Below are 72,089 nucleotides of genomic sequence, written 5' to 3'. Positions count from 1 at the left end.
TTCCTGAGTGTGTGCGCAGCCCAGGAATCTCCTTTTGCATCCAAATTTCCTCTTTGTATAAGTACACCAGTCATATTTGATTAAGGTTCCACATTAATAGCTTCATACTAATTCAATCATCCATTTAAAAACATTATCATGCAATATAGTTACATTCTGAGGTTTGGGGGTTAAGGCTTCAGCATCTGAATTTGAGAAGGAAGGTCAAAACTCAACCAAGAATAATCCCCATCAAATTGGTCTTCATAAGGAGGTAGTAAATGTTTATCTTCCAAAGTTTAGTTGTTGGGTGACTAAATTTTTAAAAGTGCTATATAAATGATCATTGCCCCATATGTTAGAATAAGTTGTAATATCACTTTTATTTGCAATATCAAAATTAGGCTCACTTCCTTAACCTTGAATTTGAACAGCTTTAAATCAATTAAAAATATGTTCACGGTATAAGAATTGTCATTTCTAAGTTGACTATAATATTAATGGCACTAAGGTGACAGTTTATTTTTTTATCATTTCTTATTTTATTTGCTTAAGGATGTTTAAAGGAATACCATCCAAACAAACACATCACTGTGATTTTATTGTACCAACGCATATGTTTTTGAGCTAAGTTTCAGAAGTTGGTTCCTTCAGAGACTTACATTAATGCTCTTCCTGAGCTATCTCAGGGCTTATAGACAATCCCTTACCTGTCATAATATTTCATAGCAGATTTTGCATAAATATTTTCTATTTAAAAGATTTTATAGTTATTTTTATATTTAATGTCTCCTAGGCATGCATTTAAAAGAATCCCAGAGCACCATGAAGTAAAAAATGTACAAATTATATGAATCAATCATCTATACATGCATTTTGAGTAAATTTTTTTACTGCCACATAACATTCATACAGAAGAGTACACAAAGTGTACATTTACAGTTCTTTACATTTTAATTAAGTCAAGTCTTTAATGTAGCCCACACCCAAATAAGAAACAGAACCAACTACTCCCTAATGCCTCCTTTCATTAATAATCTCATCCTAAGGTAAAAATAATGCTGACTTATATCTTCATAGTTGTATCTCGATAGATTTCAAACATTATGCATTATGGCTCTTATAAGTATAGGTTCAACTGCAAGCATTTACTTAGGACTATGCTTGTGAATGCAGCAATGTTACCATACATAGCAATAATTTTAATGGTGTTTTACTGAGTAAATAAGTTCTTGTTTGCCCACTTGATGTTGATGAATAAGGGTGATGTTTTCACGTTTTTCCCCCTTATTTCATTTAAATGATACTGTTATAACTCTTGTACATTTTCTCTGGCATAAATAAGTTCAACTTCTATTAGTAGAATTTCTATGCCATAATATTTGCATATGTTCACTGTACATTAAACTCTGTCAAATATTTTGCAAAGTGGTGATACAGTTTACATTTGGCATGCTCTCTTAGAATACTCATCTTTGAAGCCCACTAATCATATTTTGAGATTTCACCTGACAGCATGTAGTTAGGAAAATATGAGTGAGAAAACCCTCAGAGGAATTCAACTCCCAATCAGAATGATGCCCCAATTCATGCCAAATGGAGAAATGTGGTCCCTGCTAAGACTTGCTCCAATTATAGATTTGTAATAAAAGTACCATGTTTTAATCCATTAGATATTGGATTGGCTTGAGTTATGTCAACTGATAATCAGAAAGTAGGAAAACTCACTGAATTTATACATAGACATGAAGATAATAAGGAAATAGTCAAAAGACATCATAGTTTATCATTAAAATATGTCTAGATAATCAAATATTTGATAAATAGGTAATTATAACATCTCAACAGATATCTATTTAAAGTCATATTCCAGTATGATACTTAAGGGGATGCAATTAATTATTCAAAGTAGATTACCTTAATGAAATTATCATGTATTATCAGCAAATTGATGGGGACTATAAAATCATTTTTACCTTATACCTTAAAGAAGAAAAAAAATAGAACATGAGGCCATCCATGGTGGCACATGTCTGTAATCCCAGTGGCTTGGGAGGCTGACACAGGAGGCTCTTGAGTTCAAAGCTAGCCTCAGCAAAAGCAAGATGCTAAGCAACTCACTGAGAACCTGTCTCTAAATGAAATACAAAATAGAGCTGGGGATGTGGCTTTGTGGTTGAGTGGCCCTGAGTTCAACCCCTGGCACCCCCTCAAAATAGTGAACAATTACATATTTTATATTTTATATGTTTTGAAAGGTGAAATTAATTCCACCAAAGAGTTGTATATTTAAATAACAATTGTGATAACCAAATATTTTACTTATAAAAGTGTCTTTCCTTTTTTGAAGCAAATGCACCTTTATGTTTATAAAAAATATATACTTTAATAGCAACCTTGAAAATTATGTGACTTTCTCAATAATCTTTAGTCTTATTAAAAAATTCATTTTTTTTTCAAAATACATTACAGAAATATGCCTTTTATGAGCTGGCATCATATCAAGGAGTTGTAAAATTTTATCCCAAGACCAAGTTGTTTTCATCTCAAATTATTAATCACAAAAAAGACACTAAACTAAAAAGTTTCTAATTTAAAAAATAAACATGACTGGCATTTTTAACTAAATATCAATGACGTATAATCAAAAAGTACAATGTACACATTTACGGGTGCATGTTGATGATTTTTAGCCAATGTATTTCTATATAATGGGCACTACAATCAATATAAGTAATGCTTCCATAACAACAAAAAGTTCCCTTGTTTCCTTTCTTCACATTTTCCCCATATATATATATACCCAGTCTCAGGCAGTCATCAATACTTTGTCACCGTAGATAAAATATTACCTAGACTTACATATAAATGGAGTCACAGTATGCTGTATAATGAACTCCTGTATGTTTGGTCTCTTTTGATCTTTATATACTTCTTGAGCTTTAAGATTAAGATATTTCACAGGGTAGGGGTTGAATCACATGTGTGTCAACCTTTAGAAGTCAACATACTACTTTCCCACAGTGGTTCTATTTTTTTGATTCATATCAGGAACATTTATCAGGCTTGTGTCTTTGCCAACTCATACTACTCTCAGTCTTTTTATTGTTAGCCATTACAGCATAATGTAGTATGTAATGTGGCATAATTAGAAAATTTTACTTCATGCCAAAGATTATAAATATTTTGTTACTAAGAGCTTCAATATTTAAATATTATGTTTTTCATTAAATAAGGAAATTTTCAGCCTTTGGCAGGTAAATTATTTGCAGATCAATGTGATTTGTTTTTAAACTTTGCTAACACAGGACTAAAATACTATGACTCTAGGGATATTTTAGCTTTACACTGAGTGAGCTCCTTTAAGATTGTGTATTGAATTTCCCAGTTGCAGCCATCTTATCTGGTCAAGCTTGAAAGTCTATGCAACCAGTGTGAGCTCTGGCAACAGTTGGGCTGACAGTTTCCCATATTCCCCCCTTTTTGTTGGAGAGATACTTCTTAACACAGCAATGTTTGTCTGCATATCTTTGATGCTCTTTTTCTATGTAACTCCTTGTGAGAACTCCTCACTGTAACTTCCAGCTGCTTCAGACTCCTTGAATGCCAACTGCATGTTTTAATTTACTGAGAATTCCAAGCTCTTTTTGAGGACTTGCTCCATGTCATTGAATTTCTGAAATTGCCTCCAAGCATACAATCTGAGTGACTGGACTTTACTTCCTCTGTTGACTCTCATTGGCCATTTACCTGGTGATTACATTTTTGTAATGTACACTAAAAATAATTTCATATACTTTTTTAATTGCTTATGGTGAGAGTATAGTTGTGACTATCTTATTCCAGCTTGAATAATAGTTCAAGGAAATACAAAATACAGTTCATAGGAAAAAAAATATACCAATAAGCTAAAACAAAATGCACTAAAATTCTAGATTAACTGAATCATAACAAATTAATAAAGAGGAAGTAATATTTCATTTTAAAGCAGTATCATTTCAAACAAACGATATGTCTTAGAATGAACAAATAATTGTTCATTCTGTGTAAATATACTAGTAAGTATACTAGTGTTTGTGTATGTGTGTCTTGTGTATATGTGTATTTTTGTACTTGGAAGAAATTTTAATATTTTCTAATGTTATAAAAATACTACATATCAAAAAATGTCTAACAGCCTGATGACAACATTGAATATATTTTAAAATAGTATCGTGTTCATAAAAAATATCTAACAAAGGAGTAATAATCATTTATATTGTGCTTTCATAAAAGATTAAAACTCACATAATATCCTAGTGATGATAAATATAAACCATGAAAAAAGCAGTCGTACATTTTATAGAGAACAACCTGTCTGCCTAGTGACATATACACAAAAACTTAATTTTCTGATTTTTCCTATTAGTTTTTGGTAAATGTGCTAACCAATTTATGATTATTGAAGGCTTAACTATCTTATTTCAAACCAAGAACTGCATTAGTTGATCTCTCCAACATATATATCTAATATAACTATAGAGTAGAAAAATGAGGAGCATGTAAGCTATTTTCTAATTATATATTATAGTATAAAATATTTGCTTATCTAGATAGATAAATGTGAATTGAGAAGTCCAATATAAAGAGAGCTATCTTTGTCTATTCAAAGTGAAATTGGAAAATTCTTGGCTTATTGTGGATTCAATAATCAGCTGCAGAAATTTTCTCTAAACTTAGCTTTTTTCTACAGACTTTACATTTTTGTATCTAGTAGAATCATCTACTTTCAATAATCTCTTTTGTTACAGTTGCTGAAAATATTATTTGCTATACTCATAACAGCAGTTGAGTCAGCATATTGGAACAAAATACTGTACATTTCAGTAGTTAGATATGGTGAAAAAGTATAATATTCAAGATTTGGTCTGTCTGAATTGCAGGGGGATTAAGTGATGAAGTTTGTAAACAATTGTGGAGTAACTTTAAACACTGATAGAAAATCCACTAATAGGTTAACAACTGGAAGTTTATTCATGGTATATCATGACACACATAGCACATGCCAATTCATTTATAATTTTTTTCATCTAACCAAGACAGTAATTTAAATATTTGGGGAAAGCTAGATATCATTAATGAAAGGGTATATTTTTACTTGTGCATCTTTGTACACATACACACATAATATTGATATGAGACACAAATGAGATAAAAGTAACATAAGTGAAAAATTATAGCTTTACTGATTCTGGGAATTTTTTATGAAAATATTTTGAAAATTTTCCAAAATGTTTGCTAGATTATGCTTCAAAAAACTATCCCACACTGTTCATTTATTTTTGCACAGAAAGATAATATATATAGTTTAATTATGCTTACATAACTTACAGACTGAATTGTGTACAATCAAAAAGCATGTGTTGAAATATTGACCTGGAAATGAAACAACAGGGAGGAGAAGGTGAATTTAGAGAACTTATTAAGGTCAAGTGAGATTATAATTGGTGCCCTAATCTGTTCGGATGTTACTCTTATAAGAAAAAGAAGAGAGATGGAACATTCTCCCTTTGTTCACAGCTACAAAGAATAAAGGCCAAATGAAGAAGACAGCCCTGTACAAGTCAGGCAGAGACCTCCCCAGAAACCAGTCATTCTAGCAACTTGATTTTGGACTTCTAATCTCCAGAATTATAAGAAAGTGAATTTGTGTTCTTTTAACTATCCAGTCTATGACATTATGTTGTAATACTCCAAGCACACTAATACAGATTTTGGTACAACAGGAGTCTGCTTCTAAGTAGAAATGCAGAAGTGACCTTGGGACTGAATAATGGGTACAAACTGGATGAATTCTGAAGTGCACAAGGAAAACAGATCTCTTGAAGGGATTGTTGGTAGAAAGGTTAAAATTGGTTCTGACGGGCTCCCAAATAGATGTGAGGTACATGCTATCGGAAAACGAAAAAAAAAAAAAAAAATGATTACATTTGTAACATGGCAGAGAACTTGTTTTAACTGCATTCTCACATTTTCTGGAACATTTAACTTGAAAGCAATATTTAGCTGAAGAGATTTCTGAGCAAAGTTAAAGATATGGCCTTGTTTAGCCTTGCTGCGTACAATAACATCAGATGAGAGAAACTGAAATTAAAGGAATCATTAAAGAATCAAATCTTGAAGAAGTTTAGGGAAATTCTTGGTCTCTATTCATAGTATAAAAAAATATGAGAAATTGCCTTCTGAAAGAACTTCAAGGATATGGCGGGCCAATCACTTCTTTAGATTATTCATAAAATTGATTAGCCTTCTCACTAGAATCCAGGAATGGAGGTGAGATTATATAATTATATGGGACACTCTCAGATTGAACTAAAAAGAACATAAATGCAATAAAATAAAGCATTCCCACTTCTGAGATTCTACAGTATGCACCAATGGTTGTGAGCATTCTTTATCTTTTTAGGAAAGGGAAGACTGACTCTGAAAATGATTCCAAAGTTATCATGGCTGCCACTGCCACAAGGGAGCAAGCCTTTTCCCTGCTCAGTTTCAGTAGTTCAGGCTGCCCTTGCCTGGTACCTTCAAGATAGGGCCACCACATGTGGCCTGAAGGCACAGCATCAAGTCCAAAAATAAATATGTTGATACTCCAAAGTCTGGTGGAAGTTGTCTACATTAGGTTTGCATTTGTTTGGGACACATCACCTCCCTTTTCTGATTTCTCTCTTTTGAAATGGAAATATGTATCTTATCCTTGTTCCACTTTAGAAGCACACAACTTATCTGGTATTACAAGTTCACAGCTGGCAAAGAATTTTGCCTCAGGATGAATCATGCAGCAATTCTCCCCCATAACAAATTCAAAAGATATTTAGACAAAACTTTTGACTACAATGGGATGGAGTGCATGTATTTTTCATGGAAGAAAAATATGAATCAGGGGATAAAAAGAAGAACATTATGTAATTCATTTCTGCCCCCCAATTTAATTATAGAAGTCATATGAGGATTTAAGATTGAGGCCCTAATCCAACATGGCTCCCTCGTGTCCTGAGTAGAAAAGACTCCGGAGATTTACATACACAGAAGGCAGGTGAGGACACAGAGAAGATCCCTGAAAGCAAGGAGAGAGGTCTGATGACAAACCAAACCTCCTAACACTTTGACTTTTAGCTTTTAGCCGCCATAATTGTAAGAAAATGTATTTCTCTTGTTTAAGTCAACCGATCCTATGGTATCTTGCAATGGCAACATGTGTTGAGCCTAAAATATGAGCCAATGTTTACATTCAAACCATTGGTAAATAAATCATCAAGTCTTCCACTCTTTGTCAAAGGACTCCAATCATTGTACAAATTTTATGACAGTTTCAAACATAAACTATAATGTATTTCATGCTCCTTTTATTTTTAACAAATAAGCAATCTCTTGCCCATCTATGTCCTCTGTGTTCTGAACATTATTATCTTTTCATGGAAATGACATGTGGAACTGTACATTGATTGTTTTTGAGGCAAGAGTTTGTCACATCATCTGGCATATGATCATAGAAATTCTGTAATAGCTCAATCAACTTTTCAGGTAGAAACAAGAACTACCAGGTTTTATGAGATACAAGGCTGTCAATTATGGTTCTTGTAGGCCCCTATATTCTTTTAAAATATTTCATTTTAAATATAAATGAGTTAAATTATTATGCATTGAAGAAAGTTGATAGCTATATTATGTGCTAGCTGTATTTTAAAAATCAGGAATATTAAAGCAAATGAATGTGTGTATTTTAAAACATATTAAGTAAGAAATTTGATTTTTGAAGTTTGTAAATGTTGGTAATAATGTAATATTTTGAAATAGCTTATCTTAAAATTATCATATTATGTTGAACTATATCATTTTCTAAATCATTAAATTCACATTTTAAGCAGTTTTCATAAAACATTTATACCAAAGAAATTGTTTAAAGCCATTTTATGATTAATCCTGAGTAAAATGTGCCAGGTATTTTGACCACTCATAGGAAGTCACAATCCCTGGACACCCTTTGAAATAGCTGAAGTATTAACCCTGAACTTCTGGCCTTATTCCAAATCTATTAATTACATCCTCCCTACCTTGTATTCCCCACATATTTCCAATTAGGAAAATTATTTTTCATTTCTCTTTGATATTGCTACTGGGAAATGGTTCTGGCATAAATCTCCCATCTATGTTTTCCCTAAGAATTTTACCTCAACACAGCTAACGTTTGGAATGAGTGATGTCTTTATATTTAAGGAGCTCCAGCCTCTAATAAACTGGGCAACTTGTACCACTGGACATTACATAGAACATGTTCTTGAGATAGAACATGGCATCTTGCTTTTATTTTTTAATTTTTTTAATCACAATGCATCATAAGAGAAGAAAATTCAATGGCAACTTTTAGGGCATTTTAATTTTAGGGCCTTTTAATGTCAAGGAGGAATTTCCTGACAAGAACATAGAAGTTTATGCTAATCAAAACTGAGTTAGGAATTGCCAAGGTTTTTCTTTTTTTCACTTCTAAACTTCTACAGCTGGCTCTGTAGGGGGAGGAACAGATGGGATGAATTATATATTTGAACAGCCTTTGACATCATGTCAAACACCTTTTGTTCTGTAAATGGAACTTCACTATTTTCCATTTATTGCAGTCATAACACTTTTGGGATTTATTAAAATGTTATAGTAGATGAGAAAAATAACATGTTGTATATTAAAGATATAAATTTTATATTAATAATGACAAAATAATATCAAAGAGAATGCTAAAAATTATATTTTAAATTAATAAAAAACAAATAATTCATTTTTTATTCTCAAAAATATGTGTGAACTTGTTACACTAGCTAAAAATTATCTCCTTTCAAATCCTTACATTAAAAACATTTCAAAGTCAATGTTTATTCCAGGAATTAAAATCCTATTAGAGCAGTAAGCAGAGTATACAGGCTGATGCTTGCAAGAATTGTCTTGTATTTCTGACAGACCCTATTTATTTGAAAGTGGAGTTGAATCATGTATTAAAAAGACAGAACTTCAAATGGATTAATTCATTGGTTCATAAATTCAACAGATATTATTTGAATATCAACCACAAGGAAAAAATAGGTCTAGAAGTAAAATAATCCTTGACTGAAACTCACTTGAATTTTCCTGTTTAAGAAAGATAATAAACAATTTGAAGTTAGGATAAAGTCATGGAATGAATTTATTTTCAGAGCCTCTGTCAATACCTTGATTATAGGTTTTAAAACTATGAGATGATTAATTTATGTTGTATGAAGTTCTCAAGTAATAGTAATTTGGACTGGTAGTTCTAAGAAACAGATACAGAGAGAGATGAAAAATTAGGTGTTAATGGAAAATTAAGAGTGTGGTTTGTGCATAAAAATTTGAGAGCAGTCAAGTTGGCTAAGTTGGACATAGGAGTCTGTTGTTCAGAAATGAATTCAGGCCAAATTGGATTATTTGGGAACCCAGTAGGGAATGATTAATATTTAAAGTTGTAAATGAATGAAACAACCTTGGGAATGAGTGTAAATTTGCACAAAATTGATCAAAGTACTGATTGGATAATCTAACTTTAAAATATAAAACCTAAGGAGCTACTAAAGGAGACTGACTGGGAATGGAAGGCAAGCAAAGAAATTTTCAAGCATACGATCTTTTGTCAAAATATTTACAGGTTAGGATGAATGATAGAAATTGAATATTGATTTTATTTGTGTGGAGATCACTGTTGACTTCTTCAGCAGCTAATTTGATGGAATACAATGGGCAAGATCTTTATTGATTTGTACTCCAAAGAAAATGAAGAAAAGGTAATTCAAAGTTTTGATGTATGTCAAATGTTGTAGTTCGCTGAAAACTAGAGCAAAAAAATTCAAAGATGCTTTTGGTGAATATAGGTTCAAATACATAAGGATTGAATTTATTTATTTAAAAATTTTTTTCAGTTATACATGGACACAATATCTTTATTTTGTTTATTTATTTATATGTAGTGCTGAGGATTGAACCCATTGCCTCACATGTGCTAGACAAGAGCTCTGCCACTGAGCCACAACCCCAGACCAAGGATTGAATTTATTAACTCATAGAAATAAAAAATGAATACCTGCTTTATTAAAACATTGAAGTCATTCTAGAATTCTGGGAACCATAGGATTCTTTTCAAATTTACATGTTGACAGAAATGCAACAGGTTTGGGTGTGAACAAGTAATAGTATAAACATCTGTTTAGTGGTTTGTCCACTAGCATTAATATACAAGAATAAAACATAAAAATTGAAAATGTGAGAGGATTATATTAAAATGTCTTCTTTCATGGCTATAAACAATGGAAACCTCAAATATCTGACATTAGAGCTAACGGTTAATTTTTACAAATTGAAAGAACCTCAAACACTATTTGGAGCAAAACAATACAGAACAAATGCAAATTTAAATAGCTGTTATTTTGTAAGTTTTGCATTCTGTGAAATATGCAAAAAAACCTTTCCTTCAGTTATCTACATCATGATTAAAAACAAAGATATATACTTTATTTTTATGCTAAAATCACATTATAAACTTAAAGAGAAAATTGAATCTGTTTAGTATATTTAGGATGTGATTATATACTATGTATTTACAGTTTGGCACTCAAACTGCCTGGAAAGACATGATAAATAAAAAGTGTACAGGATAAATCATCTGTACTTTTGACATTTCATTAAATCTTTAATCTTTGTATATGAAAGCAAATACTTGGGGATTTTATTATTAATTTTCCACTGAATTAAATAATTTTTGATAGATTTTATAGTACATATTATTTTAATTTATTAAAATTATCATGAATTAGTGACATCATTTTTACTGGGATTAGATAGTCCAAGTAAAATTTTACTTATTCATTATTTGATCATAGAAAATATTATTGACTATTTGTTTTCTAATGGCTAATTGTGTTTGTTGCTCTCATTTTTACCAGGTCAAAATTCTCATTGAACTGAAATCTAAATTTGTCCAGAATTTCTTTTGTGTCAATTTTACACAATGTTGTTTTTTGTCAGGTTCACACATTTTATTTTATGTATTTTGCATTAATGGTTTATAGAAAGTGTAATTTCCTTCATTTCAATTTAGTCTACTCTTCATTATCCTTTCTTTCCCATCTTTCTTCAAAGTTCATCATCTCCCTCATTTCTGGTTCTATGTCTATAGATTGATTTTTCTCCTGAGTAGAATTGGTATTTTCATAATATTTGCAAAGATGCTTGCCAATGTACTTGTTACACTTTACATCTCTTGAGTTCTGTTGACTTTTAAAGAATATTAAAACTTTTGTATTTGGTTTTGTTTTGGTAGTCAGTTGAGGATATATTTGATTATTTAAGGTTTTATACTATCAACATAATTGTTGGTGTTATGTTAAGATATTACTTAGTTAAGGTAATATTTCTCAGTATTCTGCACTATAAAACTATTTTTATAATGTACTTATTGAAAGAAGTCACTATAAGCTGCATCAGTCAGTGGAGAGTTACACCACATTTCCTTGAAAGCAGAGTATGTACAAAATCATTTGCCACCCATGTCATTAGGACGCATGTCCCTCTGCCCCCATTTTGTAATTTATATAAACATTTACTTGTATCATCATGGATTTAAGGATATTTGTTTTATGCTGTAGTTATTATCCAATATTACTTTATTTTGTTGCTAAGATTTGTCCAGCTTAAGCACTGGTAGAACTTACAGTTGGCCCCTTTATCCCTTTGACCTATCCCTATTTGTGTGTGTGTATGTGTGTGTTGATTGCTTATTTTTTAATTTTTTTAACACAATCTTGCTCTCTGGCATCACAATATCCTACAGGATGATATTGAGTATTTCCTGCCCAGGTAAAGCATTTAGACATTTTTCTATCTTATTTTTCATGTCGATGAGGAGCCACCACTATCATGTTAATTTTTGTTCTACCTTCATTAACTCATGCATAGCAGTTATCTTAAATCTCTGTGTGCCCATTTTAACATTTGTATCATTTGTGTGTCTTTTCATAATTGCATGTTTCTAATTTTCCTGCTTTATTTTTTCCTCCTATTTCTCCTAAGAAGAAAAAATAAATTTTGATTTGTATTGACTGAATTCTGTTCTATACTTATGCATGAGTTAATGAATGTAGGAACAAACTCATCAAACAATCACTTTATTTCTGTATTTTCACATACAGAAATTATTAGGAATGTTCTATTTTCCTATCAAACTTAATCAGGGATGTAGATTATCATCTGTTAATACATACATACTCTTATATTGTGCTTCTTAGGAATTTAAATGAAAAACCCATTTATTATGTCAAGTGTCTACAATAGTGGAGTTTTAAAACTCTGCATCTTCAGCAGTGTGTAGCTGCTAAAATTTCTTCATATTCCTTAGCCTTACATTTACTTCTATCTTCAATTCTCACCCTATGAATGAACATTAAACGATCAGCATAAAGCTTGAGAGGAATTAGAATGCAACTGTAAGGTTCTATTGGCTTTTCATGTTGTCTTTAAGAGACTTATGCCCTGTATTTTAAGCCCTATGGCATTTTGAAACCCTAACTTATGACTCAGAGTGCAGTAAAACTGAAAAAAAGAGATGATGAAGGAGGAGATACCTTATGTTGCAAGATGAGAAATGAACACAAAGTTGGATAAATGCTCAGATATTTTTCACTCTTTCATCTTTATATCTAACATTAAAAACAACTATATATAAATATTTCTAAAGATGTATTGATAAAATTATTACCAAATAAATAAATAAAATTCGAGATTTGAATATGTTGCCAAAACAAACATTCAATATTTTGTCTTGCTAATCATAAATAAAATCCATATGAAATGCTACTTTAAAAGATGAGTTGAATTTTAATAAAATTTTGAGAAAAATTAAGTATATATATATATTTATATATATACATATATGCACATATATATACTTATGTAAGATTTTTAAATATATAATTATCTATAAGAGTAATGAATAATATCTTAACAAAATGAATGTTATGCCTCTAATATTATGAGATATGCCAACAATACAGAATAGTTTAACACATACAATATATATAAATAATGGTTTAATATAATGAATAGGGTCTCATTAAGTTGCTGAGTCTGGCCTCGAACTTGTGAATAAAGTAAAAGAACTTTTAATATTTTCTCCAGTTTTGTTAATAGGAAACTTCAACTCTACCTTATTCATTTACCCATTTATCAATATCATAATCAATAAACTATTGCTTCAATTCCTTTAATTTTCTTCTGATTCATTTTTATATTTTATTTTTTGCAGATGTTTTAACATCTTATGTTTTGTTTCATATATATTGATATACCATTTTCAAAGAAGTTCTTTTATGCTTGTATAACTCTTCATATACATGATTTTTATTTATATTTATTTTAAACTTTCTTTTCTTATTTTAATCAATCCTGCAACAAATTTATTAACTTTTTTTTAGAGAAGCAACGTTTAGCTCTGTTTATCTTCTCTACACTATTTAATTGATTGCAGTTCTTAACAATGTTAGTTATTCACCTGTTGTCACTTGGCTCCAATCCAGTCTCTATTGTCTTGCTTGTTATGCTGGAATCTCCCTTTCTGTCTCAAACTCTATGAGCAAAAGGCAAAGGAGGTACAATTCAGAATGAATTATAGATTCTAATATGCTTTTTCACTTCTGGTTCTTGCAGATGATTGGTTTTCATGTGGGAGACACTCAGTGAATGCCCTCAGTGGATGCCCACAGCATGTTTAGCAGTGCAAGCAGGGGCAGTTTTACTGCAAAATGCAGTAGATGCTCAGGCCAGCTTCACCGTAAGAGTTCAGGAGCCCTTCCCCTACTCTATACCATTTCACACTTCACCTGGCCCCTCATAAAGATGGCTTCCAACAAGGTCAAAACCCTTTCCTAAGCAACATTCTTATGAGCTTTACTGACACCACAGTGGTCAGCAAAGCCCATTGGCTGCCTGACCACCAGCATAAGCCTACATACTGTCTCTGTCATTCAGAGATGGCTTCAAGCATAGTCTCTCTGATGAAGGTTGACTGTACTGAGATGGTTCACTCCTATAGCTAACTCATTAATAACTCATTAATAACTCATTAATAACTAATTTATAAATCGTAAATAATCAAATATTATATTTATAGTTGTGGTTTCTGTCTCCTGAAACATTATCTTGTTATCTACTTTTTGCTTTCTTTGGTTTTTATGATCATTATTTCAACCTCAAATTTGAACAATTAGCTCAATGTTTAATTCATTTGCCTTTCATAAGCATTTAAGGTTACAGCAGTCCCATGAAACCCTATTTCCCACTATGATCCAAATATTTTGAAACCCTATTGTTCAATAACTTATTGTTTCCCCACTAATAGTTTTCCTTTGACATTCAAGTTATTATTACATACTTTTAAAAAGTCCCATGGTCTATTTCAACATTAATTGGACCAACCTCATTAAAATTTTAAAAATGTGCTAATATTTGAAGAAAAAATTAATTATGAATGATTTCAAAATACACATCTCCCCATATATAGTATGTTTGTGTGGTGTGTGTGTGTGTGTGTGTGTGTGTGTATCTGTTGTAAACAAACTAGGTGATGTAAGTGATAAGAAGTGCTCTGGTGAAATTAACATTATAATATGCAGAGATGGTTATGGGAAGAGGTATTTACCTTAGATTAACTAGGCAGATATGGACTCTCTTAGGAGCAGATGGAACATATGGACTCCCGTGAAACTGGAAGAAGGGCTGCACTTGTGGCTGAGTGTGATGAACTGGTTGATCAGTTCAAATGAAGATCTTGGAACTTATCTTTCCACCTCTTGCAAAATTATTCTTCCTGTTTGTCATCCCTGACTTGCCTACTTCCCAGTTCTTACTGCTCCCTCCTTAGAACCCCTGGTTATCTTTTGTAGGATTCACATTCCCTGCTTGTAGGAGGGAAAGATCTGTGTTCTGTATCACCCAACAGGAAGAGCTGTAAGTAAGAATGGATCTGATACCTCAGTACACTCTCCAGGGGCTCTCTTCAGCAATGACTGTCTCTCAAGTACCACTGCAACTATGGAATCACAGCATTCTTTCATCTTCAGTCCATGTTTGTGCATACTTCAATCCCTGACTTCTTTATTAATACATTTTTTTCACTGCCATCTTACATGGAATCACCATAACTTTTCATTCACACAGAAATTAATTTTTTAAAATATCTGTTATGCATTTTAAAGGCATTTTAATAAAATGTATGCAGTGTGCCCTTCTTATTTTGTTTTCTTTATGAAAATCTACATTTTAATCTTTAAGTATATATTATTTTAACATATTTTGTAATCAAAGTAAGACCTCTATACAGAACAGACTTACTAATAAACAAGCCTCATTTTACTCTGTGTTCTATAATCAGCTTTGTTCCGATTTTTTTCCCCAAGTGGTGGGGATTGAACCCAAGCCCTTGTACATGCAAGGCAAGCATTGTACCATTGAGCAATATCCTCATTCATATTCAGAGACTTTTGTGTCCCAAATAACCACAACACATCCATTTTTGAACCCATGAGGTGTTTATTTTCTTTTACAACATCACAGAACCAACAATTGTCCATCATGAATTTATTAGATTATCTATTATCCACAGAGATTTTATATTAACTTTCACCCCGGTAGTCATAACTTCTTTCTTCTCTTTATAAAGGACACTTGTAATTCTAATTGTTTCATCCAAGGTGAAACAGCCTAATGTGGCATGATCTACAAACAGAATTTTTATACTTTCCATTCCATCATTATGGACATTGATGAAATCATAAAACACTGAGTTTAAGATTAATCCTTTAGGACACCAGTTGTTATATCCCCTGCTTCTACTCTGACCCCTGTTTATTACTTTCAGATTACCATTTAGTTAGTTGCCTGCTGACATAATAGCTATGTAATCTAAAATATATTTTCCAAGTACATTGATAAGGATATTAAGCTTAGATATACTGTGCACTAAGGACTCAAAAACCTTGCTAATGCTACATTAATGTTAGTGCATCACAGTGGTATTTATGAATACCCCAAATCCCTTGGAATTATACTTGGCAGTAACTCAAGGTATAATCGTAAGAAAGTCACCAACCATCTGTCAGTGCAGCTGGGTGAGGTAGCAAGTTCACAACAATGGGAAAACAAACTTAAATCAATGGTGACTAATGATGACATTTGAAGAAAGGATTTGGTTATAATATGCCATTTCAAAAAAAACTAAATTATTGCCCATGATACAAATTTCTTTTTAGATGTTGCCAGTTAATAATTGCAATGAATAATCCTGTAATATCATGACTATGGTGGAGTGATTTTCTATGCTCACTTTTCCAAAGTAGAAGAAAAGTCTAACTTTTAATAGGCATTCTGGTGATCTCACAAGTATTGATAAGTATAAATGTTCACCATGAGCATACATAAAGAAATATTTGAAAATAATTTGTGGGATAACTTACCTAGTTATCCATTTCCTGATTAAAATAGTTGAACTGACTAAAATGTTGACAAAAAGAAAATTAAGACATAAAAAGCAAATTTTCCTAAATACTGAAATAGTAGATGTTCTATATGTTTGTACCTTCAAACAACTTAAATACTCTGAAAGTCTTTAATCTTCATGTAAGAGTTATTGTGATTCCCAGGTGCTTTAGAATGCATTGCAAGAAAAAAAATCTAGTTGAAAAAGATACAACAAAGTTATTTTTTAAAGATAATCTTATAAATTAAAGGAATTGCAGTTACCAAGTAGTATTAATTTCAAGATTCCACAATCATAACTGCAAAATAAAGATCAGAAATATATTTATGCTTTCATTTTCATATAGCTTATACTTCAAACTGGAAACTTGATTACTTCCTATATTAGTAGTGCTCACATATGCACTTTTTGGTATTTAGCTACAGGAGAAATATTTACAAAAAATGAGCTTATTATTTACAAAATAATTAGCATTCTGATTTGTCATTAGTACTTCGTAAAATATTTAGTTTTAGGTTCAACTCAATAAATAGTACTCAAATATAATATTTACTTTTTAAGAATTATAATGTGCTAAGCATACTTTAAAGTAGTTGTGATTTGAAGAAATCATACATTTTAAATGCATGTTAAGGAAAGAAAGTAGAATGTATTAAATTCATTTTGGTATTTTATTTATTTGTTTGATATATTAGTTTTCCTCATTGCTGTAGCTTTATCCCAGGGCCTCACACATGATACTGAAGTCATCTGCTATTAAGCTACACCCACAGCTCCATGCTACATAATATTTATAATTTCTATAGATTGTGCTCAACTAAGACTTGTGCCTGAGTCTGTGGGAGGTCATATTGAAGGGAGCACTTTTTTAACCGCAGAAATCCTAAAAGAAAGAAAAGTATTAACTTATTGAAAAAAGTTAGAACTGAAGACAATGTTACGACTTGAAGTTGAAGTATGGATTCAGCATATCTCATTTTCCATCCTCTTGACAATGTCTGTGAATCAAAGAAGAACAGCTTAGACAAGGAGCAAGTCACTACAGTGACTGTTCATGAGTATCCTTGGGACAAAGGATGAAAGAGAATGTCTATAGTAACTTGGTTCTGCATTGCTTATTGTTTATGGATCATACTTTCTTGATCTTTTGAATACACTGTAATTTTTATATTTTCTAATATTCAGAGTGATGCATTTGAGGGATTCTGAGTATACATTTTATAATGATGATAATTTTAAATTATTAGGGATTGTTTTGATTTTTTAGGCTTGATTTAATGCTTTCTTTGTATATTTTATTCCTTTTGTCTCTTTTGTGTTAGGGAACAATTCTTCCTCCAGAGCCTAAGTATTATTCTTAATGTCTCTCCCTTCTGCTCTCTCAACTGGAAGCCTCACAGTCCTCAGGAAGATTTATTTGATCTGGTTTGGGAGAAAACTCCAATCTAATCTAATTTAACAAAGTTCCTGTACTTTTGATCATCTTCAATGGGTGTATGAAAAATTCTACATGAATCTTGTGGTCTTTGGCATGCATAGCTGAATCTTGCCAAAGACCCAAGGAGAACCCCAAGCAATCTTTCAGACACATCTCCCAATGATTTTCCCTATTCTCTCATGTATACCCACTCCCCACATATTCTAACTACTTCTACAGGATTATCAGTTTTCTTTGCCTCTTCAGCTCCAAGAAAATGAAGGCTACATGAGTTCCATCTTCCTAATCCATGGTTCGTGAAAATGTGAACTGGTCCTCCCAGGTAGGTGGCTAGGAGGAGAGTAGTGCTCACTTCATTTGTTTCCTTATGTCAATGACCGCAGATTTGTTCCGATATCCAATAACTAAGAACTTTTTTTCCCTTTTTTATCTTTCAGTTTTAAAACCATTTACAATGGAAAAAATAAAGCTTCAGATCAGTTTTTCTTTAAAATTCATGGAAATCCTTAATATTTATATGAATTTGCAACTTAATTTAGTAAATGTAATCATATGGACAAAAGTTCTGTGAAAAGTATAATTTCTAGAGAATATTGTCTTGAGTGTAATTTTAAAAATTACAAAAGACCTGAATTTATTTGGAACCTTGTATTTTTATTCCTTTACCTTTTTGACATTGATTAAATCCATGACACACACTATATAACCATTTGCCACTGTAGTCATATGTAGTTTTTGTCATTATTGTGTAACATATTATTAAAAAACTCAATGAATGATTCTATTGTGATTGTTAGTATAAAATAACTTTTTATCTGACAAACATGAAATTAAAGATACTATGAACATCTTTCTATATTTTCAGGATATAAAGATTGTAAGTATATCAATCATTCACAAAGGAAGTTACATGTTTAAAAATCTTATCAGAAAGAGTTAGAAATTCTTGTCTGTCATTTTAACTATTCATACAGAAAACCTAGCAAAATACCTACAACACATCCAGCCCAGGAAGACATTCCTCAAACTGCTGAAGATGTATCATTTATGCTTGGAGCAAATCCAATTCTATAGAATCTGTATTTTATCATTGCATCACAGTTGTTTTGTGTAGCTCTCTGTAGCTCAGATGCCCAAACTCTGAAGGTACTTACTGCTTTGTCATACATCCAGTGCCAGTGCTGCTCTATCTGGTGCAAAGTCAGTAACCCAAGTTATACCCTGAATTACTTCTCCCTCAAACATTCCTTCTGGATAAAGCTATACACTTCTAGGACCCTTTCCATTATAATGGCTTCTAGACAATGAAATTGTTCACCATTTTTTTCCCACACAGCATGCACAAAAATGCCAATGTTTTTAGTTTTTCCTTCTTATTTTATGGACACATCATCCAATAATCATATCAAAATGTCATTCCTATGTGCAAGGTAAGTTCATTTACATGATGTTCCTTGGTCCTTGTACAACCAGGCTTCAACAAAAGCAAATCAAGCCAATTTGTTGATTTCCTTTTTATTTATTGAACTCTTCAGAAGAGTGAATTAAAAATTAAGATTCATTTGAGTTCCTGCTACATTAAGAATAAAGATATCGGGGCTGGGGATGTGGCTCAAGCGGTAGCGCGCTCGCCTGGCATGCGTGCGGCCCGGTTCGATCCTCAACACCACATACAAACAAAGATGTTGTGTCCGCCGAAAACTAAAATATAAATATTAAAAATTCTCTCTCTCTCTCTCTCTCTCTCTCTCTCTCTCTCTCCCTCTCTCACTCTCTCTTAAAAAAAAGAATAAAGATATCTTAACATTTACTCAAGGAAATTAATGTTCTTATATTAAGACTAAAAAAAAAGGAAGAACAATATATCATAATGTTTATAAATACAGCCATTAACATGAGATAAGGGGCTGGGATTGTGGCTCAGCCGTAGAGCACTTGCCTAGCATGCGGGACCTGGATTCAATCCTCAGCACTACATGGATGTAAAGGCGTTGTGTTGTGTCCATCTGCACCAAAAGATAAATATTTCAAAAAAAAACATGAGATAAATCAAGATTCAAAATCTGGTTATTCACCTCTACTAAAAACATTCAGCAAATTATTACCTTTTCTAAAGTCTAATCTATTAATCTATAAAATATCTTGTAGACTTGATGTAAGCAATATGTGAAATGATGCCTTAAAGAATTTCATGCATTCCTACCAGAAAGTGGTGACCTGAGTCAGTACTATAATAAGGATTCAAGGTGATGGTAATAATGGAGATAGTAATACAATAAATAATAGCAGAGGTGTTAACAATGGTAATGCAGTAGTAATAGAAGCAATGATAGATTTATTTTGAGTCTGGAAATTTATAGAATTGTCTATAATTTCACACTGAAAATAAAGAGGTCATTGTTATACATGATATTCATATGTTATACATTCTGTGATGCCTAACATTAAGTATACAGAGACTGAGAGGAAATAAAATTAGAGGCAGTTCTCTCAAAACCAAATATAGGTGTGAGACTAAAGCTCTATAAACAACACAGCTAAGAGGTTTTAAATTCCTAATAAACAATTTAAAAATACTATAGTAACTATAAAGACTTCAAAGAAAAAAAATTATCTCATGAATGAGTGTAAGAAATGATTGTTTAAGGTAACAAAGACAGAAGCAAGATTCACCAGAATGTAGTAGCTGCTGGAGGAACATGGTGGTAAGGTGTGCTACACAGCTCTCTAGCTCTTGGTACCATGCTGCCTCCTGTTTTTATTAGAATACTTTGCATTTAGCTGCTACTACTTGGTAACACACCACAGAAATATGGTAGAAAAAGCCATGTATGGACACTAGTGAAAATCAATAACATGGTAACTCTATATACTTACATACCAATCACAAATGAATTAATACATTTGGTAACAGAAGAGACTTATTAAATACTTAAAATTAGGTAAGGTAATAAATATGCTGACTTATAGTGGATGTAGAACAATTAACAAAATATATCTCTGTTCAGAAAACTATGTATTATGAGTTTTTTAAATCTGTCTTTCTGTACTATTAAATGATTTGGTAAAAATAAACTTTAACACTCTTCTTTTTTTATACAGGGACTCTAAGAAAAATTTATAGGTCTATGGTATAAAATTCATCTACTCTTAAAAAATCAATAAAGCATTAACTTTATGTAGAGTTAGTTCTGACTTGAAGATTTCACAAAAATTAATTTCATGGACAAAAATTTAGTAATTAGATAATGTTAAAAAGTTTTCTTGATTCTTAGACAGAAAGCATTTCATGTTCTGAATCTCTTTAAAAATTCTCTCAGAGACCAACATTCTGAAAAAAACAATATGAAAATTAATCTTTCATCTCACATGTTTAATCATTAATGCACAACAGAAAAGTTGAGACATAATAGTGACCATACTCTGTAATTTTAATTATATTATAAATTAGAAGAATCATAAAGTAGAAATGGACATACATCTTTTATTCCCCTTTTCTTTTCTTTTTTCTTTTCTATTGAACCACCCTGCATTTCAACTTCACTTTAAGGAGTCATATGATTACACTGACCTTGCCTTGATAATCCAAGATATCTCAAGGTTCACATTTTAATCACATCTGCAAGGTCCCATTCACCTAAAGTAGTATATTCACAGATTCCAGAAATTAGAAGGTGGACATTTGGGGAATGGTAAGATTCTGCAAACAACAGAGAAATAAATATGTATATAATGTGGAGTTAATTCATAAGACAGGTATTTCTATTAAAAATTCAAAACTATAATAAAAATTTTTCAAAATAATAAAAATAAATGACACTACGTAAAATGTATGAAATTAAATTATTGAGACAAATATTAAAGAAACTAGGAGACTAAGCTTAAAATAAATAAAACCCATAAAAGGCTATAAAATTTTTAACAATGCTATAAAATTAATAGGTAGCAAAAAGCTAATGGAAATATGCATGCTAAATGGGGTAGTGCTCAGAAAATAAGAATATGAAATAATACAAATTTTAAATGAAAGAGCCTTTTTTAAATACAATACCAATACACCGAAAATTTAAGATTTTTTGAAAATAAAATAAAAGATCCCAACTAAAATTCACAAAACAAGATATAAATAAAAATGAAGTTTCATAAAGTAAACATGGAATATTAATTCTGGATGATCAGAAACTATAATCATAAATGCTAGAATTTCTCAATGCAATTATATTATGACAATTTACCCTCTTATAATCACCAAGGCTGATTAAAAAACAACAATAAATGTCTTTTGTTGTTGAAAAAAATGAAACCAGAACTCCAGCACCATAATGAGAGAGAGAAAAAGAAAGAAAATCTGCTTTGAAGCATGCATGAATGTTCACAGTCAGAGAACCAGAGAATCAAGAAACATGTTGCCTCTATTGCTGAAAATTTGCCTGATCTTTGGAAAACTGATAAATTATCTAAGCAATAAAGCCTGCTCTTGCAGATTTATCTTAGGCAAATTAATAAACATTGAAGATTTTAATATCATAATGAGACTATATTATCAATTTGAATGATTCTACTTAATTTCTCCATCAACAAAACATCTAGCTTATCTTTAGATATCTTTGGTTGATGTTCATATTATCAGATCATTTGAATATATTTTTAAAAGGGAGGAAAACCATTTGAAAATTGTGTGTTGTTTCTCTCCCTTTATTTAATTTTATTATTAGTTTTACAATTATATTAATAGAAATTTTGAAAAAGTTTTGAATATGAGAACAGATGAATGGCAACACTTACACTTGATAATTCGTATTTAATATCTGAGTTTTTAATATTTTAATTATAAATGGTTTAAGGATGATAAATAGAATAACCAATTTTTGCTTATAAATTTAAATAAACATATAAACTTTAGTGAATTTTCCTATTTTCTTATACATTTTAAAATCAATAATCCTCAATTTCTTTTGCACATTGACTGACATTCAACATACAAGTTTGAAAGATTGAATTCCATTCAATAAATAATAGCATTTATAAACTTAGTTAATTAATTCCATTAAAATATTTTAAATTGTGATGTATATTAAATTGTACGTTACAATTCTGAAATAGTGAGTGTCTAAGATATTTTGAAGACCTTAAAACTTGTATCAAGTGGCCTATGGTTATGGCTCCAGGATAGAGCACTTGCCTAGCATGCATGAGATACTAGGTTCTCTCCTCAGCACCACACTAAATAAAGAGATAGATAGATAGATAGATTGATAGATAGATAGATAGACAGATGTATTGTGTCCATCTAAAACTAAAAAAATGGATCAAATGTAATCAGAATTAAAACAAAAATAGTATTTGCTTATATAACTGAAAATGTATACCTACTTTGAAAGGAAATTTTATAATAAGCTATGTACTACTTCTTTTGTGCTTATATTATCTTAGTACATTAGTCATGATCTGTTTGTAAAACACAATCTGGGATATTAAAAATAAAATAGTTTAATTAAGACACTCTGCAGACTCCAGATCAGGGTTAAGTGGAGAGAAAATGAGAACTACAGTACTCAGATACTTGTACATTCTGAAGCCCCAGGGATGAAGGGTCAAATTTCAGGAGCACTAATACTGCTAGGACTGGAGTGACTAATCATGAGTAACTAATAATGACTAACCTTATAAAACTGAAAGGTGACTGATGGCTACATTATAGAGCTTTACTTGAGTGTATATTCAAGAACATGATAATTTCCCATGCCCTACACATGCAAAATGTAACTTATTTCAAAGCCCTATTTCCTGTTAGTACAGAATAGCATTAAAGATAGAAATCTAGGCACCAAAAGTATACAGTAGATTGATCCTCATGACTACTGTTGTACACAGAATAACACACTTAATGAGACAGGTGAAAAGATATTTTTAATAAACCAAGCATTCTCATAAACATTTCTTCTTCTAGGTTTTGGTGTGTGTGTGTGTGTGTGTGTAAGGAAATATATATATATATATATATATATATATATATATATATATATATATATATATATGTAGGAAAGCTATGTCCTATTCATTCTGCTATTTTTCCTATTTTCATTCCTCCTCCCTTCCCTTCATTCCTATTGTCTTAATGCAATAAACTACTTCTATTCTTCTCTCCCAACCCCATTGTGTGTTAGCATCCACAAATCAGAGAGAAAATTCAACATTTGGCTTTTGGGAACTGGCTTATTTCACTCAGCAAGATAGTCTCCAGTTCTATCTATTTACGGGCAAATGCCATAATTTATTTTTAACCACAAACATTTTCCAAAGAGCATGTACCATTTTACATTTACATCAGCAATGAGTGATACTGATTTTATCCTCCTTATTCCTATGTGGTATTTTCCCCATTATTTTTTTTTTCTTTACTTAGCCGTTGATAACTGTTCAGTGACATCTCATTTCAATTTAAATTTGAAGTCCCTAATGAGGATGAACATTTTTTTCATGCGTTTATTTTTTCATGTAGATAACCTCTTCAGTGAAAAGTATCTTCATCTCCTTTGATCTTCATCTAACTGGACTTTGTTATTATTTTTGAGTTTTGAGGATTTTTATGTATTATAAACACTAGCCTATTATAACTTACTTGTTTTGAATATATTTTCTCCAAGTTTTAGATTTTCCTTTAATCCCCATAAACATTTCTTTCATAGGGAAAAAAATCAAATTTGATAAAGTCAAAATTTATCAAGTTTTTATTTTATATTTTTCTGTTCTTAGTGTCAAATTTAAAAATTATTTCCATAATCATGTTTCCTCCTTCATTAGTCTTGTAGAAGTTTGTCAAATTATTAATTTTTTTAAGAGAATTACCTTGTGTCATTGATCTTCTCTATCATTTTCCTATTTTTTAATTTCACTGGCATATACTCTTATTTACAATACTTATTTACTTCTGAAGTCTTTGGTTTTATTTTGCCCTTTGTTTTCTACATCCTTGAGATGGGGATTTGGATTAGTTAAAACATTTTTTCTCTTCTAAAGCAATAAATGTCAGAGTTTAGAGCCATGAATTTCTATACTTGCACCATCTACTATATCTCACAAAGTTTGATAAATTTTCAATTTAATTTGATTCAATATCTTTGTTTTAGTATCCTTTGTTAGGGTCTGTAAACAAGTCAGGATGGCGCCTGGCATTTTGCCAGAGGGAGTGGTTTGTGAGGTGGCGCCAGCGAGCCATTAAGTGTGGAGATTCCTTATTGGTTGACTGCTGTATCTAGTTTATGTTAATTAAGATAAGCTGTGTGTAATGTATATATACCCCTCCTGTCCTACAATAAACGGCTCCTCCCACTCCTGCTGTATCAATGTACACAAGTTGTTCATCACTCCCCGGTTATTTTGCTGCAGTCCTTGAAAATTTATCAGTGACAAGTACACTATTTATAAGTATTCTGTTTAAAGTCTTAGGAACTTTTCCCTATAATAATTCTCTCACTGAATTCTAGTTTGGTCCATTACATATGATTTCTATTTTTTCACAATCGTTGAAGTGTGTTTTCTGCCCTAGGATGTGGTCTAACTTAGTATATGTTCTGTACATTGAAAAAGAATATTCTGCTGTTTCTAGTTGGAACATTCTATAAATGCTAATTAACACACAGTGTTTTGTGTTCTTCTATAGACTTATAGAACATATTTCTAGTTGATTTGTGAGTTGAGAGAGGAGCATTGATATTTACCAGTAAATTGTGGATATGTCTATTTCTCTTTTCAGATCCACTATGCTTTACTTTACATATTTTGTAGTTCCAAGGTTTGGAGAGATAGCTTCCTGGAGGATTAACACTTTTATCATTATATCATCATCTCTGTATTTCTTTCTCTCTCTTTCCCTCAATAATATATTCTATTTTAAAATGTACTTTATGTGATAATAACCAAAGGACACACTTTTCTTTGTTCGCATGTCATAGCTTTTACCAAATTTTATTTCAATTTACTCTCACAATTCAAATATTTCAATGAGAATTTTTGACGATAGTACATATTATTTTCATATTCTGTTGCAGTGAGCTTTCTTGCTGCTATGACTTAAAGATCAAACAAGGACAGTTACGGGAGGAAAAGTATATTTTGGGCTCATTATCTCAGTCCATAGATGACCAACCCATTTCATGGTGCCTGATGTAAGGCTGAACATCCTGGTAAGAGTGTGTTAGAAGAAAGAGGATTAGGAGAAGATTAAGAAGCAGAGAAAGAGAGCTTTCCTCATTACAACAAAATAAACCCCAAAGGCATGTCCCCAATAAGCCACCTCCTCCAGCCACACCCTACCTGCCTATAGTTACAATTTAGTCAATTCCTATCAGTATATTAATTCACTGATTGGGTTAAGGGTCTCATAAATCATTTTACCTCTAAACTTCTTGCTTTGACTCATACATGAGCTTTAAAGAGACTCCTCAAATCTAAACCATAATATATTCCATGATGTGAATTCCTGTCTTTTAATTGATAGATTCAGACCATACATATAAGTATATGCATACACACAACACACAAACAAACACTTAATTTAAACATTTTTAGATTACAGTTAAGTTGGCTATTTTATATATTTTTTGTTAATTTGTTTTACATTACAGTTAAGTTGACTATTTTAAATTTTTTTGTTAATTTTAATGATTTTTATTTCCTTTGTGATTAATCTGTAGTGTTTTCAATAATTTTATAGCTTTATTTACTGGTATTGTAGCAATCACGTCACGTATACATTAATTATACTTATCTAGTAGTGTCAGCATTTTAGCACTTTAGCTAAATTTTAGTAGTATCTCTTCCTTTTGTTTACAGGTGTCATTTCCAATTATATTATAATTAGCTTAATTACTTTTTCCACATACATTCTAAACCACCATGAACAGACATTGTTATATTGTCTAATTTAGGTAGATTTCAGCTAATATTTCTTGTAGTATGTTTTCAGCCTTCTCTACTTCTTTCATCTTCTCGCATTCCAATGTCACAAATGTGAAAACTTTCATTTTAATCCCACAGATCCTTGAGGTTCTGATATTTTTTCAGCCTATTTTTTACACATTGAGTAATTTCTTTTATCTATCTTCCAGTTCACAGACTCTTTCTTTTGTGTCCTACATGGAACCCCTATGTTGGGTTCTTAATTTACCACTTATAGTTTTCAGTCCTAAATTTCTATTTAATTATTATTCATGTATTCTATTTCATTGATGAGACATTTTATTTTTTTCCATTTTGGAACATGTTTGTAATTGCTTATTAAAAATGTCCAAGATGGATGTTTTCAAATCTTTGCCAAGTAATCTAGTGTGTGTGTGGTGTGTTATTCAATTTGAGAATTTTCCAGTTCTGATTTTGATGTAGTAACTTAATTGAAACCTGGACATGTTGACAGGATCATTGGACTATGTTAAGAGACCTGGGAGTTACCTAAACCTGTTGTTTTTGCTGGATGTCTCTAGCTTTGCTAAAACAGAGAAAGGAAGGTCATCACCTTTTCATTTGTAGGTAAGAACAAAAGCAACATATCCAGTTTGGCCTCTATTTTCTTCCAAGGTTTGAAGGTAAGCTTCTTGCTATTACTATCTTGGGGTGAAATTTTAAGCTCCCCAATAATATTTTAGATACTGCCTTGGTTGTGAGAGGTAAGTGTGACTCATTTTCATCCTCATATAATTTCCACTGATGGACACTGGGAATGACCTCAGGGTATCTAAGTGGTAGCCAACATCATAACTCAGCAGGAGGCCTTTGAGAAGATTAAATAGAGGCACTTTTCTCCATTCCTCACAGTAAATACAATTAAAAACCTCACACATTATATATAAAACAAACATAAGAAGACTGTGAAATGCAGAGGATTGCTTAGAGAACTCAGGGCAAAAGGAATGACAAGATGTTGTATTCTTTTAATTTATTGATTCTCAATCCTAGCCATGCCAGAAAACATCATCTGTCATAGTTCAGTTATGAAGTGAACCCAAAAACTTATGATTAGATTATAAGAGTCGTAACCTCATCAGTGCATTAATCCACTTAGTGAATGAATAATTTGAAAAGATTTCTGCCCTGGGTGATAACTGTCACCTTCATTGAAAGCACATACACTGATGGAATTTACTAATGGATTGAGATTAATTTTTGAGAAATATATTCTGAAGGAAAAAATGTTGCATAGTTATATTAGAAAATAAACCACTGCAGTTTTTCAGGAGTTTCTCTTACTTTAAATAAAATAGTGTGCCAGGTATGGTAAAGCACACCTGTAATCTCTGCAGCTCAAAAGGCTGAGGCAGGAGGATCATAAGCTGAAGGCTAGCCTTAGCACATAGCAAGGCCCTAAGCAACTTAAAGAGATTCTGTCTCAAAAAATAAATAAATAAATAAATAAAGGTTAGAAATGAACATGTTTACGTACTCCTGGTTCAATACCCAGTATCCTCCCCCTAAGAAAATAAAATGAACAAAATAGAGTAGTTCATTACAGGTGTTTTTATATATTCTAATAGTATCATTACTTTACAAAACAAAAACAGTAGTACATTATTTAAACATGGATGAATCCAATACATTTAGAAAAAGCATCATCTTGATAAAAAATACCTGGCCTTTCCCAATTTTTTTCCTGACTTACTTTCTAAAAATGAAGAGAAAAGGGTTGGAAAAGCCATGTTTTAAAATGGTTTGCACATTTTCTATGATTTTCCATTTATTATATGCAGATATATTAGCTATCCTTTATTCTCCAAAGATATGCACACATTTAAATTATGGCAAGTTTAATTTTTACTGCAAATTCAAAAAATATCCTTTTGAATGCTACTCATATCTGTAGGACACAATTGTAGCAATAAAAAGTTTTTTTTTTTAATTTCATGACATATTCATGGATCACCACAATGATTTCTTCAAAATATAATAAAGTCTTTTTGGAATGTCTGTGAAAATAGACTGAAATTACATGAACTATAGACATAACACATATTCATATATTTCTCCCTATAGTAAAACTTAATCATCCATGCAAATGTGAAAATTTTATTTATAGTATGAACATTATACATTTTAACATCAAAATTTTTTCACATATAATAATTGAAAAGAGTTTTGTTTTCTTATTTTTAATACCATTGATTATTTTTGAATTAGTTAACACATATGAAATGGAAATTTTATAGAAATAAGATTTCACTTCTTTAATGTGTATAATATTTTTCCATTCTATGTACTTTATCAGTTTTGAAACACCATGTTCTTTCATCTAATCATTGTGTAACATCTAATGGGCAAATGGAAGAAAAATTATCATATATTGTATTTTGGAGATTGTAAAATTTTCCATTTTTAAGAAGTTAGAACATGCTAAGCATAATTTAAACTATCTATCTGAAAGATAAGGTGTTCTTTTAAAGAAATCCTGATTAATTTAAATAGGGAGTGATTTTTTAAAAAAGATTGGAACTAGTTTAAAAATGTCAAATAAAGGCTTTTTTTTCCTATATATTTTGTAGATACACAAAATTTCATGGTGGACTTTCCACACAATGTATGAAAGCTGTGTTTTTAATAAATGTTCTGAAGGAAGTATGCAGAGTAATGAATTCATAAATAAATAAAATATTTTTTCAGAGTAAAAACATCATTTTAATGTCAATCCACCACAGTGGAAGTATGAGAGCTTCTATGTGTGAGCAAACAATGAACAATCAACCTCCAGAACACAAGAATCATTTTGAAAAATAAATATTTGCAATGCTGGATATCAATGATCTACCTGGCAACAAGAATCAGAGGCCGGGCGGGCATTGATTTACAGATATTGTCTAAGGTACCTGTGTGTTGAGCCAATACGCTGTTGGCTGTCACAAATGCATAAAAGGATAATAGCAACAAAATGTTCACATCAGACTTTGTAGAAAGGTCAAATGACTCTGAAACCCATCAGTGATTGAGATGAGACAAAAGGCTAAAGAAGGATATTAATTCACAAAGATGATGTGTATTTTCACAACAAATAGCACTCACACTGTCCTACTAAACAACCTACTAAGGTAAATTAATAATTCACCAAAATAAAATATAAACGGCACACACATACACAACAAGCAGGCTTTTAACTGAGGTCCTCCCCCTCAAAAAACATTGCCATTCATCATTTGAAATTTCTAAAAACAAAAACAAAAACCACTAGGATAAGGTTGATTCACATCTAAGTAATACACCTCTTTAAACACTTGTCCAGGGCTGCTAGTGCTTGACAGCAGATGTGTGCATGCTTGTGTGTGTGCACCTGCACATGCTTGAGTACTTGAATATATCTGAAGTGATTCCTACATTAACAAATGTGCTGAAAACGTTGAAGTCTCTTAGACACATTATGCAAGGTGATACACAATTTTTTATTGTTTACTTTACTTTTGTTTTATTTAATAGAAACTCTTAATACTATACTGTGTTCAGTACTGTTCAAATGTTCTCTGAATGTTCTCTTCATCTTTACTACAGCCCTGTGAAGGATCATGATTATCTTCATTATAAAGTTGAAGAAATTAAGATACAATAACATTATCCAATGTCACAGTTACTACATGATGTAATTTAGAACTGCTGCTCCCAGAACCTATGCTTCATAGTAACAACCTTATATTTCCTTAATATGTCAAATATATTAACAGTTTGATGTTCAACATGAATAATATCTCTAGATAAATTTATTTTGATAGCATAAATAAATACCAATTAGCAAGTCCAAGCTGAGGAACTGTCCTAAAGAAAAGTTTTGTGTGTTAATTTTAGTTGGAGCAAAAAATGTCTCAGTGGAATAAATATACATTTGTTTTTTCCATATGGGAAGGTTAAGGGAGAAGGAAATAAATGGAGGTTAGGAGAAAAGTTCAAGACAACAGGAGAACATAAATACAATGGAAATGACAAGTTCTGCTTGTGCATCTCTATCAAACTTTGTTACTAGCTACAGGAATGCTTCATCATCTGTAATAAAATCTCACTCTGATGTATCAGCAACTCATCTAAGTGTCTGTATATTTTCATATGACACTTTCTTCATTCCAAGTCACATTCAAGTCATTCATTAACCATATATTCCCCTGAACACTTTTCCTTGTACACAACTCCCTTAGTGAGATAACCTGCCTCTCTCAATAATTCAGCTGGAGGGACAAGCATTATCTAAAATAACGAAAGGCTACTCGCAGGTTTTAGATTTTCCTTCTGTATGTGTAAACTTTGTTGCAGAAATAGTAAGTTATCCCATTACAAAACCCACTTTATAATTTGTTAACGCATCTAATCAGTTTTTGGATAAGCAACCAATCACCTGTACTCGCTGACTTGAATCATTTCTAATCACCTTCATTTCTATAACTTATGTTAAGTTGCATCTTCTCTGACCTGAAATAATAAATTAGCCTCCCAATTAGTCCATTTGCTTCCAATATCCCTCAATTATACAGTCAAATCTTTTCTCCTCAAATACACCCAAAGTTATATCCTTAAAATGCAAGTAAGAAACAACCTAGGTGTCCTTCAACAGATGAATGGAAATACAAAAGTAGTATAAATGCACAACAGAATATTACTCAGCCTTAAAGAAGAATAAAATGATGGCATTTGTCAATAAATGGATGTAGCTGGAGAATACAATGCTAAGCAAAATAATCCCCCAAAATGAAAGGGTGAATGTTTTCTCTGATATGCAGATTATAATTCACAATAAGGTGGAGGGCTTGGGAAGAATAGATTAGGCAGAGGGGAGTGAGTGGAGGGGAGAGAGTATAAGGGGTAGGAATGATTGAATGGACCAGGCATTATTACTCTATGTGCTTATATGACTGTAGGACCAGTGTGATTCTACAACATGTACAACTAAAAGAATGAGAATTTAGTTATACTCCATTTATGTATGATGAGTCAAAGTGCATTCTACTTTCATATATAACTAATTAGAACAAATTTACGAAAAAAGAATACATATAAAAAATGCATTCCCATGAAATGAGATTAGTCTACCAATTTGTAACTTCTGATTAACAACTGGTTGGCAGAAGACCATTTGTCCTTCTTTGAACGCCTTGCATCTCATTAGTTCTCTTTCTCATTAACCAAACTCTATCCTCCCATATATGTTAGGTACTTAAGTGGTCCTTAAGGCAGGGTATGTTACATTTACAAAAATAAGTTCTCTTTTGGGTGGCACCTGAAAACATGGTTAAATGGTGGGATAAGAGGGAGAGCACAGGTCATAATTCGTGGCTGACAATAAGCTTTACCAAAGGAAGAGTGAACTTTTGGGGGGCATCTTGGTAGGAAGTGGTTTTACTACCTGAGGCAAGAGGAAGACAGACATTAGGATCCTAGGTTCCCATAGAAGGTAGGAAAGTATATCTTTCTTTATGTTTACATTTCAAAGGATTGACCCCACAGCCCTTGGGAAAGACATTCCTGGGTTATAAAGCCTTCATAGAAGATTTCTTATCTCAAGATTAATGATTAAAATGACCAATGTATTATAGAAAATGTTCTAAAAACCAAGGTCACTAAGAAAGCTGTCTAAAGTTCAGTCAAACTGATGGGAACTTCAGCCATCCAGTGAATTCCCGGGTCACAGAAACTATGGAATTTTTACAATCACTGTGCCAAAAACGGCAAGCACTTTCCAGGAGAGTTGCTGTAAATATCACAAAATAAATACTCATGATTAGTATTTACTTTGTTCTGACTTTTGAACTGTATTAATACACCTGCTCACATTATTACCTGCCGCAGTCTGGCTGGGCACAAATCACGAGCCACTCATAGCTTTGTAGATTCAAACAGCAATTCTTTATTCCCGATCTCACACCAGCTGTCTACAAACATGCTCTGGGGAAATCCACGTTCTCTGCCCAAATCCACCCCCACTGGGCTTCTGTCTCCCAAAAATATTCTGAATCCCGTGAGAACTCAAGGGGAACTCAGGCAGCAGGATACGCCCTATTCTAAATGGGAAGCACCCTAAACACGGATCCGCCCTGGTCCTAGAGCAAGGTCACCTTACATGCAGTGTCGCTGCAAAATGTCCTATTTCCACGAGTCCTTCCACTAAAGAAACATGGGGGTACGCTGGCAAGAAAATTGTCATACCTACTTGGCTGATGGCTCCCAGCAATTACCTGCTCATCAAATATCAAATAATTAGAACTTAGAAACATGGCACACAGAACATTTATATCTGGGTTTCATTTGATGTTTTCAGTTTTGGAAATTAGAAGAAAAAGCTGACAAATTTATGACTTGAATTCTCATTATGCACTAACATTAACAATTGTGTACTCATTGCACTAAATGGATAATTTATATGCCATGGAAATAAAAATATATTAGTACTAAGACATTTTTAGAAAGAGATGGCATTATTAAGCTCTATAAATTGTTATTATTACAAATTGCTCTAATTTTATCATTTCTCAATTATTTTTAACAGAGGCAGTTTTTATAATAAACTTGTCTTCAAAGGAAGTACAGTTAATGTAATATTGGCAATAAAGCCTATTGTATGAGTTTCCTTTAACTGAAAGCTACATTAAAGTAAGAGAGACTATTTCCTCAGCTAAAGAAAAAAAGTGGTTAATTTAAAAATATCATATATTTACTTCCTCTATTTATAAGCAGATTTATTACACAACTGTAAATTTAAAAGTAAATGAAAATCTAAGGCTGATGTTGTAACTTAGTGGAATGAGCACTTGCCTAGCACATGTTAGGCACTGAGTTCGAGTCTCACTGCTGCACATAATAAATAAATAATAAAATAAAGGTTCATAGACAACTAAACTATTTTTTAAAAAGTTGGATATAAACCTGTAAAATTAGTTTATTTTTCAGAAGTACATGGTTTATTCTCAAATACTATAGCAAATAGTACTATGGACATTTTGAATAATTTTCTAGTTCTTTAAGTATCTTCAATTCAGGTTGCTTCCAATAAAATATGGCTCTGGAACATGGAAAAAAGTCCTGTGCTAAATAAAGTAATATTTTAATGCTAACATTTACTATCTTGAAGATACCAAATTGGTCAACAATTAAAAAGAATTACGAAAACATTGTATGCCCATTTATGTCAGATTAGTAACTATAACAAATCTTGTTTTAAAAAAATAAACAAGACAAATATTACTACAAAATATGTGGCTTACAATATACTAATAAAAATCTTTTCCTGTATAAGCAAAATCCAAAATCTAAATTCTAATTTTCACTGCCCTAACTCAGATCTCATGCCTCAGGTTTTAGAGTTTGTCTGACTCAAATTCCTCTGTCCTTCCAGTTAGTTATTACTGTCATTCACACTACTACTGAGTAATTTTAAACATTCAATGGATTCACCTTTTCTAAATATTTACATCTGTATTCCTCAGTATAGCCTTGAAAGCATTCTTTGACCTGACTCCTACTCCAAGTAATATCTTCCAAAGGTCTTGTCACGAAAAATATAAAGTAGCTATACAAATGTATTTTATATTTTCCATGTAGGATTGAACCCTGTGGTGTTTTACCACCAAGCCACATCCCCAGAGGTTTTTATTTTTTAATTTTAGACTGGGTCTCACTAAGTGACTTGTGGCCTAACTAAATTTCTGAGGTTGGCCTCAAATTTGCGATCCTTCTTCCTCAGCTAACTAAGTCACTAGAATTATAGGTATGCACCACCTGTTATGGTTTAGATGTGGGGTAAGACAATGCAAGAAGGTTCAGAGGAGATATGATTGTGTTGTGTTAAACCAATAAGTGAATTAATCCCCTGATAAGGATTAACTGAGTGGTAAATGAAGTGGTAGGGTGAAAATGGAGGAGGTGGGAATTGGAGCATAGCTTGGGGCTATATATTTGTATTTGGCCAGTGGAGTCTTTCCTAATTACCATATAAGCTGCTTCCCTTTGTCACACTCTTCTACCTTGATGCTCAACCTCACCTTGGGCTCCAAGGAATGGAGCTGGCCTTGTATCAACTAAGACCTCTGAAACCATTAGCCCTCTAATAAACTCTTTCTCTTCTATAATTGTGCCCTGTGGGTCTTTTAGTCACATCAGAGAAAAACCCAAGCAAAACACCACCACACCCAGTAAATGTATTTGATTCTTAATACTCTTGTTTGTTTTTGTAAACAAATTGGCCTATTAGCATACCTTATTACTTCATTGCATACATTTCATCATTCAGTTGTAACTTTATAGTTATTTCTGTGATTCTTTGAATATTGTCAATATTTTCCAGTGGACTATAGGAATCATGATGCAATAGTTCCATTTATCTGTACTTACCATATTTTCAGTTATCTTACACTTTGTCTATAATGCAGTATATATTCATGGAGTGAATGAATAAGATAAGCATACAATAAACGAAGATTATAATGTATAATACATGTGTTACTCATAGTTCTCTTTTTGTAAAAAATATCTGAGGTAATCTATTTTTAAATACAAAGGTTTATTTCTGGATCACAGTTTTGGAGGTTCCAGTGCATGAACAGTTGTTCCCAATGCTTTTGAACCAGCGGCAAAGCAACACACCATGGCAAGGAGCACATGATGGAGTAAAGCTGTTCCCTTCATGGTGGCAGGGAAGTAAAAGTGAAAGAGGGAGGAGTGGGAGACTACTATCCTCTTCAAGGGCATGTCCCCAAGGACTTGATCAGAAGACCGAACAGTAAGCCTTGCCTCTGAATAGTACCAAGCTGGGGTCTAACTTTTAACACCTGGGTCTTTGGAGAACAATTTTCCTATTCAAACTGTATTACCACATATGAAACTTTTGGGATTAGATTTAGTAATTCTTCCATATTTTCATACAGAAATTACCTGGGGTACTAAACAGTTTTAAAATGTTCTAACTAGAACATTGCTTTAAATGTCAAATTAATTTATTTAAAATGGTAATGAGTTCGGAATGAGTGATTTAGTCATCATTATTAAAGATTTGATGCCCACATGTGAAACATTTTTGTTAGAAGACAAGGGGAAGAACCAAAGTGCATTTTCTCATGGAGGTGGAGTGGGCAGTATCTAAAGAAAGAACATTATGAACAAAACCTGTTCACTTTAGAAGTAATTAACCTCCCTGTGCCATCTGCATTATTAATGTGATGGGATTATTATACTGTCCTAATGTATCTGAAATTCTATTAATGTTTTCTCCATTAAATAAATAAAAGTGGTTAAGTAAGAGATGACATTTGCTTTAACTGTTCATTATGGAATTTGTTTTTTCAAAAGCTGTGGTAGTTTGCTAAATACAAACTGTTAAATGGATGGTATTTTACAAGAGGTTTGATCCTAATTATACCAAATGTCATCATTTTATTTATTAAAAAGATTTCAAAAATTGCTCTGCCAAAAAGGTAGGTACTTGAACTTTAATGATATTTAAATTTTTTCTTTAATTCAAAATACCTGTTATGAGACAAGTTGGATTGACCATGAACTTAGTTTAAACTTGTAATCAAATTACTTATGGATAACCTGAAATCTTATGGAATGCACTTCTGTGTACTGTTTCATAGGTGATATTTTTGAAGAAGAAATTTATGGAAAGTAGTATTAGCTGAATTAAAATAGAGATATAATTATGTATTGCTAATTATGATATAGTATATTAGTTTTAACATTTAATAAAACATCCTTATTAATATTGATGCTCTGTTATTCTAAAATATAAGATAATAATTTTTAGATTCATAAACTTTACATTGATTTTCAAAAGGGTAATACAAATGTGAAATTATTTAAAATGTTAAAATGAATCTTAAACTCATTTTGCCTATATTATTTTTAATATATTCTTTGTTAAATGTTAATTTATTATATTTTCCTGGGAAATAATTTGATTTGCATTCAATAATAGTATTTCAAAGATTAATGTGAGAATAACATTTAAATATTTTCCTGTTTCAAAAATATATAGATTTAGTGTTTTGCTGAGTTATAATATCATACCTCCCATTTCTCTGCGTCTCTTTGCTCACTTCAATTTAGAAAATTTATCCACTATTTATATAATTATGCTCCTTGATTTTAAACTTAATCATATCAATAATTCTATTATTATTGACAGTTCAATTTCAAACATCATTTTTAGAATACAGTTGTAGATCAAATAAAGAATTCCACAAATATTAAGCTTAAACATTTAAATCTCTTGTTGTGAACTCTGACTAGCAATTTGAGTTTCTTTTTCCTCGTATCAAAAATTTAAAAATTAGGGATGGATTTGTGGCTCAGTGGTAGAGTGCTTTGCCTAACTTGTGTGAGGCACTGAGTTCAATTCTCAGCACCACATATAAAACAAATTAAATAATAGTTTTCTGTCCATCTATAAATAAAAATATTATAAAAATCAAAAAATTAGACCTTTAGCATCATTCTAGAAATTAGAACATATGAAATATAATTTGTCATCTTCTGAGAGCAGAAACACAATTTATGATGAGGTTAATAATATACAACCTTTTGAGAATGAAAAAAAAATTGCTTGACTTATGAAATTTTTTTGAATAGTTCTATGTACACACATGATTAATGTGAATGGGATTAATGTGGTTCCTATGGGGTTTAGGGAAAGATCTATTTGAAGAATCTTTATATTGTTACAGCTGTGTTCCTTGAGAAAAGACAGGACCAGCTCAATGAAGTATTCATATACTTATTGCAGCATTTTTACTATGGATACATTCAGCTCTTCAGTTGAGTCTTTCTTTTAATTTAACTTCATTAGGTCTTCAATGAAGGAGTTCTAAAATGTGTATGAAAGACAATACTTACACTCTGTCTTTTATCAAGATTGATCTTGCCCTAAAACAAATGTGGTGTTTCTGGGACTTACACAACACCAGCTGGGCATTCTGTCCTCACTCAGATTTCCAGCTCAGTCCTTCATCCTGATCCTCTTTCCTGCTTATCTTGGGAGTCATTAATTAAAACACAAGTTATAGAAAATGGCTTTGTCACTCAGAAAAGTGCTTACCTCTCCACAAGATTTGAATTAATCAAATATGGAAGCACTGCTTGAGTCTACTCAAAATAATGTTTACAGTTATGGACTCAGAACAGAGAATCAACTTCCATGTGGTTCATCTGTCATTTTTGCATTTTTTTTTGTACCAAGGGATTGAACTCAGGGGTACTCAACCACTGAGCCACATCCCCTGTCCTATTTTGTATTTTATTTAGAGACAGGGTCTCACTGAGTTGCTTAGCACCTCACCATTGCTGAGGCTGGCTTTGAACTTGTGATCCCCTGTCTCAGCCTCCTGAGGTGCTAGGATTACAGGCATGCGCAGTACCCAGCACTATTTTTTTTTTAAGGCAGTGGTGAAAATGAAATTCAATTGTTATTGATTCACTCTTAGTCTAATCAAACATTTTTATTCCATCCCTCGTACTTATAATTTTTGTCTCAATATACTGCATTTAATAGTATTAGTGTTCTGCATCATATCATAGATCTTAAGAAGAGAAATCAAGTAAGTACACAATGATGCACTTTTAAATTTTATTTTTAACTAATACATAAAAATTTCCACACTTTCTGCTGCCATTTAGTGTTTCAGTATATGTATACATTGTGTAATGTTCAAATCAGAGTAAACTAAACTGTGTCCTCAAACAGTTACCATTTCTTTATGGGAAAAACTTTCAAAATCCTTTTTTTTAGTTATTAAAAATATATACTAAACATTGTCTTTAAATATAGTCATTCTACTATATGATAAAACACCTGAACTTCTTGTTTCTACAATTTGATTTTATCCTTTCCTATTTATTTGCCCTTTATTTTCTTTTTCTCCTGCCTATGTTTAGAACTTCAATACTATGCTTAATAAAGTGAAAGTTGGCCTGCATATCTTATTCTAGGAATTAGAAAGAAAACCTTCAGCTTTTCTAAATTAATTATGTTAACTCTTGACTAATGTATCACTTTATTTCATTCAGATACATTTCTTCCATACTTCATTTATTCTGATATTTTATTGTGAAGGGGTGTAGAATTTCATGAAATCCCTTTTCTGAGTCCATTGAGACAATCACATGCTGTGTCCTCCATGTGTTAATGTACTATATCACCTTTTTTTGACATATTTTGAATCATCTTTTCTTCTGCTGATTCTGATGAGTAATATTTTAATGTGTTATTGGGCTTAGTTGGCTCAATAATTTTGATGATTTTTTGCATCTATGTTAGTTAAGTAAATTGGCCGGTAGATGCATCTTTTGTTGTGTTCTCACATAGTTTAATATCAGGGAAATTCTAGCCTTATAGGATGAATTTGGAAGAATTCTCTCCTCTTCACTTATTCTGGAAGAATTTATCAAAAATTAATATTTGTTCTTTAAATTTTTAGTAGAATTTAGCAGTGAAGTCATCTGTTTTCGTGCTTTTCTTTGATGAAAAATAGTATTTTAAACTGATTCAATTTCTTACTCAAATTCATCTGTTTATGTTTTCTATTTCTTCATGATTTAATCATAGAAAGGTACAATTGTCCGTGCATTTGTCCCTTTATTCTAGGTTATCAAACTTGTTGGCATAAGCTTATTCAGAATGATCTCTAATTTTCTTTTGTATGTTTGTGATGTGAGTTGTATTGCTTCTCCTTTCATCTCTGATTTAATTATTTGGTTCTTTGTTCTTTTTTCTTAGTCTACATAAGTGTTCATCAATTTTGTTTACCATTTTGAAGAACCAGCTCATCATTTTGTTGATTTTTTGTATTATTGTATGTATTTCATTCATTTCTAATATTATCTTCATTACTTCTTTTGCAATATTAAGTAGACTAGTTCTTTTCTCTAGTTTCTTGAGGTATAATAATATGTTTTAGACCTTTTGGCTTTTCTGATGTAGGCATTAATTGCTGCAAAATTTTCTATGAGTGCTACCTTTGCTATATTCCATAAATTTTGGTTGTTGCATTTTCATTTTTATTTGTGTCATAGATTTTTACATTCATTTTCTGAATTTCTTACTTGATCCATTTGTGGGTCAAAATTAAATTACTTCATTTCCATGTATTTGTATAGCTTCCAAAGATTTTCTTGATGATGTATAACTTTATTGCAAGTGATCAGAAAAAAATAGTTCAATAATCATAAATAATTAAATTATAAATATTTTCACATCCTTATTTTCAAACTAGTGTTGAAAATTGTCCTAAACAATGGTTTTTATTTTGTGAACTCAAACTTTTATTGATTTTGAGCGGTCTAGAATTTGAAAAGTGTTAATTAATGTTTACTTTTTACTTTGATTTCAACATTACTTATTGGTTTGTTTAAAACAAAATGAAACCAAATGAGACAATACAGATGTCTGATTGCTAAAAGCCTATAGGAAGGACATCAGGGTGACTATGGAAGCATCTGTTAATTGACGAAGATGTCTCATTTCTCTAAGGGATATCATCAGTTGTGGCATTTTTCTCTGAAAATTCTTGATAATTGCTACAACATCACATATAAGAATCGTGAAATAAAATCGAGCTGTAATTATAGCTCTTCTACTGCACAGAAAATATGTATGTGGCTCTCGGAAAAATTACAAGCTATGGTTCTTAAATATATTTGTTTTTTTCATGAAGATGAAACTTTCCTTTATTACATTGTGATGAACCTCGTATATATAAAAACAATATGAATGTGGACTGAGGTTTACAGTAAACTATGGTGGTTACATGTGTGAATTTGGTGGTGATGGTGAGGTGATAGTTTCCAAAAACCAGGTCAAAAATTAATTATTTCTAATCTTTATTATTTTCTTATATAAACTGTCATTATTTATATGATTAGATAGGCCAATTAAACTTGATATATTTTACATGAAACTATGTATCTACTTTGTTTATTATGATAGGATTTCTTATTTATGATTTTTGGAGGTTTGGTAAATAATATCCTATGAGGTGTGTAGAATATTTTATTATTTTGTTTTATTTTTATTTTATTTAATTGCATTATTTTCGTGGTAATGGGAAATGAACTCAGGCCTTGCACATGTTAGACAAGCATTCTACCACAGAGCTACATCCAAAGTTTCAGCTGTTCAGAACAGAAAGTAAATATTCTATGATTCCTGTGAAAATCACATTATTTTTGAAGGTAAGTCATAATATTCCATTTGTATATATGCAAATATTTATATCTATTTATGAAAAGAAACCCATAAAACAGATTTGTAGAGCTTATACTGCAGACTACCAATAATGTGTTCTGAAAATTAAAGTTACATTTTAGGTTTAAAAAAATTGAATGATATGATGTGGATATGTTTCTAAAAAGGAACCTGAAAATGTATATTGTTTAAACTTTCCTAAGCAAAATAATGCATATTTTAAAATTCTGTCTTAAAAGCTAACAAAGAAGTAGCAGGTAGTATGTTAGCTGCATAAAATATTGAATCATTATAATCACCAATTAATTCTCAGTCTCCTAAGGTGTTAATGAACTCCTCATGGTAACCAGCACCATACCCAGATGAGCTTGCACGTTGATTATTTGGTGATGATCATGATCATGATCAAGTGTACTGAAGTTATTACTGTATAATACTCCAATGACATGAGAGAATAAGAACCAGAATAATACTTATTAACACGTTGACACATTGCCAAAGTGCTTAACTTTCACCTGGGGAGTAGTTCACAAATGGTGAGCATCTGGATGTTTATGTATTAAACTCTCTCAGGTGGATGATTTGTTGTTTGGCATTACTCAGAAATATTCTTAAAGGCATGGCACCTGCTTTATAACAGTTGTGAAATTAAAGACATAATACACTGATTAAATCTTCTATGTTTTATTGAAGCATGAACACACTAGCAAATTGGAAATCTCAAGAAATGAAGAACTTGCAGAATAGCAAGTGTGTTTATATTGACAATGTATTTTTTAACATTTATACATTTGAAAGTGTTTTGCTAAACTCTTTTTTAAAATAAAAGATCATACTTTTATTACAAGTTGGGAAAATTGATTAATGAGGGAGTTATGGGAACTGTGTAAGAGTATCTTCTGGCATCTGGAGCTATACTTCTTCTAGATTTCATGTTTGTCTAATTATGTGATTAAACTCATATGTGTACAATAATGAGACTCTCTAATTTCTCTACCTAATGGGCATAATTCCCTATGTGTTGCATAGACCACCCAAAAAAGCTATTAAAATAATCACTGGGATTATCCTTAAATTTGCTCTTCTGACATAGATAACTACCTAGTAGTGCATCTATTTACAATTATACGCATTTCTTCAAGTCAGGAACTCATTCTCTACTTCTTCCTTTTCTTTTCGATACTTATATCCAAATGATTCCTAAAAATTCCTCAAATCTCTTCTCTACTCCATCAAAGATCACTGCTCACTTCAAGAGTTCTGTATATATCACCACAAGGAAAATATTTTTTAAGCATCTCTCTGTGCCTCCAATCTCTCTCCTTCTCTCCCCTCCCCCGCTCCCTTTCATCTACCACCCATACAATATCAATATGCTTATCTCTTTAAAAATATGAACAGATGATCTTTGTCATTTTACAACATCCTTTATTACTTGTCGCTCACCAGCCTTTCCTGCCTTACATCAGTGCCACTCCTCATTCCTGCACCAGAGGCTGCTGGTGAGTCCCTGAATTAGCCCTTTCTCTTACTCAGATATAACACTCTCCCTGCCAGACAAGCTGAGTATAACTGTAGTCTGCCAAACTCTCCTGTAAAATATTTAAAGCCTTCCTCATCTTAAAGCTCTTCTTGAATCTCCAAGTTCAGTTTGTTGCTCACCTCTAGTATCCTTGGCATTGAGTATATTGTGTAATAGACATGCTTTTCCCTGAATATGAATTATTTTCCAGTATCTTTTTTTTATATATCTTGTTTGCTTCTTGAAGCAGATTGATTGTACTGATTAAATTTAAGTTAGTGAGGTGATTATATATATATATTATCCCTGATACATATCCCTGATATATGTATGTATATCAGGGATATACATACATATATCAGGGATATGTGTATATATATATATATATATATATATTTCCTGATATTTTCAGTTAGAATTTAGGATTTTGTTAAATATTTGTAAAATAGGTAAATTTTGAATGAAAAGTTGAGTATTTTCTTGGAGTTTAAAAGGAGAAACTGAAGAGAGTAGCTCAGGAGGCTTTTTATAAGCTACTGTTCAAATACTGCACCAATGTTACTGAGTACAGAATTTTTTATAACATCACAATTCACTTCGATTTGTTAACTTCCCATATTGTCAAGCTAGGCTACACAGTGGTTACAAATAACACACATTACATATAACCTCCCAAATTGTATTTAGTTAATACTTAAAAGATGAAGAAAAGGAGGAGAAGGAAAAACAGACGGAGAATAATAAGCTTCCATAGAGTTAGGTCCTCTGATATTAGAGTTTACAAAGATCAAGTCCCCTCCATTTTTGACTTTCTAGTTATCAGTGAGGAGAACTATTATTGCCTAAATTTATATGGGGAAAAAGCTAAGGTGTTTTACAGATAAACTTAAAACTACTCATTAAAAGTAGGAACTCAGACAGTTTATCTTCATAGTTTAGAGGGTTAACCTTCCTGTTATATTGCCAATAGGATAAAAAAGGTTAAAAACTTATGTTTCTTGACTTATAAGAAGATCCCAATGCCTATTATCTCTACCCTTTTTATCCACTGAACTGAAAGCCTTTTATGCATTAATTTTTCTGTTGTTAATTTTTATCTCCTCAATACTTACCCTAAGATATGGCAAATAATAGGAAGTCAATAAAATATATTTGGACTTGAATTAATTCACTTGATGATAATTATCCTAGGAGTGTTAAGTGATATTAAATTAATGGGAGAAGTATAGTTTACCCCCTCTTTTTATGCACTCATTTCTTGACAAATCAAATGTTTAAAAAATTAAAAACAAAAAAAATTAAAATATGAATTCATAGTAAAATGAACTGTTGGAGATTTCATTTCAAATAATTTAATCAATTCTGAATGTGGTAAGTTTACTTTAAAATTTTTTATTAAGTTTTATGTGTGACAAAGTGGTTTGACATATTGAGTATGTAGTTTTCCTTTTTATGTCCTGGGCATTGAACTCAGGGGTGCTCTACCACTGAGCTACAACTCCAGACATTTTTATGTTTTATATTGAGACAGGACCTTGCTAAGTGGCTTATGCACAGAGTTCTCAGTGAAAATTCAGAGTGTTATAATTGGAAAAACCAGTTTGGGAGTCTAAAATTTAAACTTACCACACACATTTAAACTAATACACACAGGCACAGTTTCTTAAGTATAACTTAAAATCTCTCGATTTTGTCCAAAATTATTGTTGTCAATCAATTCATTTATACTACAGAACAGAAAAGTCTATGTCTACATTTTTAAGTTTTGATTATATAAGCCTTGCCAAGTTAGTGTAGCATTGAAGAGAATACAGTCATTATAGTTAGATGTTTCTGTCACTAATTTTTGTTTCTATTATAGCTTAGAATCAATAAATATATGAACATTACAAATTAAAATCTTAGGCTTTAGATGTATGTCCTGAATTCTTATTTTCTCATCTTGACACATGGAAAAACTGATGATTTTATGATATATTTGCTGTGTGAATTAATTAAATAGGTAAAATGTAACAGAGCATATTCTTGGCAACTATTTATTATGCATTAAGCAGTAGCTATTCTTTTTGTTATTAAGAGATAAGTTGTTTTAGCACCAATTGTATCTTGTGTAATTTTAAAAGTCTGTTTAATCTTTTGATTATGAACATTCTCTTGTCTGTCTTTGCTCTTCAAAGAAACAATGAAAAAATGATCATGCTGTTTCTTGCTAAATGATCACCAATTTTTAATCCACATAGAGCAATTTGTATTTTTCTTATTTCTGCTGACCTTCCTTTCCTATTTAATAATTTGAAGGTTAACTAAAAAAAAAAAACAAATTGTAGCAAGAAGATAAAGTATTAAAATAAGAAAATAAACTAAAAATATTTGCTCTATCTTCACTGTTGTACATGCATTTAGCATTGACTTAATTTTTAATCAGGTAGAAAACTGTTTCTTATTACAACATTTTGAAGGAAATTATATATTTATGTAAACATATACCTACGAGTATGTTGTTAAATATTTTTCCGATGAATTACAGAAAAAATATACAAATAATGTCATACTTTTAAGTCAATAGTAATTTAAAACTTATGGCTCTTATTTTTAATTCCTCTATTAATTCCTTAATACAATAAATTTATGTTTGCCATGACACACTAAATAAGAACATGTTTTTCAGAAAATAGATTTTGTCATTAGAATACAAATTGCAGATTTCTTAAGAGGTTTTCATTAATTTCAATTTTGGAAATTGATTAGATTAAAAAGGGATCACACACATCCTAATTTTGGAAATGGTAATGTAAAAGGTAATTAATCACAATGTCCAAATTATTGATAAATTTGTCAAATGTTTTTATCTTCTGTTTATAACCAATAAGCACCACTGAATATATTTTCATGAATAAAGGATATAGGAACAATAACATTTATAATTCTTTGAAACCTTGTCAAGAATTTATCATATATGGTAAGATAGAAGAAAAGTCATTGAAATTTAGATTCAAGTTGGGTTCTGTGTTAAATTTTTCTCATTTTTAAACTTGTGAAATTTTAGAACTATATCGTAAAATATTTTCTTGTAATTAATTTAAATAATGACTGTTCCAAGTCATATTGTAGCCCAGTACCATTTTCTGTATAGAGCAAAAGATGATGTGTTTACTACATAAAAAGATCTTTATTGTAGGGAAATAAATGGTACAAAATTAGTGGCAAAATATTATTACTCAGATAAGTAATGAAGAAAAAGACCATCTATAAATTATCATCTATCATTACAAGCAGTAAATACATATAATCCATCCTGTAAAATTGTCTTATATACTAAATTCACATGTCTGAAAATAATATGCAACTCCCTGAATTTTTCATTTCTAATGAACCTGATGTATTCGACAGGAAATTTGTTTTGCCAGTGTAGAATTTGGTTAGTTAATGTATATTTGAAATTATCAAAGAACTTTAAAATATAAAAACCTCTGTTATTATCTCTTTCTTAAAATGTTGTATGATTCACTTTCTATATCTAATTAACAAATAAATTACTTTAATATGAAACTTCGTATCTTCTGACTGGCATCCTGCATTGACAGATTACTAAAACTTTATTGGTATAAAGAAAATAATTTAACTTTTAATTTGCCAATTCCTTTGGGAGCTACATGTTTAAGAAATAAATTGAAAAGTTGGCTTCTTACAGAATTTAATTTCAATAAGATGTTGAGAAAACAGACTTAGTTTCCAGAAAGACATTGAATTAATATCCCAGTTTTTGTTTCAGAATGGAAGTCAAGGCTTATGTTTGACCTCAGACTATGGAAAACTATTTAATCTTGTTTTATGCTTGTTTGTGAGATGTAATGATTACAATGAAACTGAGGGAATCAACTAAAATATTAAAAGACCAAAGAACACAGCAACAGAAAAAATAATAAAGACTGTTTCATGAATAAAAAGGAATTTATTGGTTTTGAAGTTTAGGATCTGGACCAAAAGTAAAAGAACTAAAGACTACCTAGGGGTTCTAGTGTGAGTTAATATATTCCTAGTAGAAGATACATAAGAGGACAATCAAATGCAATCAGAACAGGTGTCACTTCTTATGAATCACAGTATACAGATTCCATTTGTAAAGTACTATTTAGAATTTCTTCTTCTGATAAAACATGTTTCTGTTCAACAACATCAGAAAGAACAAATAAACATTAAGGAATAAAAATATTAACCTTTGATATTATGATGATTTTGGAAATTCTAAACTTGTTCAAATTAAATTAAATATTTATTTGAATGAAAGAAGGTGAAAAATATTACTTTTTAGTGAGGAGTGATGGCACATATTTCTCAGGAGCAGATGCCAGAAAATTAAGTACAGCCTCAGCAATTTAGTGGGGCTCTAACCAACTGAGATCCTGTCCAAAAAAAAAAAAAGTAAAATAAAAATTTTAAAAAAGGGTTTATATGGCTCTCAGTGGTAAAGCACAATTGAGTTTAATCTTTAGTACCAAAAAAAGAGAAAAAGAAAAATAAAAAAATATGTATACCTATATATGCTGGTGTATGTACACCTTATACATACACATATATATTTATTTGTATATATGTATATATAATAAACAATGTAATGTATTATACATATAATTTTTCTCCTAAGAAATTTTAGCAATCTCATCATCCAAGAGTTGGGCCATTTATTCAGTAGTCTATTGGAAATATTTTAATATTTAGTTTGTCATACATTAATTGCAATCATCTATTCAATCTGAGTCTATCCAAGTGGAAGAAAGGGAGGAATTTAGACAAACTGAATACATATATTTTTGGTAAAAAAATATGTATTTCTCAACATGTATTGACTAAAGTAGTGAATCTACAATGTTCCTGTCTTAAATAGTTCCACTCATTATTTTACTTTAAAGAGGAATCTAAATCATCAGGTATGAATAATACAATGAACACAGACATATTTCAAATCCTCCAAATGGATAATTTTAAACACATTTTAGGTTAATACACAAATTATAAAGAATATTCTTAATTATAAATAATATTCTTATATTATGAAGTGTACACTTTTTAAGAATTTTTTTTTACTTGTCAATGGATTTTGTTTTATTTAAGTATGTTTATGTATTCCAAGTGGTGCTGAGAATTGAACCCAGTGCCTCACAGATGCTAGGCAAGTGTACTATCACTGAGCCACAACCCCAGCCCTGAAGCCTATAGTCTTGATTGCTCAAGTTATATACAATTATTTGAACCTCTTTTAACATACTTTCTTAAAAGGTGCAAATTTAACAATAAATTTTAAAATGAAATGCATGCATTTAATCCCAAATATTTAAGAAATAATTAGTTATTCCTAAAACTGATTACAAATTTTTTCCTGAAATACAATTAACTCTCACAAGTTCCCTGAATATTTAACACAAAAATATTTACCCATAAATAACATTTATTAAGAGTCCTATTACTACATGTCTTAGTCTCTTTAGGCTTCTGTAACAAAATCTGACAGACTGGTGGCTGAAATAAGACATTTATTTTCTCACAGCTCCAGAGGCTGGAAGTTCAAGGTCATAATGCCAACACAATCAGCTTCTGGACACATTCTGAACACAGATCTCTTCCTCTCTGAAAACTATAACACTTTGCTGTATCCTTTCATGGCAGAGAGAAAGCAAACCTTCCTGTGTGTCTTCTTATGATGATGCTAATCCCAAAATGGAAGCTTTAGTTTCATGACCCCAATAAACTCCTAGTGATCTCCCCAAGGACCTATCTCCATATATTAGCACTTTGCGGGGGTTGGGTTCAGCATAGGAATTGTGGGCGGGGAGCATTTGGGCTGAGAGGGCATATTTCAATTTATTGCTGTAATTCCCCCTCTCTGAACAAACTGAACAATTATAAAAAGAAGCATTTGCTTAATTTGTTTACTGACCCTTGATAATAAGTATATGTTTTATACTTTAATTGACTTGAAGTCAAGAGGAGGTCAAGGAGAGGCAAGTTCATGGATAAGTAAAAATGTGTACATACTATTGGCTGCCTCACTACATAATTAAATATTTCATGTACCAAATCAACTTTATAAAATAGCATAGTTGACATATTTGCCATCTGTTACCATGCCAGGTGCAGTGGCACACGCCTGTAATCCCATCGACTCAGAAGGGTGAGGCAGGAGGATCTCAAGTTCAAAGCCAGCCTCAGTAAAAGTGAGGCATCAAGCAACTCAGTGAAAAAAAGGGCTGGGGATGTGGCCCAGTGGTCCAGTGCCCCTGAGTTCAATCCCTGGTACCCGCCAAAATATAAGTAAGTACAAAAATTTCCCTTGGAATTACTAATGCACAAAGAAGTCACAAAATTAATCAAAATGATAAAATATATAATCAACAAAAATTCTGAAGAAAACAGAATTTAATACTGTCAATATATCATCCTAGGGTGCCATGGTAATATATTGATTTTTATGACTATCCACTGAGATATACTGTTAATTCTACAGTTCTGCTAAAATTGTTTCTATTGCCCTTGTAGTACGTGAGATAAACCAAGAACATCACTTAGTATGTTTAGGGAATTGAACTTTTGGGGAGCATTTTGTTTCACTAAAGAAAACACACTGGTTTGGATGCTTCTAAAGGTTAAACATACTTAAAATCTCTTCAGCACAGCAAAGCATTAGATAATTATCTTTAGTGAGAGAAACCTACTGGAATTTGAGATAAGATTGGGTAAAGGCAAAGTAAATTGAGTATATTCACTCTACATCTTTCATTCAAGAAAGAGAGTTATACTGTGCCTATTTGCATAATGTAGATTTATTTCTTTTTCAACACTCTATCGTGATAAAAATTGATATTAAATGGTGAAGTATAAAGGAATATCCTGCATTCAATATTCCAATTTAAACATTTTTCTTAATAACAAAAAACTCTGAAGCTCAAAATATGCTGTTTTTATTATCCAACATACTTGTCATAGTTCTCCATTTTATCTTTGTTAGTGTTATGCAGTCAATATGGATAAATCTTGGATTGCCTTTCCAACCCATGAATGATTGCAATCTCTATTAGTACCAAACAAAGAAAGGAGGGTCCCACTGGTCATAAATAAAGTAAATCTACTGTTTGAGTACATGTAATAATATCAATGGTAGGTATCTAATCTGGATAGGCCAATCAGATTCTATAACAAGGAAAATGTTTTCCTTTAATAAACAGACATAAAGTCTCACTGGACCTCATTTTTACAGGTTCTGAGGGGAAGATCCCAAAAGTTCTTTTCTGGAGTTCTCTTGTAAAGACCTGGCTTTACCACATCTTTAACTATGGTAATTCAGCTATTCCTCATAATATGTTGGATGCTCCAGAACTCTACCCATAACTTGTGTCATTAAGCAGTCAGATTTAGCTTTTGCTCTGTGTACTAAAAATAAATTTAAGTAATTTATAAATTAAGAACAGATGTTTTAATCAAGGATCTACTATTTTAGTATGCTGGAAGCTTCAAGGTGGTTGGATACAACAGAATGATGTTAAGAACGAAAGGGGGAAAATTCATATAGAACAGCTATCAAGTTGATGTGGGCAGAAGACAATGTGTCCACCCATAATTATGAGATGAAAGAATAAAAGTATTTATTATGTAGTGAGGCTAGAGCAAGTCTTCTTCAACTATAAAGAGTAAGGAGTAAATTAAAGGTCTATGTTATTGTTTTAATCTGGAAAGTCCCTCAAAGCCACATATACTCAGAGTTGAGGCTTTTCAAAAATCATTGGATCAGGAGGACTCTGACCCACCAGTTGATTAATCTATTTGATTGATTAATCTGTTGATAGCTGAATGAATGACTGGGTAGTGGGAAGTACTTAAAGAAAATGGTCACTGGGGATATGCCTTATCTTTTCCCTAGTCTATTTTTTTCCTGCTATTTTTGCTTCCCAATTGCCAGGAACTCAAAAACTTTCCTTAATCATGCCCTTCTGCCATGATGTTTTTGTCTTGGAGCCAGCCAGCCATGTACTAAACTGTGTTTTTTTTTAATTGCAGTGGCATGAGTACTTTGCTCACTGAAGGGTTTTCATAGCTAGATGGTGCCAGAGGTCATCCATGAGAAGAGAACTGTCCTGCAGACAGCCCTTTGTGAGTGACCATTGGGGCCACGCTTTGAAGTGTGCCCACTTTGATTCGACAGGCCAGCAGAGGACTTTAAGTTATCAGGCTGTTAGACAGAGGTCTTTCTTTTCCATACTTACCTGGTCTGCACTTACCTGTGAGTTGCAAGTTACAATTGCACACATAAACAACATGAGGTTACCAGGGCTCTGGTCTCCAGCAGGTGACATGCTCTGAGTTTGATCTGATAGGGCCTTAATATTACCCCAGGTTATCTTGCATGTCTTCCAGTGGGGAGGTCATATGGTCTCTTTCTTTCTTCCAGGCTCAATTTCCGGAGCTTGGCAATCGGTGGCTGGTCTGACATTTCTTGTTGGTACCCAGATGGGGTGAGGCTCCTGTTAACATATGTAAACCCTCCACCTACGGTTAAGAGAAGCCCCAGACCATAGCATGCATTTGTTATGGGATCCTTTCATGAGACCATAGGTAGATGGGAGGACTTGGGGGTGGGGGGCAATACTTATGGGCTGCTATTTCTGTAGAAATTTTTGAAATTGAAAGAAATTTTAAAGCAAACAAGATTAGTTTCAAGGCATCATGAGGGGGACTTGTGTGTTCTTTCTCTGATGACTGGGTCTAAGAGTTATAGGGAATCCAAGTTAAGTGTTGTGTATGCCAACCATTGGAAATCGCTTGAAACATCTTGTTAGTATAGGTTGGCCCTTTGTCGATTAATAGGCATGGGAACATCTATAATTTTAATACATTTAAGTAGATGGGAGATGACCTTTTTTTGCATCTAAGACAGGGTGTTTTGGGGCCAGGGAGGCTGCCATTCTTAGGACAGTACCATTTAATGTGGCTTGCTGATTACAGTCCTAGCAAATGGGATCAGACCTCCACTGTAAAGGCCCATCATTTTTGTTAACTGATAGTTTGTTAATGGCAGCTATCAAAGCCTGAATGTGCCCCAAAGAGGTGGCTATTTTCTTTCTAGCAGAGATCCACTTGGAAAGGGATTCGCTGTGTACTGGGGCAATTGCTGCCCTAGTTCCTGCAGTCACTCTTTCCCATGCCAATTGTTTAACTAATGAATCTTGAGTAGGGCCAGGTTGAATGAGATTCTCAAATACCTGATTACTCTAGATAAGAAGTCAGGAAACCATTCATGGGGGTCTTGGATAAGATTTCTGAACAATTCTTAATATTTTTTTGGGGGGGTTATATTTTTAAGAGTTTCAAAGCAATGTCTTTGACTTGATAAGATGCCTAATATAGGGACCCAAGACTTTGACATGGAAGGCCTTGACTAGGACAAACAAAAGAAATGTTTAGGATCCAATGTCTTGTGATTAGTGGGAGACTTCCTTAACTTGTTAGGTCAAGGCCATATGCCCACAAGGTGTCTCTGCAGCGGAGTTTTCTTTATCAGAGAAAACCGAGGTTCCTAATTCTGGGAGGATCAGTCCCTTATGTGAATTCGCTGGGTGAACCAGGGAGAAGGAGGGGTCACGAGGTGGCACCACCCCCTATGACAGTGTGTGCCTTAACTTGTGGTACCAACTGTACAGCAAGGACAAGGAAAGAGGGTAAAGGAGGGGGTTCCTTGCTCACCTTCAAGGAACAACAGCACACAGAACGTAGAAGGGGTCACCTACCTGAAGTCAATGGGGTGGCCATCCCTGAGGTGCGAGCAAACACATATGGGCACCAAAATGTAGTTTTTCTTGTCACTGGTGTGGTCGAATTGGTCACTTGGCTACCTTAGTCACAGAGGGTAGAGACTCGGACTCAAAACCCAGACACCGGGAGCTGGTGAGAGAACTGGCAGGTGGCAACTTCAGCCTACATCCAGTAGCTCATTTAACACAGAAGTGATTAGAATTGATATAGAATGCATCTTCCAATTATACATAAGCAAGCAGATTATACAATATCTAGAAACAAATCATCTTATGATTAATGTAACCACACTATGAGGAAGCTCTAAAAATTGCTACATGGTGGAAGGCAGACTGGAAGGATCATTGTCCCTATGAAAAGGGGTCCTTAGGAGTTGGGGGTTTCATGCACTGAAGCACCTGACTCTCAGTTTCCTGGCCTTGTAGCCTGGCAACTCTGACCTCAATCACTGAGGATGTGGTTTCTGCTAGAGCAGAACGCCCGGTCCTGCAGGTGTTCCTATCAGGCCTGTAAAAGCATAGGTTTTCCAAGTACTCGGAATTGCTCATAGCTGCTAGCTGGAAACTGAAAGTTATTCCAACACTAAATCCTCTAAAACTGTGAGCCAAAATGAACCATTCAACTCAGAGCTAAGTCATTTATGTCAGATATTTTGGCTATGCAATGAAAAGCTGGATAGCTGTCTAACACTAAGTTATCAGCTTTTGAGGTAGAATGCTATGGATTGAATTATATCCCCATTATCCATATGTTGGGTAACCCTAAATATGACCATATTTGGAAATAAGACTTTGGGGGATAGTTATTAAATTAGGGGTTGAAGGCCAAGCCCAGTGGTGTAGTGCTTGTCTAATATGCATAAGGTCCTGGATTCATTACTCAGACATTAAAAAAAAATTAGGTCATAAGTTCGGGTCCTAATCAGATTGTATTATTTTAGCTACAGGAAGAGGAAAATAGAAAGATATCTGTTTCTCCATGTACATTCACAGAAGATAGGTCATATGATAACACAGCAAGAGGTAGCTATAAGCCAGGAAGAAAGTCCTCCCTAAAAAAAATGAATACTGAAAACTTGATCTAAGATATCTATGATCCTGAATGGTGAGAAAATAAATTGGTTTTGGTTAAACCACTGAGTCTATACGATTTTTTTATGGCAACCTGAGCAAATTAAACATGAAATGCAGGCAGTTGGCACTACTTTAAAACATGTGTAGACTTTTATGGGGAAAAAATTGCATTACCATGAGAAATGCATAATAGGAGACAAAGACTTTTGTTCATTATAGATGATAGTTTATAGGCAATGTGTCCAGTGAAGAGAGGTAGTGCAACATTTTATTATAGGATATGATAATATGAATACTCTGCATTCACTTGGAGAACTTTTGACTATGTTAATTTTATTGTAAAATAACTGACTTTCAATATACAAATCCCAAACAGCATGCTAATGGACAATAACATTAAGTAGACTTCTATGCAGGATGCATTTTTGTTTTTGTTTGTTTATTGGTTGGTATTGGCTTACCTCTGATTTCAGGAAAGGAATGAATAATCATTATCCTGTGTTTAATATTATTTGTCCTACTCTATTTTTCACAGATATTATTTAAATAACCAGAAATACTGTATTAAAATAAAATATTCAATGATTTCTGTTTTAGTCAGCTTTTATTGCTGCTGCCAACAAAAGACCTGCAAGAAAAATTTTAGATGAAGAAAACTTTATTTCAAGATCATAATTTCAGAGGTCTCTATCCATAGATGGCTAGACCTGAGATGAAGCAGGACATCATGGTGGAAGGGTGTGACAGAGGAATATAGCTTAAAATATAATTTTCTGGAAGCAGAGAAAGAGAGTCCCTTCTCTTACCATGAAAAGAATATGGACCTCAAAGGCCCACTATCAATAACACATCTCCTCCAGCCATACTCTACCTCACTACAGTTACCACCCAGTTATTCCCTACCAGAAGATTAATGCACTGATTAAGTTAAGACCATCATAAACCAATCATTTCATCTCTAAACTTTCTTGCATTATCTCACACATGACCTTCAGGGGTGTATCCCATACATAAATCATGATAATTTTCTTGATTTGGGAATAAAAATAGTGTGGACTAGATAACTCCTTTATAATTAAACATAGAGACATTTTAAATAAAAACAATAATCATAATAAATGACTGATTCAAATTCTGACCCTTAACAGCATAGAAAAGAAACGAGAAAAAAAAAAGATAGTGATATAAAGTGAGTGTTGGTTAGGAAGATCTATGATGGGCATTCTTTAAAAAGAATAAGTAAAATACGTATTTTTAAAAAAGCAGATATAATATGTCACCCACAACCTGCTTGTGGATGGAATAAATAACCCTAGGAGGTGTGGGCTGCTTGGAAATGAAAAGTCTCAAAAATAGTATTAAAAAATAAGGCAAAAGACACAGAAAAATATTTTTCACAGCAGGAGGGGCTTGACAAGTGGAAGAGACCTGATGGGTCTGATCCTAACAAAAGAAAGAGCCCATGAATGCTTTTTTTATACTGAAACCCACCAAAGGAATTTACTCTTATGAAGGGTCCTTCAAGGTAAACCAAAAAGCAAGAGGCTGTTGGGGAAGTTGGCCTGACTGGGAACTTATCACTTGCGCAGTAATTCTTCCTCCTCAAGGCAGCTGGCACCACAAGGCTAGATGGGGCACTGGCATCTCTCTCCATCTCGGGGGCCGGGGGTTGCATTGAAGCTGTCTAAACCAATAAATTATGTGGTATCACAGAATTCTCTTTGAGCAGGATGTCTGCCAAAGCAGCAGAGCATTCTCAGATTGGTGAGATTACACTGAGAGTTCTCCAAAGAGCCTGCCTCTGCTTATAATGGCTCAGATAAACCCACAGTTTATTCGAGGCTTCCAACAACAACATACAGGTTATTTAACATATCTAAGTGAATAGCACATCAAATATTTAATTACTGTATAAAAAAGCTTTTTAGATGATCCCATTGTATTATTCATAAAATAATTCTCAGCTGACTTCCACAATATTTCTTCTAACCTTGCTTGTGATTTCAAAGCATACTTAACTTATATCTCAAAAATTCTAACCTGAGTAAACATGCCAAGATTTAGATGCTGTCACTATCAATAAAGATAGAATATTGTTTAAGTCAATGTCCATTTTTACGATGAGAGAAAATAAAATCTAGATGGGAGTGACAGAATTAATGAGTCCATGAAGGTTATCTAAAAAGGAAATAAATCCACTAGTATGGGTTAAAGACATAGCTTTTAAAGAACACCTGAGCTGTGAGAGTTTTGGAGTCAATTAAAAAATAAAAACAACCAAGACTCAGAATAAAGTCCACCATAAGTTATGAACTCCAAAATGGTGGAAGCATCACCAGTAGATCATTGCATTTGTATTCATAATTCATTTTATACTAGATTTATTTAGTTTCACAGAAGGATGAGTTCAACTGTAATAAGTTACTTCAACTCTATAGCAGAAATGTATGCCCTTCTAAGAATTTATTTATTTTATTCCTTTCTGAGTATAAATTTCATCTTAGAACATGCAGGTTGTTGGTTCTTAAATTTATATAAACAGAGACAACATCATATGTTATACTACTCAGAAAAGCTGCCAGAATATTCACTATAATTTTCACGGTATGGTATCTAATTGCAAAGATGAGATAGGGAACACATTTCTGTATTGATATATTTCATTTTATTTGAAAAATATAAAGAAAAGATCACAAACTATTTTCAAGTATCCAAAATTTTAAATTCCCATTACTGCTACACATTACATTAACTCTAAAGATACATAAAAGGTGATGTAACGTGATTGATTTTACCTTGTCATACTCTTAACAATGTCATTAATTAATTATTTTGACAAGTCCAATAAGGAAAATATGTCTGAAAAATATCTTTCAGACTATGAATATGAGAAATTGAAAGGAACTTCTACCTCTAATAAAACACCCTAAAATATTTGAAGGGCTTTATTATTCTAAACAGTTACAAGGGTTGAGAATAGAACTTGAATAAGTACTTTATGCTTGCTTTATTTCTAAATCTTGCTACTGTGATTTATATGGATGACCTGGATGACAGTGAGAGAAAGTCATTTATAGTTCTTAGTACCTGTATCTACAATTATTGTATTACTTATCTCTACTTTTCTCTTTTATGTTAAGCAGAATTTATGGATTTTAGTTTTCCCCACATTAACACAGGATAAAATAATGACAGAGGTAAAATTACACTGACTTTTGAAGAATTGGTGACATGCAAGCAGAAAAAAGAAGAAGAAGAATACTGGCAGGTGGACAAAGAAGAGCAAAGGCCAAAGTGGATCCTTTGTGGTGTATTCTGGAGAGTGGTAAACAGCCTGGTCCAGTAAAAAGGTCTACATAACATGTGCTGGTAGAATACGTAGAACACTATTGCTTTTATTGCAGGAGTACGATGGTATTATTTAAAACTGGGATTAAGAACTATGCCAGTGAAAGCTTTTATGTGTAAACAAATCACTACTATTAATTAAAGTGCTACCTTTACCTTACAATTGCCATTCTTCAATATATTCTATCAAAACAGATACTTCATTAGTTCAAATCTATGAGGGACCTAATAACAAAGTGGAAAAAGGAAATATTAAGGATATAAGTAAATAAAATATTTCAAAATTATATTAATGAGAACACAACATGTTAAAATGCAAAGATGAAACTAAAACAGTGTAATAAATACCTTCTAATTTCCCATGCTGTTTTCTTGATTGATCCCTTAACTGTATTGCTTCAAAATATTTGGGGATTATTTTGTATACATTTTTATTATCTCAATTTTATTCCTTGGTGGTCACTGGTCATACGTTCTACATCATGGGATCATTTGAAATATATCAAGACTATTTTTGAAACTCCCATTTGGCCATTCCCAATCACTTTTGAGTTTTGATATGTAGAGTTCTACATCAAATTGGTTTCATTTTGATTTGATAATTTTTCTAAAATCTTCTATATACTTACTACATTTTATAGACTTACCAACTAGTCACACAATCAATATTTGAAGGGAAAACTTTTAAATCTTCTACAAAAATTGTAGATATTTCTATTACTTCTTTAATTCTATTAATTTTAGTCCCATGCATTTGAAACTTTGAAATTATATTCTAACAATTGGATTTCATGTATCTTCTTTCAAAATCAATCCTTTTATCTTTTTAAAAATATGTCTATTTCTGGAAATATCATCATATTGAATTTTACTTTATGTGACACTGATATTGACATAGCAGTTTTTTAATATTTATTCACTTCATAGTATATAATTGCATATATTTCATTCCATGTACCTATGTCTTGGTATAGAAAGAGTGTCTTACATAAGTACTATATGTGAGGTCATATTTAATTTACTTTGTTATAACCTAGCTTGAGTCTACCATTTGATATGTGCAGTATCATCTTATCTATTAATTGTCTACTTCATCCTTCTTCCAATTGAGGAAAATATTTTAATATGCTAATTTATCTTCTCAGAGCTTTTTTATTAAGTTGTCTTTTTAAAATATTGGTTGTATTAGAATTTTTAGTTGTTACTCTATTTATAATATGTTACCTTAAATTATTGTACTCTCTTCAAATAGTATCACTTTATATAAAGAATAATATTCTAACAACAAATGTCATGTTATAAACTCTTAATACCTGTTAATGTGTTTGCTTTAAACAACAATTATCTTTTAACTAATATAATAAAACACAAGACTATAAGGCTAAAAAAATGTTTGCTTTTGGATATGAAATTAAGTTCAAGGATCCCTTGTTTTTAATGCTCTCAAATTATATCTTAGAAAACATGAATTTTAATTTATTTGATTTTATTCCATTGTTTTCTTTTAAGTAAAATTATCACATTCTTTTATAATCTATCTCACAGTGGAAATCCCACACAACTTGTTTTTAAATTAGAGGAACCTCATTGATTTAGGCTCCAGAAATAAAGGCTTATGGTAATATCCTTATGTGACCATTGAAGATCTTTTCACAACTGTGGAGTCCCAAGAAAGAATGGTTTATGAGTTGACTTTATTAGTACTCTATGCTCAGTGTGTGTCTGATATCTATTACCAAGTGGATTTTAAAAGCTACACCTTAGCTACGCATATCAACATTCATCTGTATTCAGAAGGCTAAAGCAAGATAATTGCAAGTTGGAGGCTAATCTTGGCAGCTTGTCCAGGCTGGGTCCCAACATAAAACAAAATAAAATAGTAGTATGATACAATACTTTAAAAAAAGAGCTGACACTGTAGCTCCTTGTAAAGTACCCCTGGGTTCAAGTCCCAATACCAGTACTATAAAATAATTAATTAATTAATTAAAAACAAATAAAGAACACCTCATTCTCTTAGATTTACAGGCATATCTAACATTCTCATGAGTTTAGCTTCTAATTATGGTTTATTTTTAGTTCATCTTTATTTTTAATATTGAGTGAATATTTTTTTCATTTTTTTCTTATCACAGCTATAGATTTTTAACAACATGTCCTATATTTTGTCAATTTGCTTTATCTGAAAAAAAAATACAAAAACCCTATCATATTGTTCAAACATCAGGTAGTATTTCTAAAATGATTTTTCTTGAAGACAAATGTACTAATTGAATTATCAATGGTTTTATTAGTTTTAATTAGGTAGATATGGAGTTGATCCACATTTATGTTTCAACTCTTTATTTCTTCAATTGTTGGAATATATAAGTAAAGACTAAATTGAGTTATTTCTACACTGAGATTGTAATCATTTCTCAGTTTTTTAAATTGAATTCATTCTTGGGCAAGTTATTCCATGAGATGTTAAAATTTTCAACATCTCTAGCAATCAGGGAAATGCAAATCAAAACTACATTGAAATTTTTCTTATTCTAGTCAGAATGGAAATTATCAAAAATACAAATAATAATAAGTGCTGGCAAAGATAGAGGGAAAAAAGGTTCACTCATACATTGTTGGTATCCTGCAAATTAGTGCAACCACTCTGAAAGCAGTATGAAGATTCCTCAAAAAAACTGGGAATTGAACCTCCAAATGACCCAGATACCTCACTCCTTGGAATAGGAGTTCTAAAATCAGCAAACTACAAGGATGCAGTCATATCAATGTCTAAAGCACCACAATCTACAATAGACAAGCTATGGAACCAATAAAAATGCCCATTAGTGGATGAACAGATAAGGAAAATGTGGTATATATACTCATTGAAGTATTTAGCCATAAAGCAGAATGAAATCAGGACATTTGCAGTAAATGATTGGAACTGGAGATAGATAATGTTGTGCTATCTTTCTGACTCAGAAAGTCAAGGATCCAACATTTTCTCTGTTGTGCAGAAGATGAATTAAAATAAGGAGAAAAAGAAAAGAAACAGAAAAAAAAGGGAGAGGATTTTATCAAAATTAGAAGACAGACCAGTGGAGTAAAGGAAGGGGATTGATGGGGAGGGAAGAGGGATGGGATAAGGGAAGAATCTGACCAAACTTTTCTATGTTTATATAAACTTCCGTGTGTGTGTGTGTGTGTGTGTGTGTGTGTAAATGTGTAATGAATATACCACAATAAATCTGACCTTTATGTACACCCACAAGGCACTATTTAAAAAATAGTAAATTATGAAAGATCAATAGAGAAGAGGGAAGGTACAAGGGGAAGGAAAGAAGGGAGAGGAAAAGAAAGTACTGGGGACTTAATTAGAGAAAATTATGACCCATGCTTTTATAAACATGTCAAAGTGAACCCTAATATTATGTGTAACTTAAAAAACTAAAAAATATAAAGAAAAATTTTAAAAATAAAGAAACAAATCTATGCTTTTGATTTATATTAAAAGTAATGTCCCAACTTACCCAGTGAAAAGGCAAAATGTCATTTTTGTAATAGTACTAAAGAAAAGTTTATGGGTAATTCCTATTGACCTATCAAATATCTGGTCACTATAAACATTGTGATGAGTTGCTCTAATTTTTCCAGAGTGGGATGTGATCTTAGATATGGAGCTAAGAGTTGAGTCTGCCCTGTCAAAAATGATATCAAAAGGAAATAGAAAGGGTTCATTCAAAAAATTTTTAAATATTGCTTGAAAATTTTGGAATAGATATTAGGCTGACAAACACACATCAATTATTCACTAATTTACTAATTAGTATTTAAAATTACTATTGGTTTTCATTACATGTTGTCAAATATATCAATTCACACTATATCCTATGTTAAATATAAATAGTTCCTACAGTATGGAAAAATTTCAGTGATATTCTTTCATCTACCTGGATGATCAAATAATTGTGCTGAACTTAATGTAAAATAATTGGTGAGCTGACTTTGTCTACATTTTTGTCCTCCTCTGCTATCACTCTCAAAATCTGAACTTTTAATATGTATTTTCACCTCATTATATGATTAAATACTATTCACAATTAAAGCATCAGATCTCCCTTACAAGTCTGAAAGCATCTTGAAGATATAGGAATCATTTTTTTTTATGAAAAGTTTCTGGTAAGTACACAATGGATGTAATAAGAATTCTTATATTTATATTTATATTTGAGTTTAGATGAAGTCATCGTCTATGCCTATCCCCTGTGCTGTACAACCAAATTTCATCTGGATTCAGAAACTAGTTCAGGAAATTTCGAACGTTTTTGTTTCTACTATATAAAGTAGTAGTGGGAAGGAGAAGGCAGGAAGAGAAAAATCACAAGGACATTTAAAAAGCTAGAATTCCTGGTATAAAAAGCCCTAGAAGTAAGAAAAGTTGGTAATTCTAATAACAAGTACTTTAGAACATCCCTTGCTTAAAAATGTCAAGTCAATGAGACAAGGGAACAGAAAGATCAGAACCTAAATGGCATTTCATTTCCTGTAAAATTCAGCAGCATACTTTAGATATGCAATGCCATTAAAATTTATTCCTAAAATGTACATAATTCAAGGAGTAAAAATACTATAACGCTTTAAAAAGGACAAATACAGCAACTTCTTACAATTTCTAGCAATATATATCATTTCTAAAACACAGATTTTTCATTAAGACTTTAGCAGGTCTCCACACAGGAAAATTGAAGGAACATTTCCATAATATAACAATAAATGCATTGTGATTTTATAATTATAGCTAGTTTTCATTTAATCCAAGCAATTAATTCAAATGAAATTCAAGCATCCTTGACTTTTGTGAATTATATGCCATAATAATTCTTCATGCACTCTTTGAAAAGTCAAGTATGTGTGATTGCTTTGTGGAAAGCCGGTCAAATAGTGATGATTGAGAGGTTAACCAAGTAAGGAAGTGATGAAGTTTCCAAAAAATTCAGTGTAGGATTGGCATACATTTTATTTGAATTTTTAGATAGACACCTTTCATTTAGAATCACATTGAGTGCAAAGGATGTAATAAACCAAAATAATCTATGGTTATGGATTTTTAGTATAAAAGTGAGGCATATAAAATTCAACTCCTCTAGCAATTAGAGAAATTCAAATCCAAACTACATTGGTATTTAATCTCATTCCAGTAAGAATGACAATTATCAAGAATACAAGTAATTATAGCAAATGCTGTAATAAAAAGTATATACATTGTTGATGGAACTGGAAAATAGTCCAAGCACTTTGGAAAAAAGTATGAAGATTTCTCTAAAAACTAGGTATGAAACCACTGTATCATCCAGCTCTCTACTCCTTGGTATACAGCCAAAAGATTTAAAATCAACACACTGTAATGATACTGTCTAATTAGAATTAACAGTAATATAACTCAGAATAGCCAAGTTATGGAACCAGCCTTTCAACAGATGAATGAATTGAGAAAATGTTGTATAGATACACAATGGAGTTTTCCTCAGCCACATCGAAGGATGAAATTATCATATTTACCAGTAAATGGATGGAAATGAAGAACATGCTAACTTAATTCAGACTCACAAAATCAAGGGCCAAATATTTTCTCTCCTATGTGGAAACTATAACAAAGTAATGTAAAAAAGGAGGGCAGATTGGACATCATAAGGATAGAAGGAAGATCAGTGGAGTAGAAAGAGATGGTGGTGGAACAAGAGATGCAAAGGGTTAGGAAATGAAGAATGAATTTGACAAAATGGCACTATCTGCATGTATTAATAAAACAGTGAATTTCACCTTTATGTATATTCATAAGTTACCAATTAAAAATAGATAAATAAATAGAAGGAAGACTAGTAGATTAGAGGAAAGGCAAAAGGGAGGAAGAAAGAAGCTCTGGTACTGAAATGGAGCAAATTAAATTTCATATATGTGTGACTATGTCAAAATGAACCCAACTATAATATATAACTATAATGCTCTGATAAAAGCATCTTCAAAGATGAAGAGTAGATGGGAATAAATAGTCAACATGGAGCCTAAACATTTGGCTACAAAATTATTTTTTTAATTATGATTTTACCCCTAAATTAACAGGAAAACATAAGGAACACTTTGAGCCGACAGTTGAGATGGTCTAAAGAAAATGTCAATTGGATTATCTTAGGTGTTATACTGGAAATAGGGAAGTAGAAAGAAGAACATTTAGAGGCTCTGGTAAAATCTTTCTTACTATTTGCATAGTGAAGAATGATAGTAGGTTCAGTGTTCTATAAATATTGACACCATACACTACTTTTTATAGCAAAACTATTTGTTTAAAAATAGTAATATGAGAAAATGTAGAGCATCAAGTTGCTTCCTCTTTATGTTAACTTAAGCAAATTATAAGGATTTTTAATTAAACGTGAGTGTGCTTACATTCATATTGAACATAAATAGAAAAATAAAGTGTGTCATACCACTTTTTTGTGTTTATATGTATCACATAAGAATAACTTAAAATTATTGCTTAACAATTCATACATATTTTTCTTACTCAGAATTATTTTCTTTTTGTTTTTTTGATTGTATGCCTAACACATATGATGCTACATTTAGAATGACCATACAGGTAATTCCTTCATCACTTTTTATTATAATCAAAAATCTATATTTAATCAGGAATATTAACGGAAACAGAAAATTTTAGACAATAAGTATAATGTTCTAATAAAATGACATTCTGAGATATTCAAACTTTGTAAAACAAAAATGGATTTCATTGGCCCAGTAATAATTCTGAAATAAAATTGAGGAACTTACTCTGCTTTGGGTAGAAGAACATTCCTATGTTACTGTGACAATAAAAATGCTGCCATGTCTACTTGCTCTAACTGCATACCTGAGAGCAGTTTAGTCCTGCCTGCACAGTACTAGAAGAATCCCCTCAATCGAATTTCCATTTATGTTTTTAACATTTATCCAATTAAGTATTTTACCTCTGATTGCTGCATACTAGACTGTGATTCCATTAAGCCTTCTATTACTCATTATGCTTCAATATGTTAAATGTGTCTAAACAATAGACAAGCAACATGCTCAAATGGAAAGCACAGTTCTTACTGTGGGAATTTTACATCACCTGGATTCCAGAGGATATAAAAAGACTCACCTGAAAAATTATCCTATCATTTACTGGTTCATGCCATCACAGAGTTTAAATCGCCATCAGGCCAATGGAATATTCAGAGGATCACTTCTTGAGCCTGTGGAAATTGAGAGTGAAAAAAAGATCCAGTGATCTGATTTGCATTAAAGAATGATTCACTTAAACATATTCATGAAAGGATATTAGTGACTAAGAGTCAAAACAAAAGACAAAAATGTGGAATGACTAAACTATTTTCATAGTAATGTGAAAATTTTTTCATGGAAGCCTTTATTGCATCAGAGCAGTCATTGTTTGAGTTAAATTATGCCAATATATGCCCTAAATCATAGTCATTTATTAGTAAATTTTCAATTATCGTATATGTCTTAGGTGCTGAAATATCACCCTACATAGTTAATTTGTTTGGTCCCTTTCCTCTCATTCTCATATACCATTAACACATTCTGTTTATTCTGTTGTATAAATATCATAAGTTCTTACTTTAACCAACCTTATTTCAACCTGAGAATCTATTTATAATTTAATTGAATTGAAAATAGTAATTTTAAAGATAATGTGTGTATATTTTGCTGCCAAATTTAGAGTATGTGGAGGTTTTATAATAAAATACTGTTTTGATGGCAGTGAACACTTATAATAATGTCAATTGCATAAGTCTTCCAAATAAAATTAATAAAGGAACAAGTATTCTGTGACTATTCATTTAAACCATGGTTTGTTGTAAAAGGAAATGATACTTATTTAAATGATAGGTCACAGAGCACAATGAAAACAGGTCAACAAAGAACAATCAGTAATTCATTTTTAGATGAAGGTTCTAACAGGAGGCAATGTGCTGAGAAGCATTTCATTTTCAAATGAAATCTTTCCACTTGAAGCCAAAGGTCAGCAAGCTAGCATTAGTTAGAGAGGTCTTAGCTGCATCAAAGTTAAATAACAACCAAAAGTCACCCATAGCAGTGTCTCTGATCCATCCATGTGTCCCCAAGAGCAGAAGGCCAAAGAAGATGAGATTTGTTAAAGGTGCCAACAAAAAATGCTTTGATCAGCAAGCATCTTGGGGCCCAGATTTAAGGATAAGAAATATTTTTGATTCACCTCAGAGAAGAAAAAAAAATATTTAAGCTTACCTGCCTGCTGAAGTTAATTTATATATTTGAAACTGATCTATCTGTAATCATGTAAAGCAATTAATTATCTTAAATTTAAAATGAAGACGTTTCACAGAAAACATGAGAAACTTTGTATTCTGTTAAATGGCTGTTGTCATGATACAATAACCTAAGGCATAGCATGACTTCTCCACATAATGTACTTCCATAAGATGGGGATCCTAATTAGAATAAGACATACTTCATGTTTGCATAAATATGTAAAAATGTAATCTACTGTTATGAATAACTAAAAAGAACAACTAAAATTTAAGCCAGGTGTGGTGGTGCACCCATGGAATCCCAGCATCTTGGGAGGCTGAGGCCTGAGGATCATGAGTTCAAAGCCAACCCCAGAACTTTAGTGAGGTCCTAAGCAAGTTAGTGAGACCCTGTTTCTAAAGAAAATATATAAAAGGGCTGGTGATGTGGCTCCATGATTAAGGACCTCTGCATTCAATCCCTGGTACCAAAATAAATAAATAGAGGAAGGAAAGAAGGAAGGAAGGAAGGAAGGAAGGAAGGAAGGAAGGAAGGAAGGAAGGAAGGAAGGCCGGCCTTTTATATGAAGGTTTTAAAAGTGAAAAGTCTGTGTAAAAAACTTTTCCATTCTGTTGAAAATATGAATACTAGATCCAAGGTTGGAACTGTAAAAGAAATAAATATGATTTCCCTTTATCTTTGATTGATTAGCAAACCTTCATTTGCTAAATATTTATTTTTTACAATTGAGATTCCATTTTAATTGTGTTTTTTAAATTTTTTTAGTTGTTGATAGACCTTTTTTGAAAAAAAAATTAATTTATATGTGGTGCTGAGAATCAAACACAGTGCCTCACACATGGCAAACAAGTGCACTACTGCTGAGCCACAGTCCTAGCCCCATAATTGCGTTCTTAATATTTCATTGTTCTATCTTTTGAAAAAGTAATTTGGATGATGTTTTTTTGACAAACAAGACCAAAAAAAAAGAGGTTGAAATTAATGTACCACAGCTTATAGAATGCTCCATGGTCAAATAATTCTAAATTTGGCTTGACTTTGCAAGGATTTATTGAAAACAAGTTGTGGAAAACTATGCTGTTTTTTTGAGTAAATCAAACTACAGAATTATGCATTTTGTAGTTTATATATGAGTAACTGGAACCAGAAGCTTCTCAAAATATTTCATATGAATGATTTTTAAAATCCCACTTATTTTATTCCTGGCTATATTCATGCTGTATTGTTTGTGGGCAGGTGTTATGAGTGTAGTTATTAGTTAATGTTAACCATCACTGGACAAATTATCCAAGGCAGTTATGGGCATGGGTATTTACTTTGTTTATTGAGTTTATTTTCTTATCACTGTCATATGCAAATCTTCCTTGACAATTCAGGATAAATATTAAGACAATATTTATCTAACCTGCCAGGCTCCAATTAATTTGCATGCCATGTGGATGAGTTTTCAAAATCCATTCAATTGCAAAATAGTCCAAGAAAATTGCACAAATTCCGGGAAAAAAATCAATATATTGTTACAAGGATTTTTTAAACACTCATTTTGCATATTCTGAAAGAGAAATGTAAAAGCAGTTCATGAAAGAAAATATTGCATATTTACACTAGTGTTGTTTATTCAATCCTTCTCTAAACAAAACAATTTGGAGAACATTCTAAAAATGTAACTTGCTCAAAATGTTGATAAGTGTTGTTTCATATATTTCAGCAGCTATAATGTTTGATTTCTTTGTAAGACTTTATGATAAAGTACATTCAAGAAAATATAGTGCATTAAGAAACATTGCATTATAATTTTCTTTAAAAATTCTTAAGAATGTTATAAATTTGTTTTTAAAATTTGAGGACTATTGATGAACTCTGTATATCAATTTTCAAATCTAGAACATAAAACTTAGCTTCAGATTCACATATCACATAACTGTGAAGCTTTAGTGTGCTCATAAAATTCTAAAGGTGCTCAAGGATAGTTCTGATAGAACATAATTGTGGTGGTCATATGAATTAGGAATGGGTTAGGATACTAGAAAATACTAACAATTTGATACAGTTAACCTGTGTATAATTAAGAGAGTGGGAGAGGAAAAAAATGATGAATTATTTATAACTATTTAGATAAATATGATGTATGTACGTATAAACAAGAGCTTTACAAGGAGGTTAAAATTTCAAAGTAAATGCTGTGCCGACCCTGACTGAAAACAGCAGGAATATTTTAATGTTATTATGCAATTTCAATAAAAATATTGCCAAATCTATACTTTGGAAAACATTTAAATAATGACTAATTTATTTGATAAAACTTTATCTAACATAGGAAAGAAAAATCTATTTGAAAATATAAACTGAGCATGATGACATCTTTGTCTTTTCCTTATAAATACATTCCTTCTGTGAATTAATCTACAGGACAAATAAAGTGATCAATGATGCTTTTAATTACTTATTAATTTTTGACATCAACATTTTCTCCACATCAAGAATAATCACTAATTTATTTTAATGATTGGATTTTCTCATCTAAAGATTACAGTGTTCCTTACAGTGAAATATTCTCTGTGATTCAGATTTAAAAACACTTGCTTTATGCAAGAGATCCAAAATATAAAACTAAATATCAAAGATTATTTTAAATATCTTTTAAATAAAAAGTTAAAAGAAAAGGGATATAGCATGGATTGTATGTACATATTTTAACATTAAATTATATATGCATATTTGATGGTAGAACATATTTTTATAGATTATACATACATTTCTCTGTTTTTATATACACAAATAATACTTCTAAAATTTTCAATATCTAAACATTCTTTATTCTGTACAAACAACCTAAGGACTTCTTTTAAGTGGTATTAAGTTTTATTCTTTTATACATGTATGGGCATACAAATTCAATATTTATTCATGTATATGGTTTGAAAGTACTTAAAAATTTACACAATATTTATTTATTCATTCAATATTATTTTTGTTGCCAGGTTATGAAAACACATAATCATACTAAGAGCACCTTCATTCTTGGTCCTGTTTGATGGAGATTGCTGTTTTTCTCACATTTGACTATGTCCTTATTTGACATCATTATAAATGAGCATAATGAAGAAAGAAGCAATGGTATGATATAATGGGGAAATGGAATGTATTGAATTATGTAAAAAACAAATGGGAATAGATTCACCCCCTCCACTGGAAGAAATTATATGGGTGTGGGTAATACCATAAAAGAATATTAATTAGGGGCTGGGGATGTGGCTCAAGTGGTAGCACGCTCGCCTGGCATGCGTGCAGCCCAGGTTCGAACCTCAGCACCACATACAAAACAAAGATGTTGTGTCCGCCAATAACTGAAAAATAAATATTAGAATTCTCTCTCTCTCTCTCTCTCCCCCTCTCTCACTCTCTCTTTTAAAAAAAGAATATTAATTAGATAATAAAAGGCCTATTAGAGGGAAACTTTGGGTGGATTGAGGGAAAGATTTGATTAATTTGGGAAAATATTTTAGTTTTGAATTGAAAAGTTATCAACAAACTATTACATTGTAATAAAAGTTCTTATTTTGCCCCCCAGTGACAAATCTACTGTGGGAGCACTAGGAGGATTAATGAGGAGTAATTTTACTGAACTGCTTTTAGAACACTACAGGTGATGATTAGAATGACAGGAAAAGCAAGATCATACAGATACTCTCTGTAATGACCAAGCAATTTTATTCTTTCCAATGTGGGAATACATTAGTTACAAGATACACATTTCCATCACTGTTAAGGCGCAATTCTAAAATTCCAAATAAAACTCTGGGTCTTTTTAAAGTAAGGACAGATGATTTATTCTGATCAGGGCCAAGGGAACAGAGAGCAGACAGGTCTGCAACCCAAGACACTGAATACAGATAAACCACAAAGAAGGGGGCAGGTGAGGCAAGTACAATCATAAGTCATAAAAGTGGAAAATACCACCTAACAGATCAGTCTTAGAATTCACACTTCTTATATCTACTCAGAGCAGCTCCATAGATTAAAGACATTGTTGTCAGGGTACAAGTGTGTGGGGAGGGTGTCAGCTTTTATTTGAGTGGGCTCTTTCAGGAGGGGGGACCATTCCCCATGCAGGATGAATGTCTAAGCAGAATGGGGTCAGCCTGACTTAACTTTCACATCAGCCCATAACATTGCAAAGGCAAAAAACTGGAAACAATAAAGGGATCAGTGATCCTAAAACAGGTACAAAACATAGTAAAACAAACTCCGTTAACTAAAACTTGAGAGTCATCCTTGTCCCTTGTACCCAGGCAGCAGCAGAAGCATTGCTGAGTTCTGAACTACATTCAGAGTCACTGGATAAAATCTGTATTAGGGATACCCAGAAAAACAGAACAAATAAAATGTGTGTGTGCATTTGTGTAGGTATGCATGCTTTATTATTAATCAATACAATGTGGAAATAGTTAAAATAACTGTGTTCTTCAACACATGGCATGTTCATTTTACTTCATTTAAAAGTAAGAAAGAAATAGGAAAATACTTTTTTTTTTTTTTTTCGTTCTTGTGTCTTGCTAGTTATCCTCCAGGAAACTTTATATAAGCAATAGTTTGGTTCTTATTTTCAAAAATAAAGGAACAGAAATGCAATAAATCTGTATACTTTTCCCAATACTAAACAAGGTGATCATAAAGATTTTAAAAAATCCATTGCTGTTGTCATTGTTGATACAAGTAAGTGGCAATATTTTTGTTTAAATTTAGCAAAAGATATAAGAAAGAAATTAGATAAATAGCGGAAGAAGAAGGAAAAGTGAGAAATTTGTCCCTTGAGAATGGGAGCCCAGGAATACATGTACAGTGAGGTAGCCAGGACTGAGGTTCATTCTCAAAGGGACTTTGTCTTTTGTTGGAGGGCCCAGCTGCAAACATGTACATTTTTCTATTACTAAAAGTTTCATTGTTGGGTGGGAAAATCCATAAACAACTCATCAATACCTGTTTTAGTAGATGTAAATGTAGAATTCTAAACCCATGTTCGGATGAAAATTTTATTGCATTTTCTTTTAATATTCCACATGGTCAACAATTATTAATTAGTTTCTTTTCCAATTAGGAATGGAGGATTTTTGTCTATTACCCATTGACTCTCAACTACTCTCTACAATGAAGTATTGACTCAAAATGCACTTGAACCTTCTTGACAGTGAGAATTGAAGAGTCTGCAGTAAATGAAATACCAAAACTCATGCCCTCAAAATGTCATTGAGAATGAATGACACATAGAATTGTAATTTAATCTCCATGTTTTCAGTGTTATTCCATCTCCATAACTTCTACTTTAGGAGTCTTCATATAACTCATAAATAGAGAGATACCCTGACCTTACATTGTCAATATACTTCATGAATAGAGGTTATAAGATAATGAAATTTAAAATATCCAGAGCCAATATTTTTCCTCCCAAAAGTTTTTGCCTCTAATTTCTGAAAGCTAGTTTTAGCTTGATTTTTATAATACTATGCACATATTCGCAATTAAATGCTTTTCATGGTATTTATCATTAAATTCCATATGATTGACAGATATAGGAATTAGAAAAATACTTTCCACACTGCTTGAATTCATTGTTTGTAGTGATAACTCTATATGCAGGATACAAAGCAACCTTGCTTCTCTATATAAGTAGGGCAATGAACCATATTTTCTCTTTCCCAACTAGATATTTGGAGTACTAACAAACTTGGGACAAAACTTATTTGGAAATAGAATCTTTGTAGACAAAATTAGTTAAGACGAGACCATATTGGAGTTGAGTGGGCACTAATCCAATATTTCTGGTATTTTTAGAAGAAGGTAGCCATTGAAGCCAAAGGGAAGCATAGGAATAAAGGCTTATGGGAACAAAGGCAGAAATTGGAGTTTAGCAGCTTTAAATTGGGAAGGTCAATGATGGTGAGTAAACCACCCAGGAATTGAGAAGGATGTAGTCCCTGATATTTTTCAGAAGCAGGTCCTGACAGCATGTTGATTTCAAACTCTTCACTTTCACAACTACATGACAATAAATTTCTATTTTTTGAGGATTTACTTTTTAGTTGTAGTTGTACACAATACCTTTATTTTATTTATTTTTATGTGGTGCTAGAGATCTACACTCAGTCCTTGTACATGCCAGGTGAGCTTTCTACTGCTGAGCCACAACCCCAGCCCAAATTTCTATTTTTTTCAAGTCATGTTATTTTTGGCAGTTTTTATATCAGCCATAGGAAACTGATATAACAATACATAGATCACCAGATATATTGGGCAAAATTAGAATCAGAAATGATTCTTATTAAATGCATACCTATAAAAAAGGTATTAAGTGACAAGACTCTCATGTATTAAAACTGACCTTATTATATAGAACTTGCACATGATAAGCAATTGCAAAATACTAACCACATTATTACCAAAATAATTTACTCAGTTTCTACTAAACCCTGAACCCTATGATAAGTCTTCCTGCAGAATATTCCCCAGAAGTCTCAAAGAAGAAGAGTTGATACAATCACAATTCTCATCAAAAGTCAGTGGGCAGGTATATTGAAACAAAGATAGAATTCTGTATACTTTTCCCAAAACAATAAAACTTTTATCCTTGGATCTATTTTCAGTCTCTTACTATGACCTGCAAGATTGTTCAACTCCTAGGTCTTTTGGCTTTTAGTTCTCCCTTTTTACTATCCCCCTGTTTGATCTCCAGTATATTAACCAAGTTTCATCTTCTAAATTTTGTCACTTTGTTAATATCTGTGCTTCTAATAAGCCTGCTTTAAAGATTTTTTTCTTGTAGGAGGGGTTGTTTACCACATTTTCCTCCCTAACCAGTAACCAGA

The sequence above is a fragment of the Callospermophilus lateralis genome, chromosome 9 (assembly GCF_048772815.1).
Source record: "Callospermophilus lateralis isolate mCalLat2 chromosome 9, mCalLat2.hap1, whole genome shotgun sequence".
Lineage (NCBI taxonomy): Eukaryota > Metazoa > Chordata > Mammalia > Rodentia > Sciuridae > Callospermophilus > Callospermophilus lateralis.
This window is presented reverse-complemented; position numbering follows the sequence as displayed.